Source organism: Cryptomeria japonica, chromosome 2 (genome assembly GCF_030272615.1).
Source record: "Cryptomeria japonica chromosome 2, Sugi_1.0, whole genome shotgun sequence".
Classification (NCBI taxonomy): domain Eukaryota; kingdom Viridiplantae; phylum Streptophyta; class Pinopsida; order Cupressales; family Cupressaceae; genus Cryptomeria; species Cryptomeria japonica.
In genome coordinates, this window is record NC_081406.1 from 49,488,653 (window position 1) to 49,560,741 (window position 72,089).

A 72,089-nucleotide genomic window follows, 5' to 3' on the forward strand; every position below is an offset into this window, starting at 1 on the left:
TAGGCACTTCATGCCTACACTTCATGCCTACAAGCCTTTAAATTTTCAAGCCTTCGCACCTTCTTGGCTTTGGTGCTCATTTGAAGTCTAATATTTTTCTTCATCCTACAACTCTAATGGTTGACTTGAACACCACACACCTGCAAATTCTTCTCTCATCTCTTATCTTTCTTCTCTTTGCAATCTAATTGCCTACACTCTTCCTCATGCAAACCTCTAGAGCAACCTACAAATTATTTCCCCAACCTTGTTGTTGTTAATTGTTGCTTCTTAACATCATCAAAGGATGCATTTTATAGAGATGGTAACCCTTGTGAGGCATCACAAAAAGGCACCCAAGTCTACTCTTTCATCTCCCTCCAATTGTCATTTGAAATTCTTTAGTAAATGCTTCCAAATATGGCACCCAAGCTTGATAAACTATATTCAATTAATTATTATAAATGCCTTCGAAAAATAAATAAAAATAATAAACAAGTTGTGCTCTTTGGAAAATTGAAGAGTCTTTAATTTTTTCTCAAAAATCACTAGCCTTTCCCTCCATTCTAGCACTTGAAATAAAAACTTAAAACAAGAATGGAATGCCAATGGCCACTTGCCTTATGAACACTTTTCTAGGCATCAGAATTGAACAAATTAATTCATTTTCAATTTATAATATGCCATTTAATCCCTTCAACCTTTCAAACCTTGAAATCGTGCAATATAATACTTTTAAAATCACACTAAACATCTTGTTTGTCTTTGATTCTTGAAATGAAAGCCAAGTCTTGATAAACTAATATTTTATCCTTCAACACTCCAAAATATTCTCTTGAAGCTCCAACCTATACCAAAAATGAAAAACTTAAACATGAGAAAAAACAAAATTGGTGATGTAGGATTGCTTGTGAACTCAAATGCTCATGCATCATAGCTACACAAATCTGAGCATACTCCAACAATGGTTATGAGGAGATGTCATATTGGCCTAATATGCTTTTTATTAGTAAAGCAGCGTTAACTAGGGCGTTGACCCTTAACATAGTCAAAAACTATCAACAGACAACAAGCAACATCGAGAGAGATGATGTTGGCAAAAAGAACAACAGCCCAAAGGCAGTTAGAAACAAACACAGACAGACAGGCAAGGAATCCTATCCAACCGGAGAACAAAAAAGACCCCACTCAAGGGGGGGAAAGCCACCCAAACCCCAACGAGGGGGGGTTGGGGCAAGGGAGAAGACTTCCCCTTTCATCTGTGAGAAATCACAGTCCAGGCGATGTTGTCATTTGGTCCATCAAAAGAGAGATCAACCGTAAGGGACCCCACAAGATTACAAACAGTGGTGTCAACAGAGTGTTGCAACAAAACAGCAGGAGGTTGTTGTAGAGAAGTAGCAGGTTGTGACGAAACAACAGCAATAGAAGCAAATCCAGCAACAGGGGATCGTGGTTGCAGAACAGGAGAAGTCGAAGTGGGGACCTCAGGAGATGAGGCCACAAAAGGAGCAATAGGAGCATCAATAGTTGTGAGGGGCACGACATCGACATCATCCTCATGAGAGGAGCCAACAGACATAGAGTCAAGGGCTTTGACTGTTAAGTGATCAACAATAGCATTCTTCCACCAGGTAGAAACACCTTTGTGGCATGAAATAGAGCAGTCTGAAGCAAGATGACCCGTAGAGAAGAATCTCCTGCAGCGGAAGGGGAGGCCTTCAAAATCCAGTAGTTTTGACCAAGGCCTATCCCCCCACCATAAGAACCACATCTCCCGGGAGAGGAGGGGAGATTTCAATAGCCACAAGAATGCGGGCAAAGGTAGTGTGGTCCATTGAGGATGTAGCTTCATCAACCTTGAGGAAATGGCCAATAGAGTTACCGATAGCCTCATAACAAGAGTGCTCCCAAAAATGAAGAGGGAGATTGATGAGTCGGACCCAAACTGGACGCACATTAAGTGGTTCAGTGAGAGGGTTAAAATAAATTGTCCAAGGCTTAACAAAGAAGAAGTGCACTCCCCAAGCTCACAGCATGCCCAAAACCAAATCTCGATCAACGAAAGATGTGAAGGAAGTGACAAAAAAGCCTTTAGCACAGGGGAAAAGCTCAATATTGAAAGCAACCAAAGGCTGCCAAGAGTCACTTACACAGTGATGAAGGTCTGGTAGAGAAGGCCAGAGCCAGAGAATCTGCACACAAGAGCACAGAGTTCGTAGAACCCAATGTTGTCCACGACATCCTGTCCACAAACCACCACAAGGGAGGATTTAGCACAGGGAAGAGGACGGACCCCTTTCGAGGGTTGGGCAAAAGATCTAGCCACACGAGCAAAGCTACGCTTGCCAACAGGTTTGGGCAAAGAACCAATAGCATCAGCACCATTCAGCAAAGCCGCATCCCCAAAAGCCAGAGAGCCAACAGCAACAGGACCCACAGTCGGAGAACCGGGGGGCATGGGTGTTGCACCAGGGAAATCCCCATGGGGAACATGGGGAGCCACAGCAACAACCACCTGAGGAGCATCAGACCAAATAACGGCAACAGCATCAAACAAACAGTGAATCATAGGAGTAGAAGCCCCCACGCGAGGAGGAAGGGAGGGGAAGTCAGAAGATGAGGGAACGCCACAGACATTCAGAGAAAATAACACCATAGAAGCAGAAACTACTGTTGAACCAAAGGCACCGATAGCAACGTTCAAATGGAGAGAGGCGAGAGGGTCATTTGGGAGAAGCGCGAGAGCCATTTTTGTTAGTGCTTATTTTCTTTGTTTAGCATGTGTTTAGCATGCAGCCTAATATGTTAACCTTAACCTGTCATACTCGGTTTTAATATAGTTTCTTATGTGATTACCCATGTTATATCAAAAATACTATGTTGGTAATGCTTTGAAAAAACATAATCCCCTACGTGATCCACTCATGAAGAGTGTCTGGACATTTATGTTAATTTACATTTTTCGTAAATTTAATGATGATATGATTTTTATGGTTATTTAATATTTTGAATATTTATGTATGGCTTATTTATACTCATTTTGATCATATTTTATTATTGGGGTTTAAATTATGGATATATTTATTTATTTTATTATTTTATTTCAAAGTTAATTTGGTTTTATAAGGGTAAAAAGTGCTCATTTTTAGTTAGCCAATTTTTGTATTTGGAAAGCTTTGGGAAAAACTCTCTTCTCCTTGGATTTTCAATCTTTGATTGTGGAGTGAATTGGAAAGAAAATTGTGGGGATTTCTGCATTGGATTAGGATTTGGGTATTGTTTATGTTGCTCCATAGATTCATGAATTCATTTGGTGGGTTGGATGCACTTCAAGTTTAAAGGTTTTGGACAAATTTGAGGTAGGATCCTCATTTCTTCATTTTTCCCCTTTTTTGAATCTTAATGGTGGCAAAAGGTTTGAATTATGATTTGGTGCATTTATTTAGTTGAAAGCAATTCATTTAAATTGGTAGTGAAATGCTATGAAAATGGAGGCTAGTATAAACCAATAGGAAATCATGTTAGTAACAAGCTTTCAACCATAAGTAAAACATGAAGACAAATCCATCTAAAGCATTATCAAGGAAGATTAACACAAGAAGCTAGTTAGGAAATAAATAAAATGAAATTACTTCCCCATGATGCTCCCTATGCCATGGCTCTTCCTTGTCCTCCTCATCTCCAAGATCTTGGTGCTATGTGAAGTATGCCCTCAGCTTGAGCACTAGCATAAAGGGGATGTCAAATGGAGGATGGTAGATGGTTGATTATGTGAAGTGTGGATGAGAATGCAAATGAAGTATTAATTTCAAATGGCAATTCCAACTAGTGTAAGAGCTAAAACATAAGACAAATCATTCAAAATCTAAACAAAATAACAATGCATGGACAACTCTTATGTGTGTGACCCTCAACAATGAAGGAATGAGCTCTATTTATGGGGGAGATGGGCAAATGAAGGGTTGAGATTGATTTGATGAGGAAGGGTTAGGATTGCTTGAGGAAGTGTTGATCCTCAATCCATGTGCACTCCATCAAGCCAATCACATGTTGACAAGTGTCAACAAGGGAAGGCTTGAGAGGAAAGGGGAACAAAGCATTAAATGCTTGGAGACTTGAAGGAAGCCATTAAAGGCTTAAGAGGACTTTGAAGGAAGCCATTAAAAGCTTAAGAAGACTCCAAAAGAAAACCATTAAAGGCTTAAAACACTTTAAAGGAAGCCATTAAAAGCTTGAGAAGACTCTAGAATGAAACCATTTAAGGCTTAAAGACTTTGAAGGAAGCCATTAGAGGCTTAAGAAGACTCTAAAAGGAAACCATTAGAGGCTTGAAGACTTTAAAGGAAGTCATTAAAGGCTTGAAGACTTTAGAATGAAACCATTAAAGGCTTAAAAACTTTAAAGGAAGCCATTAAAGGCTTAAGAAGACTCTAGAATGAAACTATTAAAGGTTTAAAGACTTTAAAGGAAGCCATTAAAGGTTTGAGTTGATGGGTTTTGGTTTAGGAATGTGCAAACCATTGAAGGGTGATTAGGCTAATGGTAGTGGTTTTAAAAATGATTATGAAGAGGGTTAAATTGCAACTTGCATTTTCTAGAAGATGCAAGTGGGTGAGGGATTCAGGAATTTAAATAAATTTTTTAATTAAATGTGAAAGGTGGGATTTAAATAGATGTTAATTATTTAAATGTGAGAGATGGGATTAATTAAACAAATATGCTCTATTTATTTAATTAATTGTCAGAATATGGTTAAGTAAATTAAATTAAATAATTGAATGATTAATTTAATTAATAGGAGAAGAGGGTTGGGATGAATTAATTTAATTAATTGTTGAAAAAGGAGAAAGGTTTAATTAATTGTGAATTTAATTAATAGTTAGATGAATGATAATTAAACAAATATAAAATTCATTTAATTAGGTAGTTTATTAGATTTGAGCATTTTTTATAAATATGGCATTTAGAAATGGTGTCATGCCAAAAAAATTATTGAATAGACAAATTGAACATTTTATTATGAAAATCGGGTGTCGGGTGCATATAGACCACAAGGGTATTTTTACTTTTTTGAATTCCAACCTGAGAAAATTTTGTATTGTTCAAACTATTTTCATGGTGGGTTCCACTATTTACATAGTTTTTTATGAAAGTTGGAATTGATTAATAAGTGGAATTTTTTGTGAAATTTTGATGTGATGTTATGTGGAATGATGGAATTAGTATATGAAATTTTTATTTGGATCCTATCTCGTGATGTTATTGAGAATTGTGAAATTATGATTATTTAATGAAATATTGTGAATGTGAGAACCTTGTGTCATTTGATTTTGAGTTTGATTTTATTTCCATGTTCATTAGAATATGACGATCCTAGGGTAGGTATTAGAGTCAATGATAGGGGTGGCTCTCAATATATCTCCAACCAAAAGTGGCACGCTAGCAATCACGATGTGGGGAGTTACTTAATCAAGTGATAACTAATAAAAACCTAGGCAATAAAATTAACTAAGATAAGTGGATGTCCCATTCATGCCTTTAACGCTCGTATAGGCCAAGGATGACATGGGAAGATTTTCCCATTCATAGAGGGTCAGATTGGGTAAGATCAATCTCCTATATTGACGTGTATCTTCATGCATTGATGTGTTCTGCATTTTGCACCTTTTGATGGAGTGTTATATCTCTCCTCATTGCTTTGTGTGTTAGGGAGTGTTTGTGGCCTTTGTGACTATCGCATAGTGTGGAGGGAGTGGATCTTTTTGGTTCCACATGATCGGGTGGAGTGTATAACTACTATTTGAGTCCCCAGGATATTGGATTGAGCATGCTCAAAGGATTCTTCTCACGGGTTGCTTATGTTTCCAATTATTTCTATGCAATGTAATTATTTATTGTAAAGGACATTTGAATCCTCATGATATGTAATGTAATATATTCATTGAACCTCTTATTGAGAGGATATGTATTTGAATTGATGATGTAATTGGACATAGTTTGATTTGTGTGTTTTGGTGGTGGGGTCGAGCACAAATGATTTGTATTGATTATGATGCTTTTGTTTAAGGCATACGTGAGTAGGAATCTTCTTTTGGGCTTAAAATGAACTAGTGTTGTGAGTCAATTTCGAGAGTGGTGTAGTCCCCTCCCACAGTTGTCATACCTTCTTGTGGTGTTCTGCATTGTTTCAAGTCATTCTAAGTTCATTTTAGGTCTTTCATAATGTCTTGTAAAGTCTTGCAAAAGTGTTAAAAGTGTCATAATTCTTTGTCCATGTGTATTTTAGATAAGGGCAATATTTTAGGGTGTTGACAAGGTGATTATGCACCTCCCCATCCTCTCGTTTCATGCAATAGTGGCATCTGGTGTCTATGGGAGTCATTCTTCTTCCTTCCTCCCTAAGCCTTTCTAGCATTTTCATGTTCTTGGAGAATTATAGACACTTTTGGTGTAGTCAAACGCATCTATGACATCTTGGGGACCAATCCCTAGCTTTGGTTCACCTACGAATCAGTACAAATGCATGTCCAAAGGACGACAACATGGGTTCAAGGTTGCCAAGAGTGCCTTGGTTGGACACTAGCATGCCTAGAGACTACAACATGGCCAAAGGACTCTAATGCGGTGTGCTAGTGTCCTAGGTTTTGCAAATAGTGTGGTTGAATTGCAAAAGAAGAAAATGTCAAATTTGCAAAATTTTCCGAGTGTATTGAACATTATAAACAGTACATGGCAAAGAGTTTCCACAAACATCGGCAATGACCAACGTGATTGATAAACTGTCTTATATATAGGCCAACAAGTAATGCCAACGGCAAACTTATAAATTAAAGATAGCCTTATCAATGAAAATTTTGGAAAGGTCATAATCTACAAACTTGACTATGAATCCTCAAATTCGCTAATGTATTTGGTAGAAGTTTGATAATTACAATTCTCAACTATGGGGAAAAACTTGGATCTATTTATCTAATACCTATAACATGTGATTACCATTAAGAAATACTATTCTACATGCCCAAGGTAATTAAAGGTTACAATTTTTTATTGTTGTTCACTTGTTTACTACAAATAATTTGGTTGCATTACACAAGAAAATGTCAAAATTATTAAATCTTCCAAATTATAAGTCAAAATTGTTAAAACTTCCAATTACAAATATTAGAAAAAAATGTCAAATAGAAGTCAGCACTGGCATTAACAATAAACAATGGGATCAAGAAGTTGTTCATATATAGGCTAACTAATTATGCTAACTACGTAGGTCACAAATATCATCAAAAACTAAAGACGAAACACTCGATTTGCTTATGTACATGATGATGAAGTTTTATGACTATAATGGTCATCTATGAGAATATCAAATATATTCCTAGACTAGCTCTAACTTGTGGAAATCATAAGCTATCCTTCTACATGGCCTAGGCAATTACCATGCGTAAATCCATTACATTAAACAATCTCAATGAATAACATTTAAAAAGATATCTAAAGTCAAATCCTAACAATGTCTCCATTACATTAAACAATCTCAATGAATAACATTTAAAAAGATATCTAAAGTCAAATCCTAACAATGTCTCCATTACATTAAACAATCTCAATGAATAACATTTAAAAAGATCTCTAAAGTCAAATCCTAACAATGTCTTCATATACCACTTACAGTCTCATAGAATCACTACTCTAGAATGAAAAAACAATGCTTAAAAAAGTTTAAAAGAAAGCAGCACATGCTCTACAATTGCTCTCTTTAAATATACAGTCAAAATATAATGCCCCTACATTTAGGCATGGCTTTACCTCTTGAGAGACCATTGCACCTTATAATTGTGTTGGAGTTAAGCTAGCTACGTATTGATGACAATGGGAAAGACCTCTAGCTCTACTACTTAAATTAAAAAACTTGTACTAAATGTGATACACGACCCTCCACTTAAAAACAAAAAATAGAGACAGACATATATCCCATATCCAAGTGAATCTTTGAGGCATATCTAATCCATCAATTTCATTGAGAACTTGCACCTAACGTCATTTGCTAGGTACACCATGGATGTTGTAGTTTAACCAATTAAGCATTCAACACTTCGATATTTTAAGCATGTAGCAAATCTCATACAAATTTGAATATAAGTCTTCTACAAAATCATTAGATGACTTACCATTTGAGTTCATCCCATTTGTCTTAAAAGTTGCATTAAATATTGGGACAAAGCTATAAAAGATAAGATTATACATGGATTATAACGTTGGTTGTGCTAGACTGCAACTCATGGTACCCTATGGCAGCTATATAGCGTCACACATGAGATGGACCCTAGATTTATGGTGTGTAGCTTCTCATCCCCCATAGCTCTCAGCTAAAGCTATTGGCGATCTATTGTCTTTGGTTTACATATTTGGTTTGTAACTTAATATAGTGAAAATAATACCATTGCCTTGACTAAACCTAAGATTAATAGAAGAAACGGAATTAATAAGCTCACAATTGTACTAAATTTATGTCTGAATTAATAATTAAACTAAAATAAATGTAATAATTAAATAAAAGAAAGAGTATTGGCTCTAGAATTAATGACAAAAAATGAAGCTATTTTGTTCTAAATCTATTCACCGTTGTCATAGAATTATCTATCACAATCCAATGAATGTCTTAATTTGAACTATCACAATAAAAAATTATTAAAAAAAAAAACAATGCAATGCATGATCAATCCTCACTACCTCAAACCAACTTAATGTGCACCTAAAAAGTTACTCGTGCCTCTAGATGGTTGGATTTGTCAAAGGAATGTCTAAGGCATATTTGTGTGTTTGAAACTTGATAGGTGTATAGAATCTCCATGTTCTAACCGCTTTAATGGACCAAATTCATGGTGATGTAAAAGATCAAAGATAGTCTTCTTCACAAACATGTAAGCACCCCAGATGAGGATGCAAATTTGATTCCTTTAATGCTCTTGAATTTAAAATATAGCATAACATACCACCATATTGCATGAAATGTGTTCTTAAAAACCACCATATCGCATGAAATGTGTCCTTAAATACCACCATATAGCATGAAACGTGTGCTAGATTGACTCATTCTTGTAAAGTAAAAAAGAAAGGGAAAGTTTTAAATCTAGTTAAGAGTCAAGATTCAGGGATCATCCCTACGCAACTTGGGATTGACCCATATCGATCCCACACCAATCGAAAATGACATGTGAGGTTATGGTCATAACATCAAAGCAAATAATAAATGTATGACAATAAATTCAAATAGCAGTATATATGTATAGATAGAAATTGGATTGTGAGCCAACCTTGGCACAAGAGCATGCCGTTTGTTCATATTTATTGCATTAAGACATTCCATTAAAGATGGACAAAAATTTCACAATTTATGTATTTCAATTGGGTAAATTTTAAAAAGCACTGGCATACCGCCATTCATGGTAGCCGAATAAACACAGCACACATGTAATATATAAATTGTTGTCACTGTTGCCATTTGCTAAGAAATTTGAGATAATAAAATTTGTCTCACCCCTCTACATGGCCTAGGCAATTACTATGCAAAAACTATACTACGAAAGAATTTCAGTTTTATTTTCCATCACAATTCTGTAGCAGAGCTAAAAAAAATTAATAAAACAGAACCTGCTACGTTGGGATGCTTCCTATGTAAAGTCCTGCAAAGCAAGACTGCTTACATCATACAAACTCAATCCAACATTTGATTCAAGAAAAAGTTTATATGCCATCAAAAAATACTGTTGAATATAAAATTGAGGTAGCAGATGTTATGCCTTCGTATGTAAAGTCCTGCAAAGCAAGAATGCTTACATGCAAACACAATCCAGCATTTGATTCAAGAAAAAGTTTTTATGACATAAAAAAAATACTATTGAATATAAAATTGAGGTAGCAGATGTTATGTGAACTATAATTGACAAAACTTTCACTTTGAGAGGGGCACATAAAAAAGAATGATCCTGAAGGAAGCATAAGACATCATGATTACAAACAGAATCCATCTAAATCTGGTAACAATGACAAAGGCATATAAGCAAATAATCTCAACAACACACAAGCCATCCTAGAAAAAATGATACCCACCCCAATACAAAATTTCAAGATAAATACTGTTCTATTTTGTCGTTGAGTGCATCCCACAATTGATATGCAAATCATTCATCCATTCAGCATGGTATAAAATCGAGACTTCGATCAACTTCACTAGAAATGAATGTATCACAAATCAGATGGTATTCATCTATTGCTGCTCTCATCGCCTACGCATGCCCCGACCTCGGCCTGGGAAACCACCACCACGTCCTCGGCCAGCCATTGCATTTGCAGCTCCTTCACCTTGAGCACTTTCAGACTGCATGCAAAAGTTGCTTCCATAAATTACTCTATCAAGATACCAGAAGATTATACATAATACAAGTTTGAAACAGTAAACTCACACTCACCTTCGGATTTTTAATTGTTTCATCCACACTGAGAATAAGACAAGCAGCTTCTGTGGCAGCATTGATCGCATTTACCTGCAATATTCCAGATTCTACATAATTAAGAGTTGAATATCCTGAAAGCTATCATCGAATTTTTCGCTGTCTAAAACATATACCAAGTTCAAGGACTCTGATCAGTAACAACTCAATAATTGAATAATATATACCTTTACAACTGCAGGTTCCCACACAAAGTTTGCAAGAGAATCAGCTATACCACCTGTATTTATATCCACACCATAAGGTGCACCCTCACCTGATAACAAATAAAAGCACAGGTTAAGACCACTCATTTTAAACATCACTGATATCATAACCTGATCTTTGTAAATAAATATACCAGAAGGGAGTGCATGCTTCTGTCTGAGCTTATTTAGCACGTCTGTCGCATCAAACCCAGCATTGTCACAAAGTTGACGTGGAATAACCTGAAAATGACAATATGCAATAAAAAGAAATTGAATAGAACAACTTGAAATCTAAATTTAAATCCCTAATGTACATACCATAATCATAACAACACTTACCTCAAGGGCTTTTGCATAGGAGTTGATAAATAGCTGCGACTTCCCTGCTATGGTTCGTGCATGCTGTCTCAAATATCTACTGATTTCCATCTGCAAGCACTCAAGCATATATCCGCAAAATTCAATGGGTTATCTGTCCCTGTTTAAGTAATAATGCTTGCATGATTTATTTTCATCCATCCATTGGAGCATAGTAGACAAATTAGAGTAACAGTTGAAACTATATTATTTATTTTTGTAAGGGGCATACATCAATAGCACCACCACCAGCTACAACAGTTGAGTTCTTCAAAGCTCTTCGAACTATCATGATGGCATCATGCAAGCTTCTTTCTGCTTCTTCAATGAACTGACAGACATATAAACATTAGATTGATTGTTTACCTTCACCTGATATATCAAATTATTATAATAATATTTCAATGCTAAATAGGAGATCCTACAATAGTTTTCCCATATTAAAAAGGTCAGATGGGCAGTACCTGATCTGCCCCACCACGTAAAACTATAGTTGCAGTCAGGCCAGATGGGCACCCACTGAATACATTGAATCTCTCATTTCCCACTTGCTTCTCTTCAAAAAGTTCACAGGTTCCAAGCACCTACAGAACAAGCCAGATTAGCAGAAAAAGTCCACCTTCTAACACTCTAACTAGTTATTGCATTTTACAATAGCATCAAACCTCGGGAACAATATTGTTCACAGAAGTTTGCACTGATCCCCCCGTGGCAGCAACAACACGTTGTAGATCCTCCTCTGTTACACGGCCAGCACAGAACACATCTCGATCGGCAAAGTACTGCACAAATAAACATAATTTTCTTTTATATTCCGCCAAAATACGTATCTGTTGAAAAAATAATCTAAAAATATTCTGAGCCAACAATAAAGCAATTCATTCATAGACATACTTGAGTTGCCAAATCACCAATTGCCAATCGAGACAATATAATTTTCGCCCCACTTTTCACACATTTATCCAATTTATCATATATAATATTCCATTCTGCATCTACAATTGATTGATATTTTGTTGGATCTGACAACCTGTGAAACAGAGGAGCTCCCAGTTACAAAACAAGCTTTCAAAACATACATATCTAACTATTATAGAATTTAGGCATGATCAATATAAATAGCCATATGTTGTTTTAATATACAAAGACCAAATTGCTCAGTTAGAGACTTACCTAACTTCTGCGTTTTCTTTTTCTGATTTAAGCTCCAACTCAACATTCAATAGAAGAAGTTTAGGATGCAAAAATTTCTTTGGTTGTTGTTCAAAACCAGCATATGAAAATGTCTTTTTAAAAGCAACACCTTTAACTAAAAATGAGTCACGCATGTTACCTCCCTGTACCTGCAAAATATAGTACACTCCAAGATTTGTAAATGCATGAAAATCATCTAGAGATTAAGCATTGCTGTATACCTAGTAAGAAACACCAATAATTAAATGATTGATTAACTGAACAAAAATATTGATATCGGCTGTGCATTAATTCCATCTTGACAAGGCAAATTGAATCCCACTGTCAAGAGTTAAGTTTAATGGTTTGCTGGCCTTAGTGCAGTGATTTGTTGCATTCTGGCTAAGCATGATTTTTACCGAAGGGAAGAATTATACAAAACTCAAATCTCTAAGAAGAATGATTGGCAATGAGGCTGAAATCCCTGTTAAAGAATAACATGAATGAATTTTGATCTGCAGTAATAATTGTAAACATGGTTAAAGTCATTATTAGAGTTATCAAGCTTTCCTTGGTCGAATACAAATAGAAAAATGCTTCTGAAAAGCCTGCAATACAAAAAAAATTACATGTAAAAAAAATTATCACAAGCTTTCCAAAAGCAATTTTCAATAAATAATATTCACAAACTTGTCTCATGGACTTTCCAGAAGCTTTTTTTTATAGAAAATGCTTGTGGAACTGCAAATAATTATTTTTAATATTTTTCTATATAGGAAAATGCCTCTAGAAAGCCTGCAATAAATGATTTTTAAATCAAAAAAACCTTGTGTTTAAGAAAAGCATTTTTTTATATGCTTACTCCCTTCAGTAAAAAAAGAATTAGAGGGAAAGGGTTAGAGGGAAAATGCTTACTCCTTCCATCTGCTTGTGTTTAAGAGAAGCATTTTTTTATATGTTTAAGAAAAGCATATAAAGAATAACATGAATGAATTTTGATCTGCAGTGATAATTGTAAACATGGTTAAAGTCATTATTAGAGTTATCAAGCTTCCCTTGGTCAAATACAAATAGAAAAATGCTTCTGAAAAGCCTGCAATACAAAAAAATTATCACAAGCTTTCCAAAAGCAATTTTCAATAAATAATATTCACAAACTTGTCTCAAGGACTTTCCAGAAGCTTTTTTTATAGAAAATGCTTGTGGAAAGCCTGCAATAAATTATTCAAGAATTAGAGGGAAAGGGTTAGAGGGAAGATTGATTAGGGAAAATGCTTACTCCTTCCATCTGCTTGTGTTTAAGAGAAGCATTTTTTAATATGTTTACTCCCTTTACATTCTCTTTGCAGTGGGGGGGAGCTGGTGAAAACAGGGAGACAGAAGCAGATGGAAGGATGCTGAGTACGAAGAGCACTGTTAGAGAAAATCATCTTACAAGTTTGCCAAAAGCCTCCATGGAATCAATAAATAAAATCGATTTAACTGTCTACACTGATCACTAGTGTCTTCTTTTAGTTATTCATTTATTTGTTGCAAGAATAGTACTGAATCTGAAAGAACTCAAAGAGGAAGAAACACATTTAAAAATGACAATAGATCTACAGGAATGGAGTTTAACTTGCAGACATAAACAAGACGCAATACAGCAATAAAAGACAGACAAAAATTTCTTAGTGAATCTCCAAATCCTAAAAAGACTTCATATTTTAAAATATAAAGCTCCTTTCATCAGTTTGCAAAGAATCATATGGTTCTTGACCAAGAGATTATATCAACATAGATCAACAGATTAAAAGCTTGCCTTGTTGAGTTTTTGGCAAATCTTGCCGAGCTTTGCCTAGTACTCCCAAACTTGCCGAGTTAATGATTTTATGTATTTTTTTAATTTGCCACGATGCTGAGTCGATCAAAATTGGGACAGCCAAGTTTACACCCGACTCCAAATTTTCAAACTATGCATAGATCACCATGTGCCTGGGTGTTGCTGTCAAATGAAGCTAATGATTTGCCTGGCTATCACAAATTGCAGATTGAATCCTTCAAACATCTTTCAACTGTTTTATAAAGCTTTCTATAGTGGTTAGAAAGTTTGGAATGATGAAATTTATACCCAAAATTGAATTCACTTCCCCATTCTATGAAAGAATTTTTCCCGATGTCTTCAAACTTAAAAACAAATTAAACTGATTTCTCAAATACAATATACAAATTGACAAATAGGATAGTTGTTGGTAAACAGAATTGTTGCTGCGATATTTCATTGAAAATAGCCCGACTTGCCCAACAGGCAGCGACAAAGCTTATAACAGTTGGAGAGATCATCATTGAAATAACCATCTTCCTCTGTATTTGAGAGGACCAGCTCCCTTGTTGCTAGTTCTAGTACAGAGGCAAATGCAAGTACAGGGTTCTGCTATTCCAATATGACAAAAAAAAGTCCTTGCGTGTAGTACAATTGGGTATGACTTTTGTGTGTGTGTGTGTGCATGCGCGCACCTGTGTGTGCAAAGAGAGTTTATTGCAAATACATTTGATATATCATATAATATTATACTTTATAATATGATGACATTTGAATCTTTCATAGTATGGTATTTATCATTGATCAATGATATTGTGATAAACATAAAGATAATTGTCAAAGTTATCAATTTTGGTTTCCACTCCCAGATCACCAAATTGTAATCAGGTTTCTTATGTGACAAGAGATCCCAACTAGTGGGGGCTAGGAGTGGAGACCCCAATGGGGTTGAGGGGCAGCACACCTCACGCAGGTCAGGGGGCAATGTCCCCAACAGGGTCAAAGGGCAGCCCAAATTAAGGCCTTTGAAACCACACAAACTGTCAAGGCACACGCCATTTTCACAATTTTATCACTTAGTGGCAAAATTAGGCACATGATCAAAGGGGTCCTTCCACCTCTGGGAGAAACACAGATACCACAACCAATTACACCCAAGCTGCATACAATTATACTATGAATCACCTTTATGATGCAGATGAACAAGTTGCAACTCTTACCATAAAAGATCCAAATCCTACATGCAACATTGTTACACGTCGTATCAAGATTATTATTCGAGTAGCACCACAAGGAATGACACCCCCCCCCCCAAACAATATAATCTTGTAGAGCAATTGAATAAAATGCCAACCCTCGTCTCCATATTAGAGATTTTATGCTTATCCCCCTCACATAAAAAAACTTGGACCAAGCTCTCCAATAAGTGTCTGTCCCCACCAACCTCAACACAGATCAGTTTAAAGCCATGGTTGGTAGTCTGAAGTCATCACCATGTCTCACTTTCATCGAAAGTGACAACACATCCTTCCAACAACCCCATAATGCATCCCTTCATATTGAAGGATTTGTAAACCAACATAGAATCAACTGAGTCTTGATTGACAATGGAGCCGGCTTAAACATATGCACCTTGCAATTGGTCACAACATTGGGTTATGCAGTAGAATCAGTGGATGTCAACAAAAATATAACCATTAAAGCATATGATGATGCAGAACATTCTTCCAGAGGAGCTATTGTATTACCCATTACAGTTGGGCCAGTGGTGAAGCATAGAGTCTGCCAAGTTCTAGATCTTCCTTTGCCATATAATCTCTTTCTAGGAAGACCTTGGATACATGCCATGCAAGCCGTTCCATCTACCTATCACCAATGTATCAAGTTTCCACATAATGGGGTAGAAATTACTTTTTGGCCATTTTTGTTTATTAAAAAGATTTTTACTTTTTTTTTGTTTGGACCACCCTTGGGTTTTCCCAAGACATTGGGTAACCCAAGGCCACTCCCGTTGTAAGACCCTTACCTGCACCCATTCAGTATGGGACCGGGACCCCAAAAAGGCACACCTGATAACTTAGACTAAACTGAAATAAAGAAAAGGAAATCCAGGTAAGGTAAACAAGGGGCCGATAACACAATCTTCCCAAAAGATAATGAATAAATTTGAAAAAAAACTACAACAAAGGTTTGAATGAGGAAATGCTAATTAACATAAGAAAGAAACATTCACCTAGGCTTTCCAAATTCATAGATCTAAAAACACCAAATATTACATCCACCATTGCATTAAGATTTGTTTCATCCACCAGATTGAAATATCCCTGGCCAATCTATAACAGATTTTCTTTTGCTTCCAAGGCCTCTACTTTTAACATACACTCAAATTGAATAATAGATCACGACTAAATTATATATAAATCAATCACAGATTTAAACCAAATGATGACACAGAATTCGAGAGCCAATGGCTTTGATTTATTATCAAGGAATACAACTTTTCAGGTACAAACTGACTTACAATGTCTCATTGATTTCCGTTCAGCATAATGCTTCTACTGGCGATGGGTGGATCAATGGCTGAATACATATAGAACGATTTCTTGGCGTTGCGAGTCGCCAACTTATCCTCTCACAATTTCGACCAGTTTCTGATATGCAAATACCTCTGTCCCAAGCTGCACCCAATAGGTCAAGAACTCAAGGAATGTATGGAACCATACTAACCCGACCCAAAGGGAAACGAAGCCAGAGATGGTGCATTCTTAATGATTGGATACTTGCTATGAGAGCCACGATAAAGTCGACAGATGCGCAGGACAGTTTGCATGTCGCCTTAATCAATAGTCTGCCCGAAAGAAGAGATTATGCGATTGCCTTTTAGAAGTATTGTTATTTTGCCACACCAACAATAATGTATCCCGCAACCATGGTATTCTTCTCCACAACAAAGGTGAGAGCTCGCGATTCCAACCATGATCCTTATTTCCACATTACAACATCATGTGATATCGAGAGATAAATGCCTTAAGTGATTTCGATAATCTCCCTCCAAAGGAAATCACCCCAAAGTCCTCACGTTAGGAAGATAAATGAAATGATAGCCAATATCGTGATTATTAATTCACCCAAGCAGACAGACAACCAGCTTGATATTAATATAAAAGGTCTCTTATTTTATTTTAATCCAAGAAATTCACCAGATGAGATAATGTTGAGCCTCAATACTTGTAGATCTCTTATCACTGCATAACCCTTATTACTGCAAATTTGTCTCCACAGGAGACTTCACAAATTTAGCCCTGATGTAGACTCCGTCGTGAATCCACCCTTGTTTTCATCCAGCCCTTCTGTACTCCTGAAGGTTTTCATCTCCAAAAATATAAACCATTTTATCAAATCCAAAGCATGCCTTACTTCCTCCCTCCAGTCACCTTATAAAGAACTCCAAGAAGCTACTAGAATATTAGGTCGACCCCATTTTAATCCAAGAAATTCACCAGATGAGATAATGTTGAGTGTCGATACTTGTAGATATCTTTGTTGAAATATGTAGCTAGAATAGGATTCTAGTTTAAGTTATTCATGTAATTGGGCTGGGCCCCATTGTAACTTATAATAATAGGGCAGGCCCTATTTGAGTGTTCATCTAATGTATTATGTAATTGTTATGGTACAAGACCTATCAAATATGTAGCTTGTAATTAGACCTTGACCTATATAATTGTAACGTGTAAACCTCTTGGCATAATGTATGCAAGCCAACTTAGGGTTATTGAAGGCATGTGTCACCTATATCTACAAGGTGATTTGAAGACAAACAATCATCTAACACAAGCGATGTATGTCTGCCAAAAACAGCGAATTTCCTACTAAACTATCAGCAATTCTTCAAGAAGTCAGTGAACACATTCTGGAGATCAGCGAACACAGTCTGAAGGTCAGCGATCATGATTGAAGGTCTGCAATCACAGTCTGAGCTATATTGAGTCAACTTGCTGAGCGAATTCATTTAAGGAGGGCAAATTTATAGAGCGAAGTATTTTCAGACTATTGTGCTTCAAGTTTGTTGAAGATCTGCCCTATATGTGATTGAGGTTCAGTCATGTTCTGATCCGAATCCAAGATTCAGATAAGTTAGTTTGTTTATGCCCTAGGTGGGGAATTTGTACTTGCACATCTTTTGATATTAACATAATCAGAGCTGAATCTTGTTGCTGGGTTTTTCCTCCAGGAGGGAGGTTTTCCCAGGGTACTGCTGTGTTGTTCTTGTGTTGTTTTGTGCCATAATGTGTTGCATTTTCAGTTTCTGTTATTTACTTTAAATCTGATTACTAAAGACAACAATCTTCACTGTATAAATCTTATTACTGCATATTTATCTCCACAAGAGACTTTACAAATATAGCGCTAATGTAGACTCTGTCATGAATCCACCCTTTTGGAAGAACTAGGTTTTCGTCCAGCCCTTCTGCACTCCTGAAGATTTTCGTCTCCAAAATATAAACCGTTTTATCAAATCCAAAGCATGCCTTCCTTACTTCCTTACTTCCTCCCTCCAATCACCTTATAAAGAACTCCAAGAAGCTACTAGAATATTAGACAGATCACATTTGGAGAACTTTATTTAATTAATAATATTTTATTAATTTATTATTATTTAATTAAATTAATTAATATTAAATCATCATTTGAATATATCTTTTATTTTATTTTTGACAACTTAATAAAAATCAATTTAATTAATTGTCACTGAAAAATCAGGGACATTACAAAAATGACAACAGTTTAGAAAGTGGCTACAAACTGAACGTAAGAAAAATCTACAGCATATAGAAACAATACACAAATTCATAATCCAACAATATTATTCTTTATTGAAAATCACAAGGGAAGAGCTCAAATTCTTTTCAACTTCTACACAAATGTCTAAGAATGAAAATCTCCAAACAAAAAATTGTTGTCGGTTTACAATGCATATTATTATGTGTTGATAATATTGGTTAGTTGACTATGTATTAATTGTTAGTCAACTTCAGGTAGTTATAAGTGTCAAATTGTCAATCGTTGTGTTCCTCTCGGCAACCATCGATTGTGTATCAACAAGGAAATTAGTATGATGAATGATCTAGTCAGATTGACTTTCTTGGCTGACCATATCTAGTATTCTTTTGCAATAAATTCATATGCAAATAAAGATATATTTTACTCTAGCATCTAGTATGCATTGTCATCTCTATCATTAATTCATGTATTCATTTTATCACCACTCCAAACTGGCTCAAGAGCAGGAGCGATGACAAGGGCACTCTAGAAGTGGTTAAGGAGTGCCCTAGTCACCCCGAGTTCCCTATGGGTATGCAAAAACAGCTCAAGAGCGAAAGCGACAACAGGAGTGCTTAGGGAGCATCCTAAACGAAACCCGAGTTCCCTACACACATACCCACAGGAAACCCAAGCCAAACAGGGCACTATCAAGGGCTCTCAATCACTCCCAAACATTCCAAAACAGAAATCAACTCCCAGCACAGTGGAAGGTGAAGCATCAAGGTTTGTTGATACAATTTATTCCTATTAATGTCCAGGACAAAAACTGGCCATGCATATAAGAAAAAGTAAATGAAATTTGTCATTGTGGATTTTCTACAGTCTCAATTTGAGCTCCCACCACCATACAAAATAAAAATCGTAAACTTTATAAATATCTAAGGTGTGAATTCATCCCCATGAGTTTGGAGTGCATTCTAGGAGCACGTTAGTGAATGTATACAGCATATAGTATAAATGTTTCGAAGGGGGGAAACAAGCATAGAGGTCAATGATAGAAATGTTTCTTCACAAGGTTTTATAACTCTTTTTAATTATACTTCAGAGCAATCTCTATTTTCATGGAGAGGCAACAATAGTATATGGGGATCATATGTGTTAGGGTACCATTAAGCTAATCATTAAAATAGTACAAGGAAATTTTAAGGCATAGTTAAATTTGAAAATAGCAGCATATGAAGAATACAGAATTCATAGTTATTTTGTAAAAAACAACACAACACTTTAATAGACACTACTAAAATACAACAAACGCAAGGCGAGGAAAGGAGCAAAATAGGGGTAAAAGAAAGGCAAATCTGAACTCAAGGCTTCACGTTGATGTAGAGACAATGCAAATTGAGGTCGAAACTCATCCAACAAACAAAGAGGAAAATGGCAAAGATAACCAAGAACACAAGGACTTATATAACCTCATAACAACACCACTAATTTGGATGTCAAAATTATATGTTATATAACCTCATAACAACACCACTAATTTGGATGTCAAAATTATATGTTATATAACCTCATAACAACACCACTTCTTTACAATTCTGTATATTTTTTTTTAAAATTGCATGTATATACAGCCGTAGCCAAACGTCCTGTACCCAAGAAAAAAAATTTGTCATGCTGACATACCAAAACTGTGTACCCGTACAAGAACTGGCAACTTAGTTTTATCAGATAGAGCAGTAAGCCAAAATCACCCCTTACAATCTAGCCTTGTATATATAGGTTTTCATCTGTAACTGTTTCTTGAAAGTAGTTTATAATGTAATAACATTTTGAAAGATCATTATTTTTAGAACTTTTAAGTTATACACAGTCAATCTATAACTTAAATTACAATATCCTTTATAAAAAAAGAAAACAAGAACAAAGTTTCAGCTTATTGATTTGAGTTTTGAGAACTTAAAAGTTAGCTAACTGTGATTGATCAGATGCTGTGATTGATCAGATGACAATCCACCTTCAAAATATTTGAATTTCTTGACTGTGGGTGCAATCAGAACCTAGAACAATGGTGCTGAACAATCTCAGCTTCCTGGTCACCAAAGCTTTGAGTACCTCTTTCATCTGCTCAAGAAATGTTGAAACATCTCTGAAGCAGCCAATCAGGGCAAATGACATTGACGCCAGCTTCTGCATTGAATGATACAAGATCTACTAATGGGAAACTATCATGGGCACATATAAAGTTTACACTATGTTGTGATTTTTTTTTCATTCTTGCCACAAATGTGACTATCACAAGACATTTGGGCAAATGCCCCTGCAAGTCTACTAGTACCCTTGGTAAACCAGTGTGCTGTGTCTTGATACCACCTATTTCATTTTGGCCAGATACACAATGTGGAAGGTTTCCTACTTGATAAATGCATGGTTAGAACATGTTCCATGAGCTTGAGCTATGCAAACCAATTGATTAGAGATCATAGGTTCCTACTTTCTAGTTCTAGATTCTTCAATTTATCTTTTATTTCATTTGCAAATGTCTTTCCTCTCCTAACCAAACTTTTTCCAGTTCTGAGATACAACCATCTTTGGCAAGGACAACCTTCTGCAAACTCACTGACTCCATATACCTGGTCTCAAGCTCCTCTTTAAGGCATGTAATCATTGCCTCCAACTAGGACACTTTAATAGCAATTACAATGTTCTTCTGCCCTTTTCATTGATCCAAAACCTGATAATAACTGTATTTATCTGAGTTACCTGATTAGCAGACACTAATATTATCTGAAAAATCTAATTTTCCTCTTGCAAAGTTTCCAAACTGCTTCACTTTTGCAATACATGGACGCCTTAGATTTTGACAAATGATAATCAAACCATGTCACTGGCAAAAGAAGGTATTCTATCATCATTGGTAAGTTAAGATGAGATGCTAAGCCAAGCATTTTTTTGCACTTTTTTGATGACATTTTGCTAACGTAATTTGTCAAATAAAAGATGCTGCTGCTTCCATGTTCACATAGGGTGTCAAATAAAAGACGCTGCTGCTTCCATGTTCACATAGGCCATGCCTCTGAAACCTTTCCAATCCATTTTGTGGATATCCCACTATCATGGTGTTCCATAAGATCTTTTTTTTGTGTGTACATGTGCACCAGAGCAGCCGCAATTACAACATCTGACAGAATCCCTCCATATTTTACACTTTGATACATAATAACCAAATCCAACACTTCCATTTTTGCACAGGCATGCAGATATTTTCACGACTGTATTTGGGGAGTACAAAGTGTACACTATTAAGCAAATTTTGCAGACATATTTAGGGCAAAACCAGAAGAATTTATCATTTTATCATCTTGGCAGCAAATCGAAAAGTTTTTTAAAACTTTAAAATCCTGATAAAGAGAATTTCGGTGATTTAGAGGTTCGACAAACCATAAAACACCAACAAAAAAAGCATTTCAGTATCTTGGGAAGCTAGCTAACTTTCTGACTCACTCACAAAGAATACATTGCAGCCTTTTGAATAGAAAATGACCAACATGTAGTGTCGAAAATTGCATCCCCCCTTGTAAATTGACCTAGATCTTTGGTAACCACTTTGGTGCCCATTCCCCTAGCACTTGAGTAGGCTCATTCCAGCCCTTGCATCAGCCTTTTCCCTCTCAAAATGCTCAAGACCCCCCTTTTCAGCAGCTCCCTTGTGGCGTCAATCTTGTTAGCCACGTGTCTCCCTGGTCTCCTGCCATTTTCGAGTGTGATTCATTTGGACATTAGCGCACCGCGCGGACGTCCACGTGCCGCGCATTCATCCCACAACATCTTAACGTTCGAGTGACGGTTTTGAGCACAACTTTCCACTTGTCACTTGCGCATGTCGGTGGAAACGGCCCCAAATCTTTCAAACGGCTCGCCAACCCTCTTTTCCCTCCTCTTCTCTCTTTTAAATCTATCCTCTCTCTTCATTCAAGCTCTCTAGATTCTAGACACAATCTCTCTTATTCTTTGGGCTCTCACAGCTTTCTCTGGCTCTCTCTCGCTTGCTACAGCAGTCTCTATTTTGCTACAGCACTCTCAAGCCCTCACAGTATTATTTTGCAACTCTCTTGGCTTTCTCAAGCCTCTTTGGTAATATCCATCTATTTATCCTATCTTTGGGCATCTTAGGATTTATCACATCCCTCTTCTATCATTTATCGTTTTTCATTTATCATTTATCTTATCTTGCATTTATCTTTTATTCTATCAATCTATTTGGCTGTCTGTGGAGGTGGAAACACCAAAACAGAGATTTGACTGAGGCAAGTCCCCAAGCAGCCCCAAACATTTTTCCTTTCTGGTTTGTGTGCAGGTTGCATTAGAGAAGGTTTATTTGGCTGGGGACTTCATAGGGTGGACCTATTGTTTGTCTACTTTCTTCCCTTTTCTCTTATTTCACTTTATTTCCTAGTTGTTTATATTTTTATATTATCGTACTTCTTTCATTTATCTATACGACTATCAATCCCTTCTCTGTGTGGTTCTCTGTTTCTGTCCGTACAGGACTATAGCATGTCGCGTTGGAGTCCTAGTTCCTCGCGTTCGTCCTTGCCACAAAGAGCTACCGGAACTGTCTAGAAGGTGCGTCTGTCTTGTATTATCTTAGTTCTATATCTCGTATCCCCTGGCTCATCCTAAGCGCCAGTTTAAGTGAAGTAGCGGCTCATAGTTTGTTCTCTGAGATTCATCATCTTAGAGGTAACAAATTCCCACCTCTACACAACAAAGAAGAGTCATCATCTTAGAGGTAACAAATTCCCACCTCGGCATTTTGAAGGTTTTACCAACTATGGTACTGCAAACAACTTCTTACTTTTATAAACCTTCTTACATTTTCATAAAATATGCAAAAATATTATACCTTTCCAAGGCTGAAAATTTCTACAAATTAAGTGTTTTAATAAATTACACCATTTTAGCATATTTTTGAATGGAGTCATTTCAACAGCAACCTTTGACCACAAGCTATGAGTCAAACCAAACCTCCTTGGAAGCATAACCACTACAAACTAATCCACAAACATATGTTGAATTCCTGAGTGCCTTATGCTAGCAATTCCAACAATCGTACTCTATTGAAACCTATATCACCTTTGACAAAAACCTAATCAAGTGCAACATTTTAACACACAAATGATGAAATGGACAAACTATGACATCTTGGTGCAGATAACATGCAACACTTGAGGAGAACAGGTTTAAATACTAATAACTTAGGACTACAAATGCAAATTGACAACCACAATTTTACAAGTGATTTGTCATTTGAGGACAACTGGGATTAATTCTGAAGAAAACTAAAAAAAGCAGACATCTTAACACTTACAAGAGGGACAAGCTGACACAATAAAGGAATTTGATGCACAATGGCACATGCCAATTCAACGGTTATGAAAAGTTTAAAAATTGGCAAGGTCAAAAACAAGGCCAACAATAGTATACAATTAAACATCTTAGAAATATACATTAGACGCCTAACTAAGTAATGTGATGACTTATTGGAAAACTAAACTTCAACACAAAGGCCTTAATTTTAACAAAAAATCATTTAAAGGCATAATGTTATGTTAACCATAATTAAAGAGTGGCCGAATACCCAGCAAAACTCGCCAAACTAGTGAGTCTTTGAGCTGGCCAAGCCGAGTCAACCAAACTCCTGAGCAGAGTCTGGCAGAATCTTGGAGAGTACTCAGTGGAGTCTTGGACAGTACTCGGCCAATCCCTGCTCCAAGACTCCTGAGTCTTAGGCTCAGACTCCCAAGTCCTGAGCTCAGACTTTTTTGGTGCCTGAATATAACAGAAACAGCGACTGAAATTTCAAATTTTGAGAGGGTCAGATGACATGTGTAATGTTTGAATTAGCACAATTTATAGTCAAATTAGACTTTTATGTTCTCTGAATGCATTGATTTCTTTTTTTGTTTAATTATGACATTTTTTTTGCGGAGTTTTATGCCGAGTCTGTGCTGAGCCCCAAGTTTGAGTTTTCAACTATGATGTTAACAATTCTGGTTCAGATCTTGGTTTGGGTTCACGGATTCGGTTTGTGGATCTGACAAAAAATTATTGGGGGCTGGGCTCGTTTTGGGTTTGTAGATACAAAAGACATGTTAAAATCATTAACATATAATTATATATATTTACAGCAGAAAAAACATACATATTTCTTAATACTTATCATTTTTATATACAGAAATATTTATAAACCTTATAATAAAATTAAAATAGTATATAATAATTAATTAAAAAACATTTATATAATAATATAATAAGATAATAATAATAATATTATAAATGTTACAATATACTAATATAATATATAATTATTAACAATTTAATATAAATGGAATAATAATATAATATTACAGTAATATAGATATCATATTATAATACACAACTATAATATTATATAGAAAGATCAATCATATAATATTATTGAAATAATAATATAAACTAATAGATATATAAAAACTATATTTTTTTTTTTAAATTTATTATCAATAATTTTGAGGGCTTAGGAGTTCATTAATCGGTAAATCAATATTCCCACCTCTGCTTTTGAAATCAGAAATTTGTGAGTCTATAAATATGTGTTTGTGTTTGTCAACAACAAAGACTTCGCAGATCTCCAATGCCACAAACCTTTAAACACGCTCACCAAAAAGGGGCTTATACAATATTATACAATCTTCAACAGATGCCTGCTACCCTCAGACCCTGAATCTGGTTCAAACTGAACTCAGATCACACAGCTTAGCCCACAGATCCAGTAACATAAGCATAAAGCATATTTACTTATTCCAAACAAATTTGATACAAGTTTGACTAAATTTGTCCAACTCAATACAAACTTGTCAATTCCTATACAGATTTTGCAAGAAATTTTTGAAAAATTAAGGGTTTCCAGAAAAATTGACTTCCAAAGGGAATCAAAATTTATGAACCTGGTAGCTATGTTAGGTCATTAGAAAATGGGAGAATTTAAATGACTAAATATTATCTTGCCTATGTGTTTTCCCTAGACTCTCTTTGTAATAGATTTTCAATATACCAATCCACATGTTAGTACTTTGTATTCTTCACCATACCTAAGTTTCCACTACTAGACACATATCTTGCAGTCTTTGGTAAAAATGACCAATTAAATCAGAAATAAAGACTGATGTTTTATCAAGATTCAACTATGTGGTTTTTGAGTCAAACCCATTGACTCATATTTTGTGAGTTTCCAATTAGCATGAATGATCCACTTAGCATTCACCGCATCTAGGAGATGCTCACAACCTATGTCGCAAGGTTCGCCGAACTTTCAGCTTCGAGTTCGAAATTCAGCAAACTTGTAAAAACTTAATAAAATTCGTTAAAATTTGCCTGCAATTTGTACTGAAAAAACTAGGCCTTTGGTTTTATTAAAACGTATTTTAAAAAGGAATTCTTTAAGGGTTTCTTGATAGCTCTTTCAATAAATAAGTAAATAACGACCCCCAACCTCAACAGAAGATATTACGAGTCCATTGAAGGTGTTTTCTGTCACTGCGGCTAGGGCACAATAGATTTGCCGCGGCTAGGGCAAAACAAATTTGCTGTGATCTGAAGGCATCCACATGACAGGGCGGAGGTCATCACTGCACAGAAATGGAAACGAAGGCTTTTCGCGTTGGAAGATTGGAAAATATATCGAGCCAAAGGGAAAAAATATATTTTAAAGTTTAAACAATGATTTTATATTTTATAATGACTATAGTTAAAAAATCATATTCTTTAATTTACGTATCAGTCATATGTTTTTTAAATAGAATAGAATATAGTATTTTTTATTTTGTTAAAGTTAAAATAAAAATTAATATATTTTTTATTTTATGTGTTTTAAAAATAAAGTTTGGTAATTTTAAATTGATTTTATGTTTTTTTAAAATAGATTCTAATAATTTATTTTGTTTTTTAAAGTTAAAAATTAAAAATGTATTTATATTAATATAATGGGTGCTGCCCCTCTGCAGCTATTTACCTATAAAAAAATAAAAATTAAAAATGTATTTTTTTATTTCTTAAAAAAATTAAATTTATATAAGGCAAATTTAATGTCAATTTTTTTTTTCGAATTTTTTACTTTGTCGTACTTCATTCGAATTTTATTGTTGCCGAAGTTGAACTCGAATTCGAATTCGAACCTTGTGACTTAGCTCACAACAGTGAAGTATCAAGACTTCTCGTGAGGTCACCCATCCCAATACTACTCCAACTCAAAGCATGCATAATCATGGAGTTTTACCCAAGATCAAGCCCACTTAGCTTGCTACCTATTAGAAATCCGATGGTTAAACAATGGTTCAGTTGGACTACTACTACAATGTATGGCAACCTAGGAAGTCCTGGTGGTTCACCCCTATGAGCATCACCTAGATACAGCGAGTGCTAAGTGGACCATTGATAATCATGAGAGCTAGATTCCACTGCTCGTGAAATATGTGTCAATGAGTTTGACTCAAGAACTACACAACTGAATCTTGTTTAAACACCAGAAATTGACACACTAAAATTCATCCTACTTGTCAGAAGTACGCATTTCACTCTAAGCTGTTCCATTTCAATCAATATATTCAATGATTCATCTTCAATATGTGCACTAAATATCATACATGGGAACATCATTCACAAGATACTTCTCTACAGATAGTGATTTCCCATATGTTAAGGTGCAAGCTTTAATAGTTAAAAAAAACATGAAGTGAATGTTAATTCTGAGGTACAATCAAATACCCTAGCTCTTCTGCTTGGTCCCAAAGTAGCAACAATCTTCCCATTCTTGATATACATACTCTTATTCATGTAATGCTAGTCACATTTTTTTCCAGAAAAAAAAAGAATTATCTAAATACCTTCTTAATGCCTATCATATTTAATCGATCTTCTTGACCAATTGAAATTACAGCATCAACAACCATCTTGGCGAAGAATTCCTTTTCTCCTCCAATGAGTTTAGATGAAAGTGTAGTAGCAGCACATTTCTCCAGAAGGCCTTTCTTTTCCTCAATACTTTTTCCTTCTATACTGATAGAAAACTCTTTAACTTTGTTAATAGCCTGCATGATATACCTTTTTTCATTAGAAATAGAGACCCATAACAATATATTCATTAGCAGCAAATTTGTGAGAGAATAGAAATAAGAAAGCATAGAACAATACAAACCAGATAAGCTGCTGTCCGATAACTCCGAATAAGGCTTTGAGGATGTACTCCCTCTTCTATAAAAGGCTTTGCCTCTTTAAGGAACTCTCCTGCCAGAAGTACAACGGTTGTAGTTCCATCACCAACCTGTTCATGACGAAATCATATAATCAACAATTTAACTTTACCAATATCAAGAACTAACTGTATCCAGAATTCTCATAAGCAATCAGCAACATATTCAACTCTGACCCAGAAAAGTGGATAATTGAAGAACTTATTGAATTTTAATATGCTTGTAATTTCGAAAAGATTCAAGACTATAAAACACAATATTCTTCTTTTCATCCATACAAAATAAATGTGGCCAAATGTGGCATTCGGCACCAAAAGACCAAAAAGAATCAGGGCTCTTGGTAACAGAGTATGGATTTGTGAAATATTAGAGCTACACAAGAAAAGAAGGCTACTTACTGTCCTTAAACCACAAACAATTATGATTTAAGACTTTAAGTTCATCACAGCAGATGAAACATGTTGGCAGTAAGATTTATCTTATTGTCACTTATATAAGTGGGAATCCAGTAGCAGTCATCTAGAAGGATCAGCAGCTTTCTAAAATGATCCCAACCATGTATGAAGAAAAAAATGGATAGCTCTACCAGCTTAATTTTGATGGTGCTTCCCACGGTAATCCTGGTCCAGCAAGTGCCATTTATGTGTCAAGAGATGCTTCAGGTGCTTTCTTGATTGGGGGTTCCCGCAATCTTGGCATCAAAACTAATAACAAGGCAGAGGGAGGGGCACTTCTAGCTGGGCTAATGCTGGTATATTCTAGAGGATATCATTATATTGCAGTGGAGGGTGATTCATTGATTTTTATAAATGCCTCAAAGAAGGCTCACTGCCCAATCTGTAAACTTTGCTCCCTCCAGAGGAAATCCTGATATGAATGAAGAAATTTGATTCAAGAGATTTGCCAGTGTTGAGCTATGTCATTGATGTCAATTCTGAGATTTGTTAATTTTATTGTCATCGACATCTATCTGATTAGCTGTCTATTCGTTGGAGCCGAGTTGACACTTATTTTCCAGTTTAGTGCTTGCCACTTGGTTGTCTGCAGCATTGGTTTTGTCTACATTTCAGTTTGCTCAAAGTGTTCTATGTCTGGCACATGGATTCATTTAGATTTCAGTTTTGTTCTATGCCTGGCACGACTATTGGTGTTTGACTCTGGCTTTGAGTTGTTAGGACAGACTCTTCTGACTCTTTCTGAGTCATCGTGGCAAGAGGAGTATGTAGTGTAACGTAAGAGCATCCTTCTGAGTCTCTTGGCGGTTTCTGGAAAATCGTTTGTTCCTTGTGCTGGCGTGGCTATCAGAGCTACGTGTTCTGACATTAGACTTCTGTTTGATGAATTTGGTGAGTTTCATGCTGCAGAGAAAGGGAGACGTTTTTCTGTACAGAGGATATCTCTGTGATGACAGAAGCTTTTTTTTCTCTTTGTTCGAATTTGATGTGTCTGTCTGAAAATGGCCATTTCCAGCGTATTCTTCTTGGAGAATTTTATCTAAGCTCCTGCAACTTTTTTAAAAAAACTACATCTGGCAAAGTTTTATGAGGTTCGATTTGGAATTAAGGGAGTTTTTAATTCAGTCCAAATGATTGTATGGTGATTTGATTTTGAGAAAGTCGAATATTGCATATTTGATGTACCGTTTGGATAGTTTTACAGTGCTGTTCATTTTGTGGCTTCAAATGATAATTTGTGTATCTTTAAGAAAGCCGTTTTTGTTTTCTTCTGCTGAGTTGGCAGCTGTGGTCAGTGTCTTCCAAAAAGGAGAAGCCGTTTTGTGCCGCTAAGTTTTTTTTTGAGCCAATATGCGTTTCTCTTCAAGAAGAACTCCTGACGTGTTATGCGCTTCTGAAAAACAATTAAAATTCTGTCTTTCTTTTATTGGGGGTGTTGTTTCTGATTTTGGTGGAGTCAACTTGTTTTGGAATCGTAAATCTTTTGTTTGGTGGTTGGTTGCTGAAGGATTCGAGAGGTTTTCTTTTACCGCTCATACGTTTCTTTGTCACATATTCTCTGCGTTGAATAATGAATTGATAGTGTGTGTGGTCGACGATTGAAAGAGTGTGATTAATATTCGAAAGAAATAGATGGTGTGTAGAGCATGTGTGGTTTTAAAAAAAAGGGAATTGAAATATAAAAATTCTGACTATGTGCTGTGGAAGGCGTTAAGTGTATGCTTTGTAGTTCACAAACAGTTTCTATGAAGGCTTCCAAATGTTAATTTCACAGTCACTTGAGGGCAGAAGGGTGTTGTAAAAGTTATGAGCACTGTACTGTATAATGTGTGCTGAGTTTTTAAGACAGCATGTCACTGTATCGAGATGTAAGAGTTTTACTCACTTCTGAGTAAGACATGGTGCTTGCTGTTTTGTTTGTATCTCTGTTTTTCTCTTTATGAAGTTGAGTTGGTGCTCATTGAGGTTGCAGCCTCTAATGTTCCGAGTAGGTGCTCTCTTAAGAGTATTAGCATAATATCTTCGTATAGTATATTTCTATTTTGATTAACGGTCAATATTGTATATTTTGTAGTTTTAGATTCTTTCTAATTCTTACGATTGTTTCATATTAGAAACATCATCTCTGTAATCTATAAATGATCTATTGATCATTCCTTTTAATTCAATCAGTTTTTACCAAATACTTTTGTATTATGGTATCAGAGCTTAGGCATTAAAAAAAATTCGAAAAGATTTTTATTCAAAAAAATTTTGAATCAATTTTCAGTTTTATGTCTGTGTCTGAGCCACGCAATTTACTTCGCGTCTGTTCTGCTTCCTGTTTGTTTTCCTCTGTGCAATCTCAGTTCACGCCGTCATTCATCTGCATTCACGCAAATTCGGCCTCTGAGATTTCATTTTGTAACCCGAGATATCTATCGCGATTTTTTTCTTTCGCGCGATCTGTGGTTTTGGTTTCATGACGACGTCATTCTTTGGCCGGATTAGTTCACGCAGTTCTTTTGGTGACGTGATTGGTGGCGATTCTCTGCTTTCAAGCCCACAATTTTTGTCTACACGATCTCGCGTTTTTGCACGCGTTTTTTTTCGCACGGCTTCTTGTTTTATCTTCCGGCAGTGGCTCATTTTTCCGGCCCTAGGGTTTTCAAAGAAACTCAGTGTTTTTTTCGGCGCCAAGAAATATCCTTTTTTCCTGTTTTGGGTTTGCAGCAGTGTCGCCTAGGGTTTTTTACGAACCCTCCATACTTTTATTAGCAGCCAAGGTTTTTGAAAATAATTCTCAAAAAACTGTCACCTAGGTTTTTCAAAATCTTTTCTGGGTACCTGTCAGATTTTTCTAGGTCCTCCAAAAATTTATACATTGAGATCCGTGTCGAAAATATTTTCAAATCTGCCTCAAAATCAGCACCTATTTTCTGCCTATGTTTTCTTGCACACGTCGCATTTACATGATTTCACGTGTCTTCTACCTCGATATTTGTGCCATTATTTGGTCAATCAGCTTTGACATCAGTTTTCAGCGATGGCATCTTTGACAAATATTCTGCTCGAGGGAAGCCACAAATTCAATGTTAGAAATTATAACACCTGGAATCAACGGATGCTCACAATTTTTGAGTATCGCGTTATTGATCAGTTGGTTCTTGGAAAGGCCACCCGTCCCACTGCAGCTGGCCCTGAACAGACAAAGTTTGATGAACAAAATCGTGAAGCAGTCATGCTCATCAAGCTCTCAGTGACCGACGATCAGCTTCCTCAAATACCTTCCGGCAAAACAGCTGCCGAGATATCGGAGCATCTCAAGACGCTGCATGAGATGTCTAATAAAGGAAGAGCCTTCTTTCTGAAAAATATGCTCTTAAGACTCTATTGTCATGGATGAGCACAAATCCCTTAAGGATCATCTCAATCGGATCAAGGAAATCTGTGACCAATTGGAAGCCATTGGCCAGAAAATGGAGGGGGACATGGTCGTGATAACTCTAAAGAGCTTACCAAAGTCCCACGAGCATTTGTCGAAACACTCAACATCACCTCAACTGATGTTGATCTAAAGTTCGCTAATCTCTGCACTAAACTTCTACAGCAGGATCGGTGGAAGCAGCAATTCGACAACGGCAATAGCTCATCCTCTTCAGAACAAGCATTCGTAGCTAAATCCTTTCAAAAGGATAAATGCAAATCACAATCTTCTCAGTCTTCTCAACAGAAACCCTCTGCTCCATCATCAGAAGGCTCGAAGAAGAAAAATGTTCAGTGCAATTACTGCCATAAGTTTGGTCATATGGATCTCGAGTGTCATAAACGCTTGGCTGCACAGGCTAATCAAAGTGGTTCGCAGCCAAAAGCAAACGTAGCAGAGCACACTAAGCAAAGCGAGTCTATCTTTTACGCCTTTATGGCTAAAAGACTTGCATACCATGTCAAATCCTCTGTCTGGTATGTTGATTTAGGTGCCTCTCGCCACTTCACGCATCGTCGAGATTGGTTCATTGATTTTCAGCCTTACTCAGATTCAGTTATCTTTGGAGGAGGGGAAGAGTACACAATTGTCGGAAAGGGCAATGTGCAAATTCAGTCTGGAGGGAGGAAATTAATTTTCCTCGATGTGTACTATGTTCCAGGAATGGAACTCAACCTTCTCTCAGTCAGTCAAATTCTGAGACATTCTTCTGGGCTCAACATGACCTTCAGTTCACATCAATCCAATATCATTGATCGGGAGACTCAGACAACTGTTGTTGTGGGTCTTGAGGATCATGGTCTTTTCAAACTAATTGACTCAGGTGATTCTTAGGAGCTTGCCATGGCAGCCAAGCGCTCCTTTGTTAGTACACTCCGGCATCAACGGTATGAGGTACTACAACTGGTCCATGTTGATATTTGTGGAACTATGGCTACTCCTTTTGTTACCCAGGTATTTTCTACTTTTTGTTGATGATTTTAGTAGAAAAATGTGGGTGTATTTTCTTCATCAGGAATCAGAAGTGCTTGTTGTGTTTCAAAGTTCAAAGCATTAGTAGAAAAAGAGTCTAGTAATCATATTATTACTCTTCAGTCTGATAATGGGGGAGAATTATGTTCTTCTGCCTTCTCCCATTTCTGTGAACAACATGGCATCAAGCGCCAACTCACTACACCTTACACCCCTCAACAAAATGGTGTCGTTGAGCGGAGAAACCGCACGATTGCCGAAATGGCCCGGTCTACGCTTGAACACAAGAGTGTTCCGAAGAAGTTTTGGGCTGAAGAAGTTAATACTGCAGTCTATCTTCTGAATCGGTCTCCTACCTGTATTAGGAAATCACAGGTATTGTACTGTATAAGTATTAAACTTATAATTTGGTAAATTGATCCCAGCAGTCGTATAGATAATAACATGAACCTACAATGAAACCCAAAACCCACAGGATGAGAAAACAAACCCAACAAGATGGGAGCACACTGTGAATACAGCTTAGCAGACCTAAAGGAGTTATATGCTATTTTGCAACTTTTCCCAATGACTGAAGCCTAATGACATATAGAGTGGACGGATCAATGAAGAAATTCATAAATTAAAAGGAGCACGTAAGACAGGTACATGAATGGGAATCCAGGACAGGATGTAAACAAGATAATTAAGTGCATGTACATGATAACATATGTGAAAAATTGCATAAACAAGGCCCTTGAAAACATAAAAAAAGGAAAACGTCTCTAACGTACAGTGTACCAACCCATATTATCTTCTAATGTACCAAGCATACATATATAATATGTATACTGACACAAAGAGAGAGAATTTTACATTTATTTTCTCAGTTCCTACAACTAGCACTGTTTGACAGCCAAAAAGTCCTGGTTCCAAAGTTTCTTCTGTCATTATGAGGAGATAGATAGCTGAAACAAGTACAACTGTCAAGTCCAATCTCACATTCTACAAATCAAACAGGAAACTGCTACAGTTCAACTCAAGCTGCAACTATTCAAGCAATTAGCATTCAAGAAATAGAACATATTAAATATTTATCTGTGTATGTTATATAACAATAATTTGCATAATTTTAGTAACCAAAACACCTCTAAAATATATGACGCATTGTTAGGGAATAGTAAATTACCTGTATAAAATAATGGCCATGTCACTGCAAACTTTTATGGATATAGATAGAACTAACAATAGAGGTGTACTATACTATACAGCATGGCCAGGATGCAACTTATACAACAAAATATAAAAAGTGTGCATATGCAAATACATATCACATAAAAATTCACAACATAAATGTTTTTACTAGAATATAAAATATTTAGGTATGAGATATATTTAGTGTTTAGAGTCTACCTACAACATGTAGGTGCTTTCTCTACTGATAAGTTTTTTCTGTCTTCTTCTCAACTATAGGCAAGGCAGTATAAAGCCACAACACATTTTTTCAGCCATGTCAAGGCCATACTCTAGAGTCTAGACATATGCCACCTGCATCCATACTGGAACATGGATACATAAAGTCATTTTTGGATGGGGGTGTTATGTCCAATAATCATTCCTTCAAAAATTCAATATTAACATTCAACTCAAAGATTGCACATCAATTCTGCAATAGCATCTAAGAGAAGACAATTAAGACTACCTGACTGCCAGAAGCCCTAACTTTTCTAGGCTCTCTTCTTCCACCAATGTAAGGATGTTGGTGGCAAGGAATAGGTGGAAATGGCTTTAATAATTTAATTCATATAAAGTATCCAACTTCACCTTCTCCAGTGTATTTTTGTTTGGCAGGTTTAAAGTTGCAGTTAGTTCGAACATGTTTAGCTTCTGCCTTCCTAGAGACAAAGAAAACATTAATGTCTGTTCAGAGATAGACTTAGGTCGATTTTCACTTTGCTGGTTACTTCTGTTTTTGAAGATTTTTCTCGTGTTTCAGCACTTTTGGTCACTTAAGCATACAGGATTTCTTCCACGTTTGAAGGTTTTCACGTTCATTCCAGCACCATTTACAGTGGTTTAACCATACCAGTAGCAACACAAACCCTGTAACAGGCAAGTGCTATAAAGTGCAGCCTTGGTCCACACAAATTAAAGAAGATATTCACAGTTTGGTAGCTCTGCACAATGGTATTGTGGTTGGATTGCAGTTTTATATTCTGTTGGCTAAAGCTTAATTGGAGATTATTTCAATTCCATTCTATTGGCCCCTGAGCCCTTTTCTGATAATAACTACTGATCCCTTTTTCTCTTGCAATAACTAAACGGTCCTTTGCATTGCTGCTATTTATTGTGGAATTCAGGTTTTGAAACTATAGATACGGCCTTATTGTCAAATATGGATTTCTTGTATGCTGGATTGATTGTTCCGACCTCACTTAATCTTAAGGGTTAGGTTTCTGCAAACAAGAATATACCTCTTGACCACAAAAACCCATATGTATAGTACCAGGCAAATAAAACTGCAGTGCTTTTCATTTCTACCTATGCAAATCTTTCTCTTCTGAATGCAACTGTTTCCATTTTTGCTTTAAGAATTTTTATTTTTTTTAAAGTCACAATAGCGCATGCACTGCCATATAATTTGCTGCTTTTACCAAATAGCACTAAACCAAAATATTAAAGCGATATGCGCTAAAAAAAATCTATATAAAAAGGTACGAAGTTAAATGCTATCAAAAGTCCAAATAGCCTATTCTAAGAGAACAACGACAACATTTTTCTTGTACAGAAATAAAAACAATTACAAACTTCTAACTTTGACGATATAATTTCATAACATACACATCAAAGAAGATTGAAGACATATGATTGTTGAAGATATAGCCGCAATAGAGATCATCAATGCAATGTTCCTTATTTATTTCTTCTGGTATCAATTCATTAGCTGCCGTTTTTTTCATGCCTTGTTTGCATTGGTGGCTGCATTGTTTGCATTACTCTTCATGTTGCTGCAGCTGTCGGTGAAGGTGATGTGGCTGTCAGTTCATGTGGCTGTCGGTGTATATGAGGCTGTCCGTGCAGATGTAACTGTCCGTGCCTTTCCCTCTCCCTTCGTGTGCCTCTTCACTGGAAATCCCGATATGTTATATTGATCATTCTTCCTTGTCACGTTTTCTCTTCTTCGGCAGTTTTGATAGATTCATGATCGGCTTCTCTCATTCATCAAAATAGTGTGATTGTGTCTGTCAGATCAAAGATATTATGTGCTCCTTCTGCATTCAGAGTTTTCAGTCATATGAAGGCTTTTAAATTGTATGTGAGATGTATCATCTGAGTTCTTTCTTATGATTGATTTGTAGAGAATCAAACACATTATTGTGATTGATAGTAATCAGAGACTATCATCAGTTGTATTCTTTTCTGAGATATAATAAAGTTCATTTTTGAGTGGGCTGGATTTTTCACCCTCATGTGGAGGGTTTTCCCAGGATAAGAGCTTGTGTATTTGTGTTCATTCTTTAATTTATGTCCTCAGTTTTCTATATTCTGGTTCAATATTTAACATGGTATCAGAGCCAGATCCAGGCTAGGAGCCCCAAGCACACGAAAGGTGTGGCTTAAGGGGGGGAGTTGGTGTTGGAAATAAGTCACACCTGGACCAACGATGGACTGGTCGAAGAGGGGCCAGTAGCTCAGTGGTAGAGCACTCCAGCAGCGTATGGAAGGTCCTAGATTCGAGTCCAAGCTGGTTCAGGTCTCAACAATGATAACGTTTACAGGATAAGGCAGAGACTTGAAAGTTGGAAGTCTGCTATGCCTTCCGGACCATAAAAAACACTGCATTCTTGTCGAAAGATTCTTCAAACCTTAGTCTCACATAACCTTATTCCTTTAACAAGTACAAAAAAAATTTTAAAAACCCCTTGAGCCATTTGCAAATTGCTTGAAGTTGAAGAATATGACATTGATCAGTTTACAGCATTCAACCACCACCTTCATAGATTCTAATGTTTTTTAATAGAACTCGAAGATAACCATAAAACCAGTGTGTGTTCACATACAAAGGTGTATCTGACAGCAACCAATGCCATTTTTTTCACTTATATGTTAGTTCACCCATTAAACAGCAAATTTGACCCCTGCTAGTCAACTATCAGATAAAATCCCACAAATTTTTAAAATCCTAAATAAAAATGTTTTTAGAATTAATTTACCTCTGAATCCTGAGATTTTGCAATGTCTACAAGGATTTTTGCAGCAGGGTGAACAATGTCAAGAAGCTTCATAATAGTTGCCCCGTCATTAGAAATGGTGATGGAGCCCCGATCATCGTGAATAAGTTTGTCCATGCCGCGAGGCCCCAGCGTCGTCCGCACCGTATCCACAACAGCCGTGCAAGCATTTATGTTGCTGATCAGCTGGGCTTTACCTTGAGATGTATCCGTTCCTTCCTTGAGCAAAATTATTTGTGGTTGCTGCGCATCCAGTTACACACATTTTAATGCCCTGTTTTTAGAATGTCACATAAACAAGTGGAAACTAAAGATACTTACCAGCATGGTCGCCATGGATGAACCGCAACGACTGTAGATTGAGTTTTTCTGAACAAAAAATATTAAAACCCTCCCGGATTGATTTGCTTTCACAAGAATTTATACGTGTATTCCGTGTCCAAGCCCAACGGACAAGGTGTCGAACTCAGGCAGAAAAGAAAAATATGGGGTTTAGGGCTTGCAAAAGAAAAAAGAGAGAAAAGGCAATTTGGTGGTCTAGAAAGTGTAAGAAGAGAAACTGACCTGTTTAAATTAAAAATAAATTAAATTAAATAAAAAATATTGTAAAAATTTCACATAATTAAACACTTAATCTAAAGGATTAAGTTGTGGGTATTCAAAATAAATATGTTGTATCAAACATCAAATTTAAATTTAAAATATCTTTAACTTAAATTATTATAAATGATGAAAATAAAATTTAATAATAATTATATAAATCTATTTGTCTTTTTTGAACATATTAAATTTGATATGTTTAATTAAATAGAATAAATCTGATTTGATTATCAAATTCTAAATATTTGTGAAAGGTTTGGAAATGTTACAAATGATAATTGCATTGAATTTATAAGTTTTGTTTTACATTGATTATTTATAAGAATTGGACCTTATTTTCTTCCCTTTTAAGCTTACAACTTGTTTGTTGTTCTCCATTTTTCATATAAAGGTGGCATAATTTTTAGATCTTGTTAGCACTTTACGCAAGAAATTGTCACAAACATCACTCGTGTCCTTTCAATTAATTCTATATCACAATGGTCATTTGAAGAGGCAAACTCTTAGATTTATATATTATTAATATCCAAGCCAATCTTAATGGTTTTTATATACACCACCTTTTCTGAATTGTTATTATATGGAAATGTAAGCGAATGTCAATCATTGAATGGTATTCTTAGGTAATTGTCAAATTGAACCACAACATATGGTAGTGGTTGAGGTGGTGTATTGTTAGATCTCTATATATAATTTTTTAAATATTTCCTAAAGCTCCATTTACAAGACTTGTTTTTTTATGTTAACATAACCCTAGCATTCTACACAATAATAATTTCATATTGAGTTCATCATTTATACTTACATCTTTGGCACTAACACTTTGAATTCTTTGTATAATGTTGCATGTAACTAGATTTTTCAATGAGTCTATTTTATTATGTTATGGATGTGGACATTATCATTTATCAAAAACAAATGAACATTATTGTCAAATTCTTTATTGCTTCTTGTTTTGATTGTTGTACTAAAGATATTGTCATTAACAATATTCAATCATCAATTGTAAGGTTTGCATATTTTATATTTGTTAAAAGTTGACAAAATCATTGTTGGTCATTATTTTTTTCATCCTACCTAAAAATGTGATCTAAAGTGATAACGGTTTTGAATTCTACCCATGATAACTTAACTTGTATTTTGTTTCCATATGGCAGCCTATCATTAACTAGAGGTAATTATCTAAGATCTCCAACCAAGATCATAGATATTCCTTAAAATAATTTTTAATTGTGTCGAAGGCACTACTTATCTAAGATGGACCAGCTGAGTTTAGTCATTGATGACACAAACTATTAGATACGAATGCAAGATGATTAAAATCATCTCAACCATTGCACTTTAATTCATTTTCATTTGACAAAACAACTAGAGGTGACTGCAGTTGCTCACATGATACCTTTTGTCGTTCGTTTATTAGCCTTGCATCAATATGCTCTGGTAGGGTTTGGTAATATTCTTCAGTGTACCAAGGTGTAATACTAAATAATTATGAGTTGTATATACCATAATCATAAAAATGAACTATATATGAAGTAAATTTATTAAAGGTATGGTGAGTGTTAAGTTGGTGTTAAGGTTCATTCGTGAATAGAGTCAGGGTATAAGTTTAGGTTAAATTAGGGTTAGGTTGTAATTAAGGTTAGAGATAGAGTTTAATCGAGGTTACTATTCAATTAGTTTGGCTTAGGGTTTTATTAGGGTAAGAATTGAATGAGGAATATAGTTTAATTAGAGTTAGGATTGGCGTTTAATAAAGGCTTGTGTTTAATTAGAATAAACTTTTTAGGTTAAATATAGTTAATGTTTAGTGTTCAATCATTGTCAAGCTTATTTTCAAGCTTATGGTTTAGCTTAGAATTAAAGTTTGAATTGAGGGTTTAGGGTTAGTGATTAGTTAGGGTTAGTGTGCACTTAGGATTATTGAGAGTTAATATTAAATTAAGTTTAGCTTCCAATTAAGGTTAAACTTGCATTAGGTAGGGTTCATTCAAGGTTACAATTAGTGTTTTATTTAATGTTCAATAAGGCTAAGTTTTAATGGATGTTAGAAATAGAGTACAATCAAGGTTACTATTCAATTAGTGTTTAGGTTTGTGCTTAATTAGGGTCTTAGATTTTAATTATAGTTAAAAATAGAGTTCAAATAGGTTTACTTTAGGGTTATGATTAAATTAGGGTTGCTTTTTACTTAAGGTCGAAGTTGTGTTAGTGATAGGTTCATTTAAAGTTGTACTTGTTTTTTATCGGTAATAGTTTATATTTATATTAATATTAAAGTAAAATATACATTGATGAGAATATCAAAAATTCAAGATTAACCCCAAGAAGCAATCTAAGAAAATTTAGAAAAAGACATATTTTGCCCTTCCATCCTAAACTACCTATGAACAAGACATATTTTGCCCTTGCATCCTAAACTGCCTATGAGCAAGATCAAGCATGTGTATCAGTTACTATCCCCACTCCCAAAATTGCAGCATGTCTCCATCAATATGAACATTCATTCGAAAAAGTATTGACACCTACATTTTATCCAAAAAAACAAAAACAACAGACAATTACACTTTCATTTTCTTTTTGCCAAGTCCACTAATCCAGTAATCTTCTGGTGCGAAATTGGTCTTCTTGGTTGTGTCCTTTTTCTTTGCCTCTCATGCATTTCTCATCTCCACCTACTACTCTTAGAGGTAATCTTTTAGGTTTTCCCATCCCAAGCATACCTCTTTAGTCTTTGTCTCTCTATTTGCTCCATCTTACCAAAGCACAAACAGTTTGAATTCCACCTCACTTCCTTCTAGCATCAAACCCTCTCCAAACGAATGTCACAACCCACGACCTGTTATCGCATGTGCCAACAATGAGACTAAACTACACAGAGAGTGATCTGGAACGCATGCTTTGGCCACCTGGACCACTTCTTCCTTTGACCAAAACATCAAACCCCACACCACCATCAATGAAATGATATATGCATTAGTGCGATATCAAAATTTTGATATCAATTATTCCTTCCCCAACAATGTTTCCATGATTTGCAGAAACAAGGGGTCATTAAATTTTAAAAAGCCCTCAAGTCTCTTTTGTGAAAGTTTCCCCAAAATGCCAACTGTTGCTTTATGGAGTGGAGCGAAAAAATCGCTTCCATGGATGCAACCTATTTTTTATCTCTCTGCCTTATGTCACCATCTAGAGAAATTCACACCCAACTCACCTTGTGAAAGCTAGCTCACCACCCACTTATGCATTTAAACAACCACGCCTCACCTTGTCCCATCGACCAATTGCTAACCTAGTTCCAAGGACACACTCCCCAACCAACTCATCCTCATGAGTTCAATTCTCACGTGTCACCTTCAGTTCGCACCTAGAAACTACACCATGTAACTGAGTGTACAAAGAAGTGACAACATACCAAGTTCGGGAGTATTTATCACATGGCTTCCTCCAAGCCATTTACTTCCCAATGCAAATTTTAAATCATGCTTTACCGCATGATAATCCTTCAATTCATCCCTAATTCTTCAAAAAACTATTGACACGTGTTCACTAACTCTCTCCCACCACCACACGACCTAATCATCTAGCTCACACCCTAAATTTGACAACTTGGACCTACTTTAGAATTTCCTTCTCTACGCACATGTGAAATCTTGAAATCTTGAAAAAAAAAAAAAAAAATTGCTAATGATAAAAGTAATTTTGTTAATTTTCCAACACTGTGAGACCTCTTTAGCAATTTCTTCAATGACAAGTTTTGAGTTCCATTCTAGGTGTAATTTTGTGACTAATAGTTTGTTTGCAAGAAGGACTACCAACAAGGCAACCCTCGCCTCTACCTCATTGTTTGTTCCATCTAAAAGTCGTTGTGCTCCACTTGTCAAGACAATCCCTTTATCATTCCTCACAATGGATCATGCACCCAAGACTCCTATATTCTCTCTTGATGCCCCATCAAAATTTATTTTTATCCACCCCTTCTTTGATTTTTTCCAAACAACCCTTTCCTTTGGATCCACTGTAGGATTTATCCTACCAATCCCATTAACGGGCCTCATTTATAGTTGGGTCTTGAGTTATGGTTCAATTAGGGTTTAGTTTTAATGAAGGTTGGAGATTAATTACAACTAATGTTACTATTCAATCAAAGTTAGGGTTGGGGTTTAAATTTAATTAGGGTCCTAGATTTTTATTATTGTTGCAATTAGAATTCAAATTGGTTTACTTTCCAATTAAAGCTAGGGTTAGACTCTTGCATGTACCATATATTACACTAGCACTCTACTACTACACATTGCACTATTACATTCTAATGTTTGGCCACATTTTGTAAAACAAAAAAAATTGTTACAATTTTTTATTATGTCCTAAACATAATATATTACTTAGATCATCTACACATGTTTATAGCCCATTTCATTCTTTCTACCAAAAATATATTTTTTAATAATATAAATATAACCATAAATTTATAGTAAATAAATAATATTGAGAATGTTTTATTAAATATTCTTAATGTTTTATTTTAATATTTTATATAATAGGTGATGATAGAGAATACAAGCATTACTTTTACATTTAATGTATGAATGTTTGTGTATGAAAATATTTATTTGAGTAATTGCATCAAAAGGCGTTATATAATGACGACATGGACAATTGAAAGTGGGTGTAAACAAAATCTATTTTTCTCAAGAATAAGGATGAGAATGAATAGTAAATATAAATATAATGATACGATAATATAACAATAATTTATTTTTAGTATTTTTTTGCTTTTATAAAGAGTAATAGAATTATAAAAATACAATAATAAGTATATAATATTAAAATATAATAATATAACCATATTGGATACAAAATGGCAATGCGTGACCAAACTGGTGTAGGTAAGGACGCAAATGGGAGAAAGGGAAGGCAACAATGATTAGACAATGGCAGAGAAGGGATCTGAAATCATCTTCGTAACATGACCTTCCTCCATAAGTAACATGAGAAAATTGGATTTGCATAGGATAGGAAAGGAGATGAAATCTCTAGACGCAAGGAGGTTGGGGATGCGCAAGGGCAAGGCAACTATGTGTGAGTGGAAATGTTGGGCCTTGGAGGATCTAGGTATAAGATTCAACCAAGGATATAAGGGCTTTAAGAGATCTCAATATCATGACAATGCCTAAGAATAAGGCAATGGTGGTTCCAAACAAAACCCTAGATCCTTGCATGTGAAGAGTGGAGGAAACAACTTGTTTTGCAAAGTGGGCAGGACGTTACTCTCATAGAGAAAATGTGATTAAATGGTGGGAGGATAGTCGAGGAGATGGGGTTAAGGCAAGGAATTTGGTAAATGGTTTCTTCATCATAGAATGCAAAACGATAGAGCTAAAGAAAGAGAACTTGCAAACTGGTCACTTGATTATGGAAGTGACTATTTCTTTGTTAAAGAATAGGAACCTAATTCTAATCCCTCTATACGTAATATAGGAAAATAACCAATGCGAATAATATTGAACAATTTTCTCACTTAATATTGAACGAGGAAGTTATGAGATTCATGGGGGAAGAATTAGGGATGTTGGTGAAAATATATAAGAATATAGAGTCAAAAGAGTTAAAGTTAGTTGCAAGGATCTATGTGATAGTTGATTTGGATGAGGTTGTTGGGAGGATATCAAACTAATAACACGTACAAAAGTTTGGAAATAAAAGATTGTAGTAGAATATATGAAGGTAAAATTAGAAAATAAGGAGGAGAGGGAGCGACCTAACTTAGAGGAAATTGATTTTCCTTCTAAGATCCAAATTGAGGGAAACCAAAAGGATCTGATTGAGAGGTTAGACAATACAATGGAGCCAACATGACTAAATTTGATGGAGAAGAAGGCATTAGAGATTATATGAATGGGAAGTACGAGGATAAATCCAAGACAAGAGACATAGTGGAAATAGAGCAAAGGTTTGGAAAAGAGGAGGGTAAGAGAAGAAGTCCAAGTTCTCCAACAACAACGGTAAAATAAAGTTTAAATAATCAAGCCTTGGAGGAGGCCAATCTAGGTTGTAGTCAATATACCCAACGCTTAGTGAAAAATGGGGATATAATAGCATCTCAAGAGCTCCCTAGGAAGAAGGGGATGGAAGGGCTTGTGATATTAGATATGTCCCAAAGAGTTTTGGGAGATCCTTTGGAAGTAAAAGAAATGAGTTCTCTGCACTAGCAATAGAAGGTCCAAGTAGACAAAACATTGACATTAATGTTGTTACCATCAATATAGCAAGGGACATCTTTGGGGTATCTAATAATCAAGGGGAAGGACTGGAAGAGGGAGAGTGGGAACAAAATGAATATTTTTAGAGTGAGGAAGAGGAATTAGATAACAAGGAGGATATGGGAGAAATAGATGAGGGAAGGTAGCAGTTAACACCATAGAAAGAAAGAGGACTTTTAGAATTGAGCTACAAACCAGATAAGCTCAAGATAAGCCAAATAAAATTAACTAAAGTGTCTCCAAATTGTGGAGCAACGAAGAGAGTTGGAAGAAAGACAAAATAAGAAAAATGCAACATAAATGGAGATGCATAAGGCCAAGTCAAAATCACATGCAACTTGTTTATTGACTCACCTATCCTGGGTATGAGATATTTCTTATTGATGGTCTTCTTATTAAAAGCAACACAATCAATACACATTCACCTAACGCTTTATTTATTTTTAACGGGGATAATTAGAGATGCAAATGGAATGGAGTTAAACCTTATGTAATCCATATCAAGAAGTTGTTTTATGACCTTCTCTCTAACTTCTTTAAACCCTTGTGGGTGCCAATATGAAATGGTTATCATGGGATTTGCATCTAGCTCTAATTCAACAATATGCTAAAAACCCCTATTAGGTGGTAATCTAAGAGGCAAATCACCAAAGACTACAATATACTTGTCTAAAATTCTTTGAATATCAAGATGATGAGTTTATTTCCTAAGTATGGCTAGATTTGTAGGCATCTTCCAATGTTATGTTGACATGCTTGATAACTTTGGTATAAGGCAAGGTAAATCCATTAGCTATTGTGACATTAAAGCTTTCAAATTATTACATCTTCAATACTTTATTTGCTACCTAGCCCTCAGTAGTAAAATTATGGATGGACCCACTATTTATCGACATGGTCACTCTTTGTCTAGATATCACTCATCAAACTTTGAAAGGATGGTATATGGGTGATCTTGAAAGATCTTTAAGTATCGCCAATATTCTTCTCTTTATCTTCTTCATGTGCTCTTGTGAATTTATAAATTCCTCAATCTCATTTGAATCTGAATCCTTGTCTAGTATAACCTCAATATAATGTACTTTCCCTTTTCCAATGTACATTTATCTTGGACTTTATGGCTTCCTACAAGAAAATAAAATTCTTCTTCCTTCTAAGTTTATTCTTTGTTTCCTCGTTAATCTTCTTTGCTAGAGAAGGGGTTGTGGTCTTCTGTTTGGGTGTAAGAAATACTTCCTTTCGTACATTCCCCTTGGATTTATTCTAGAATGGTAGCCATGAATAATTTTTCTACCAAGGAGCTAAAACCTCTAAATCAAAGTCCTTCCTAATACCTCATTGTAGAGATATATGATTGAAAGCTCTCACTAAACCCCTATATGTTTAGATAATCCTTCTATAAAAAGCACAATGCGTCTTTTCTTGAACATATCATTTACCACAATAAAGAGTTTCTAAAGTTTAGCAACATAATCTTCCACATTGCTTCCTTGCTTGAGTTGAGATAACTCCATGAAATACACTTTAGGATCCTTTTGATCAAATATTTCAACCAGTCTTATTAAATTATTCATATGTGTGGATGAGATAATGACCTTGGGTAATCAACCCATGGTACAACCAGTTGTGAGCTATACCTTTGATATGGATGATGCTACATTCAATAACTTCATCTTCTATCATTAGTTTGAGAGGCAAATAAATATCCAACTTTTGCAACCAAGACCTTATACCAGTTTTCTTTGATCCATGAAAAGTAGAAAAAATATTTTTCCCAAAGTGAGATCCAAATCCTTTGGTTCTTTTTGCAACCTCGTCTCTTGATTTGGTGCACCCTTGGTCTTCCTCATTTTCATGTAGTTTGTTAATGGCGTAGCCTTTTTAATTTGTGGTGGATATGTTCTATATTCTACATAGCAAGCTAAATTGTCATCTTGAAGTGTAGTTACTACAACTAGAATTTATTCTACTATTTGAGTGAACTTGGGATTGATGGTTCCAAATGTTGAACTTTGTGTTACTACTTATTTTCCTTTATCTCACTCGTTATTAATTTATTTTGAAATAATGGTCCCTTAATGATATCAAATTTTCACAATACATAATTTCATTGCAGATGCTATTCTTTTTGGATTAGACTATGTCAGGATTTTTTGTATCTAAATTAGTTTCAGATCACACTCCATGATCCATGATCCATCATCGGGATAGAAGATAACTAAGAGAAACATAACATGATAAGTTGCGGACTAGGACTAGTTTAAAAAGAGGGCCAGGGATAGGGAGGGGAGGGGGAGGGGTTGCCACATGGCTCAAAGTGAAGAGGACTGTGAAATAGATAAAAAGAAAGTTAACAATAGAACAAGAGGGAGAGGGGGGGGAATTAAAGGTTTTGTGTATAAGAGAAATAAAATTACATGTACACCATTAGAAAAATAATAAATATCATGTAATTATTACAATATCTAAGGAGTAGTATAAAATAAAAACAAAATAAAACAAAATAAAATAAACATGTATATATTATATAGCAAACAAATGACTAGAGAAGCATAAAGTTATGCTACAAATAAATTATATAGAAAAAATAAACAAACAAGAAGCAATGTAAATGGGGAGATGAATAAATCTCACACAATCTAATCCAAAAAGGACAATATTAACAATTAAATAATGGTCCCTCTTTGTTATTGTCATTGTTGGTATTGTCCTTCACACATTGTACTAGAACTAATTAATTGTGTCCACAAAGAAATTTTACCCTTCATGGTCTTCATATGCTCTCTAAATTCCTTTTAATGGTCTTACATTGTCCTTTTTTTTTAACTTCTTTACTTCTCTTTTTTGTTATCTAACTTCCTTGTCATCTAGAAATGCCAATCATTAGAAGAATCTACAAACTTGGAAGATCATTTCTCTACCACAACTATAATATACCACCTACTAATATTTGAAAAAATCTTAAAATACTTATTAAGCATGATATAAAATATTTTTCCAAGTATTTTTAAATCATTTTTGGATATACAAAGAAATACCCATGAAACCTTATCAATTTATTCATCAAACTTGCACTCGATTACAACAATCATTGCATAACAATTTTTGAGAGTTCTTGGATTCACATAAATGTTTATTTTATCATGAAATGTGTCAATATGTAATGAAAACAACAACAAAAATAATAATAAAATCTAAAAAACACCCTCATTGACCCTCACTCAACGCATTGCAAAGAATGCATTGAAAATTCATTATTTTATTACAAATTAAATAGAATGTCTCTAACAGTTAGAGTAGATCTAGAATAAAAAAAAGTGTTGGTGTGAATAAATATTCATCATGGATATTATTACACTTTACTTAAGTTAACTTAGGATAATGCATCTCTTCGTAGTTTGGATATGAGACACTTAGGGAAGTGTGCACATAGGGATATAGCTTGTAGGAGAAATTCCACCTTTTGTGGTCTTATCTTGTTGTTACACTCCACATTCGGTGGGTCATCCACCTCTTGTGGAATATTATATTATTTCTCCTACCTACCCCTAGTATTCCTTACCTACCCTTGTTTCTCATTGAGCCACATGTCATGATTGTGTGCTCGTATATCCATATGACCTTGCCTATATAAGTAGGCTCATATTCTTTGCATTGGTTAATCTAGTTGATCATTTGTATATTGATGAGAATACAGTTTGTTCTTGTCATTCTATTGTCTCTCTTTATGCTTTTCATTGTGCCCTTGATCTTGGCAAAATCTCACATGGTATTAGAGCTATTGGGGTTTCGTTGATTGGTTTTGGGAGACATTTTAGAAGGCTTCTATTTTCGGATCTGAGGTTCTGTGCATTTTGGAGGCATCTTAGAGCGTTTTTGACCTCACCATGGCGTCCAGGAGGCTGTTTCCATAAAAATCGAGTATAAACTCGACCCATTTTGGCAAAAGTCAAATTTTGGGTGTTGGAGAAATTTTTTGCCCAATTCGGGCAGTACGGTACAAAAATTTTGAATTTAAAAAAAAAAAAAGTTTGTACCTTTTTCCTAGTTAGCAGTGCACAATCAGCGCCCAGTCAACATTTTTTTGAAAATTTTAGACCCCTCTCCGTTGAGCAATTTGGATTTTTGGGTCAACTTTGGAGGCTCATAACTTGCTCAGTTTTGCTCCTTTTTGGGTGCAATTTTTTTTTTTTTTTTGCTAATTTTTCGTGCTCTTCGTATTAGTGTGGTTATTTTCTGATTTTGGTGAACAGGTTTTTCAAAAATTTTGGATTCTCTCAGTTGTACCTGTCCAATCCTCAATTTTGCAACTTCAAAGGCTTCGTTTGAGCTCATACGACCTCCTTTTCAGGTACCCTTTTTTTTTAAAGTGCATATTTTTCGTCTACTTTCATAATCTATGATCGATTTTCAAATATTTTGAGTGGATATTGTACTTTCATATATTGGTCTTTTTTGGCCTATTTGGTACTTGTAATTTGCTTGGATCTTAGTTTAGTTCTCTTGCATTATCAGCTTGAGTCTCCTTTGGCCTTATTGAGGTAGTTGTAAAGTTGAAATCGAAAGTCCACTTTGCCATTTTTTGCAAGTGGCCCATTGTACACGCACTAAGTATAAAGTGTCAAATAATCATTTGGGGGGGTTCTTTGATTGAGTGAATTTGGGGGGTGTCTTCTGTGATTGTGCCTCTCTTTCCTTGTGCTCTTTCATTTTTGTTGCAATGAGTCCTCATAAATTTCCACATTTAACTCCACATAATTATGCATCATGTAAAATTAAAGTATGGAGCAAATTAATGGAAAAAAGGTCTCACGTATTACATAGATGGAACAATAGCAATTCCACCTGATCCTAAGGTTGATCCTAATGCTCAGTTAGAATGGCTCACTAAGAATTGCATGGCTCTTGGAACTTTGTGTAAGTATGTATCAGATGACCTCAGTTTTCACATTAAGAAGTGTACTACAATCAAAGAGGCTTGGGATATGTTTCATAAATTGTATGGTCAAGTTGATGAAATCAGAGGTTACAAGATTGACAATGAGCTCACCGACTTGGATCTCAAGAGTTTTGATACAATCCAAGATTACATCACCAAAGCAAATGAGCTAAGAGCAAAGCTTAAGAATTGCAGAATTGACAAAAAGGATGCTCGGTTGATATTCAACTTGTTGGACAAGCTTGCACCAGAATATGCAGCATTTGTTTCAAGCTTCCAAACTCATCGTTTGATAGTGGGGAGTTCCTACATTATGCCTTCATTTGATGCTTTCACATAAATGTTGATATTGGAACAATCTAAGTTGTTGAACATGGGGCTTCTCGAGTCTTCAAAGTCCAAGGCTTTGGTGGCTAATCAAGGGAGTCAAGGCAAAGATTCCAACAAAAAGAAGAAGCAATCCAAGTCAAAGCCACAACAAGAAAAAGGGCAATCATCCTCTCCATCACAAGACGATTTTTCATCCTCTTACAAGAAGGGGACTCCACCTAAGAAGGACAAACCAACTTGTGCTTATTGCAAGAAGTATGGTCATGACGAGCATCGATTCCACGCCAAGCAAGTTGATGAGTTGACAAATCTTCTTAAGCCTTGGTAGCATTGGAACAAGTCAATGACAACTCAAGGATTTATTCATTCTCCCACTTTGTGCCAATTTCTCCTTCTAGGGCCTTGCTTACTCGTTCAAATTCAGAAAATAAGCTATGGCATGAGTGGTTTGGTCACCTCAACTACCGCTATCTTCAACAACTCGGCACTAAAGACATGGTCACAGGTCTACCTTGAATCATTTTTTCAGAGGGTGTATGTTCAGGATGTTCCATGGGCAAGCATCCCGAGATTTTGATAAGGGGAAAACTTGGAGAGCTTTGGAAGTTCTTCAACTTGTTCACAACGATGTAGCAGGTCCATTTCCATCACCTTCATTTAGTAAGGCCCGCTATGTCCTCACCTTCATTGATGACTAATCCCGCTTCACTTGGGTATACTTTCTTATTCATAAGAGTGAAGTATTTGACAGATTTTAGTACTTCAAGACTCGTGTGGAGAAGCAATCTGGGAAAGTGGTCAAGATTCTTTGCACGAATAATGGAAGGGAATATGTGAACAAAAGGCTTGAGAATTTTTGTACATTTGAGGGGATTGATCTTCAACATTATGTTGCATACACTCCATAGCAAAACGAAGTTGCAGAGCACAAGAATAGAACTCTCAAAGAAATGGCTAGCTGTATGATACATGCACGTTTTCTTGATCCCGCCTTTTGGGCAGAGGCTATCAATTGTGCCACACACATTCAGAATCGGGTTCCTCACAAATCTTTGCAAGGTATTACTCCTTTCGAGGCTTGGGTTGGTAGGAAACCGATTGTGAGACATTTCAGAGTCTTTGGGTGTCCAGCATGGGCTCGCATACCTCCATAGAAACGCAAGGCATTGGAACCTCAGAGTAGGCCTTGTATTTTTGTTGGATATCCTAAGGGTGTTAAGGCATATATATTGATGGATCCTAAGACACATGAGGTGTTCATTGAGAGGAGTGTTCATTTTGAGGAAATCTCTCCTAGCTTAGCCTCTCTACCTCCTCCACCTTCCTCCATTGTGGATAGTGATGCTAGTGATTCAGATGATGAGACTCCTTCAACTCTGACTCATATGGTTACACCTCCATAGGGTCCACTTGCATTTGAGGAGCCTCATTCTCCACCTCCACCTAAACCTCATTGGGCTCAACAAACACTTGAGTCAGCGAGTTCTCTTGTTGGGGATCCTTCAGATACATAGAGGACTCGATCATAGCATCAGGACCTTCCACATGCTTTCATTGCTCCTGCTTCTGATCCACAAACATTTTGGGAAGCATCAGGGGTTCCTAAGTGGGACCACGCTATGGAGGAAGAGTATAGTTCCTTGATGAGGAACAACACATGGGAGTTAGTCCCTCTCCCTAAGGGGAGAAAGATGGTTTGATGTAAGCGGATCTATCAGACCAGATTTGCAAAAGATGGTAGTGTGGATAAGTATAAGGCTTGACTTGTTGTGAAAGGTTTCTCTCAAGTTCCAAGTGTTGACTATACTGAGACCTTTGCGCCAGTAGCCAAGATGAACTCCATTCGCCTGACATTTGCTATTGTTGCAGCTCATGGTTGGGTTGTACATCAGATGGATGTGAAGAGTGCTTTTCTTCATGGGGATCTTGATGAGGAGATTTATATGGATCAACCACAAGGTTTCATCTAGGATTCTTCCTTGGTTTGTAGACTAAGGAAATCTCTCTATGGCCTTAAGCAGGCCCGTAGGGCTTGGTATGCCAAGATGGATTCCTTTCTTCTCTCAGTAGGGTTCACTAGGTGTCATTCTGATCCGAATGTCTACATTTTGCAATAGGATGACTCTCACTTGATACTTGTGCTCTATGTTGATGATTTGATCATTACAAGGAGCACCGCATCCATCATTAGTGGGGTCAAATCTGCTTTGCATGACAGATTTGCTATGATTGACTTGGGTCTTTTGCACTACTTTCTCGGGATAGAGATTTCACAGTCACCTTCCGAGATTACACTATCGCAACCCAAGTATGCTCTTGATCTACTTGCATGCTTTCGTATGGTTGATTGTAAGCCTGCACCAACTCCCTTTCTTTCAGGAGTCAAGCTTGAGGCTTAGTGCTCTTCTCCACCAGTTGATGCCACATTGTATCGTTAGCTTGTGGGTAGTCTCATCTACTTGACTCATACACGCCTTGATATTTCATTTGCAATTGGCATGGTTTCCTGCTTCATGCAGGAACCACGTGAGCTTCATTGGAAAGCCCCCAAACGCATCCTTCATTACATCTAGGGTACACATCACTATGGGATTCACTATGCAGCAGGCACAAGACTTCGCTTGGTTGGCTACACAAACTTCGATTGAGTTGGTGATCTTGATGATCGTAAGTCTATTTCAGGTTACAGTTTCCACCTTGGTTCGGGCCCCATTTGTTGGCGGAGCAAGAAGCAGCATGCTATTGCTCTCTCTTCGACTGAGGCTGAGTATCAAGGAGCTGTTAATGTAGCGACTGAGACCATTTGGCTTCAGCAGATTCTCACAGAGTTTGGGTTCATCACTCCACACCGACAGTTCTACATTACGACAATCAGAGTGTTATTGCAATCTCAAAGAACACCAAACACATTGAGATTCATAGGCACTACATCTGAGAGCTGATTCAAGAGAAGGTCATTGATTTACAATATTGTCCTACAGCAGAGCAGGTTGCTGACATCTTTACCAAACCTTTCACCGAGAGTAAGTTCCAACAGTTGTGAGCTCTCTTGGGGGTGCAGGATGTCTCATTAGGGGGGGTCAATTGACTTCTCCTTCCTCTCTTATGGGGGGGACTTTTTCCTCTTTAAGGTTTTGTCCTTCTTCTTTGAGAGTCTTTTGTACATTCATCTCTCTTTTGGGGGGGAGTTTTTTCCCACTGGGTTTTCTCCCTTTCTTCGTTTGTGAGAGATTGCATTGCATAGTTTTTCTTGCATTTGCATATTGTACATGGGTACCTATCATGGCCTAGTAGTTGGGACCCATCTTGCATTGTTGACTTGAGTCTTCATTCCCCTAAGTTTCACTCAAGGGGGGGTGTTGGTGTAAATAAATACTCATCGTGGATATTATTACACTTTACTTAAGTTAACTTAGGATAATGCATCTCTTCGTAGTTTGGATATGAGACATTTAGGGAAGTGTGTACATAGGGATATAGCTTGTAGGAGAAATTCCACCTTTTGTGGTCTTATCTTGCTGTTACACTCCACATTCACTAGGTCATCCACCTCTTGTGGAATATTATATTATTTCTCCTACCTACCCCTAGTATTTCTTACCTACCCTTGTTTCTCATTGAACCACATGTCATGATTGTGTGCTCATATATCCATATGGCCTTGCCTATATAAGCAGACTCATATTCTTTGTATTGGTTAATCAAGTTGATCATTTGTATATTTATGAGAATACAGTTTGTTCTTGTCATTCTATTGTCTCTCTTTATGCTTTCCGTTGTGCCCTTGATCTTGGCAAAATATCACAAAAAGAATAGAAATAAGCTATTCCTACAATAGAAAAATAATCCACAACACACCACACTGAAACAACAATCCACTTGCACATAGACTTAACCTACTACACAATGTTCAACAACATCCAACTTCTCCAAATTGAAATATGAATATACCAAAGTACGAGGCATATAAAAGACCAAAAAACGTAGCAAAGCACACATCTAAATTAGCAAACCATAATCCCCAAATCCCCACAACTTTACCAACAACTATGCACTCCAACTTCACCCATGACATGCAATCAACACAAAACACAAACAATAAAATGGTGTAAATGCTTATACACACCAATGCAACTCTTGAGTGAAATTTCCTCTAGGAAATTAATGGGATTTGGCTCATAGTCTCCATCTTTCATTTGGTTTCATTTATGAACATATTTTAAAGTCGAAGCTCACATAAAGAAGTATTTTATAAAATGAACTAATAACCACTAGATGAAAATCAAGATGTTTTCTTGTACCCAACTCGGTGTTGAACACACCACAAGACTGAGAGTGGAGGTGAATCGATCTTGAGAAAAAACTTAATCCATTTAATCACAAATACTTACCAAATAACTTCAACCAACTAAACACCAAACACATGAACACAAGATTTTTATGTGGAAAACACAATATGAAAAAAACCATGGTGAGAATCACACTCACTATATTAACAATTGAATACAATATTTTAGGCACAAGGCCAAGGAAGATTAGTGCTCCTAACATGGATTTTCAAGCCAGGGCACACAACCTTAGGGCAATATACAATAGACTTGCAAAGCCGAGGCTCACGATCTCAGGGTAAGATACAGATCTGCACAAGCTGCCAAAAGGATTCACTATCTTCTAGTAGGCACAAAGAAATGATGAATTGAAATGGATAATATCTCTTGATCATGAAATTGTCCTCGAACCTCTAATTCAAGCGACCAATATCAATTCAAACATAACTCACACATTCGTTGCCTCAAAACTTTGTCATACTAAAAGATATGACCATCAAAGCTCAACACAAACCGATATTCACACTTCTCCTTCCTACATATGCTTCTACAAAACTCACAACCAATTCACACACCCACGCATATATTTATATCACCTTATTCACCAAAACTCTCAACTAGGTTGGCTACAAACAAAATAAACATAATCTACACAAAGTCAGACACCATGAGCAATTGCATTAAATGTGGTCCACTCCAGGAGATAAAGAGGACCCAAAAATATCACATCATGTCTTCCTAAGTCAATTCCAATGAACTGCACACAACAACACATCACCCAAAGTCGACATCAAACGAAATGTGTAGACAAACAATAAAGCATGTTAACTAGTAAGCTCAAGAAAAAAATCTAATGAAAATTACTTAATGTGGGTCTTTGCATGCCATAATAAGACCCATAACAACACCTTATCTCAACCTCCAATGTATATCCAAACTAAAAGAGTATGATCCAAATAAGAAGAACAAACTAAGCCGGTTAGAGACCAACACAAATGATAATATCGAACAATAGAATAAAATAACTTCACTGGCAAAGAAAACCAACTCTTGAATTATAAATTGGAGCACTACACAAATTATTTCAGCATATCCTCCGAGTAGCAATACATGAAACAACACTATGGAGAATTCTCTAGACTAGTCCTGACAGACAACCTTACTATTAGAAAATTGCAACAACTAACTTCAACACCTAAATTGCAAAGGAATTGAAAATACAACAGTGCAACATCCACAGAGCATAGACATTAAATCCAGAATCACAAGCCACCATCTTCAAAAGCGAAGGAATGCAAAACATTCTCTCATAAATACTTTTTCTTGCATATTTTAGCTTCCAGTACTGTCACCTTCCAGAAAATCATGGATACTCACTCAGTATCACCACCAAACATCATAACAAAATCTAAACATTCATTTTCGGACCTTTACATGCCAGACATCAATCCACACATATCAAGTTGACATCAATGACAACACTTGAACATACATTTCTAACAATCTCCCCCTTTGTCATTGATTGCAACACTTGTACTACCAACCATCAACTAAATCTTTAATTGTAACTCTCCCCCTTTAACTTCAAGGACAAATGGCACCACAAATCAATCCACAACTCTCCAAATAGTTCTCTGCCTTTCGGGTATATCTTTGATATTTGCAACACTCTCCCTATCAGGGATATCTCTTTTCTACAACATTTTCCTACAATTAGAAAACCACAACCTTCATTGCTCCCCCTGAGAGAACCACCACATCAATCTAAGAGACAAAAGATAGACTTTGAATCTTCCCATGAAAAAATGCACCACTTCTATGCATATAGTTGAATTAGGAGGGGCAATAACCCCTAACTTCTGTAGGAGATACTTAAAGGTATTCTTTGGCAGTGCTTTGGTGAAAATGTCTTCAATGTGTTTCTTTGTAGGCACATACTCCAATATGACTTCCTTTTGTACAACCTTCTCTCTCAAGAAAGGATACCAAATAGAAATGTGTTTAGTCCTTGAATGCATCACCAAAATCTTTAAAATTTTAATTGCGCTGCTGTTATCACACATAATGGGAACCACCTCATCATACATCACCTTGATATTTTTGATAGTTTGCTTCATCCACATTACTTGAGTACAACAAGATGGTGCTACAATATACTATGCTCTTGTAGTAGATAATGACAATGAATCCTACTTCTCACTCAACCAAGAGACCAATCTATCTCCCAAGAAAAATGCACCACCACTTGCAATTCTCCTGTCATCAACACATTCAGTCCAATCAACATCTATGCAAGCTTTCAAGGAAAAATCATCATTTTTCTTATACCACAAACCAAAATCTGGAGTCGCTTTCAAACATCTAAATATCTTTTTCACTACTTTATCATGAGACTAATTAGGATTAGCTTGATATCTAGCAACCAAACAAACTACATGCATAATATTCGATCTTGAAGTAGTAAAGTATAATTATCCACCAATCATAGATCTATAAAGTTTCTAATCCACTTTTGAAGATTCAACATCTTTGCTTAAATGACAACTAGTGATCATGGGGGTTCCAACTAGCTTATAATCCTCCATACAAAACTTCTCCAACATCTCCTTGATATACTTGGTCTAGGAAATAAAAATACCATTTTCCAATAGTGTTAATTAAAGACCAAGAATAAAGGAAAACTCACTAATCACAGACATCTCAATTTCCTTCTAGATTTCTTCTGCAAACCTCTTACAAACATCATTATGTCCACCAAAAATAATATCATCAACATATACAACTACTATCAATAGTTTGTCACTTTCAGCCTTGAAATAAAGATTACTGTCTGCGATAACTTTTTTGAAGTTTTGCTACAACAAATATATGTCCAACCTTGCATACCACACTCTAGGAGCTTGCTTGAGTCCATAAAGTGCCTCCTTGAGTCTACAAACTATATTCGGATCTTCTGAAATCTGAAATCCATTTGGTGTTCGATGTAAACCTCTTCTTCAAGTTCTCCATTCAAGAATGTTGACTTAACATCTATCTGATATACCTAAAGGTTCTTGTAAGCAACAAATACAATAAATATTCTTATAGCTTCCATCCTAGCCAATGGAGTAAAATTATCCTCAATGTCTATACCTTCAACTTGTGAATAGCCTTTACAAACCAATCTTACCCTTTTTCCTGTGACTTCTCCATCTTCATTCAACTTGTCTGAGAACACCCACTTTAATCCTATTACATTCTTGTCCATTGGTCTAGGTACAAACTCCCATGTCTGATTCTTTTCTATTTGATTTAGTTCTTTTTTCATTGCCTTTATCAATCCATCATCTTTGTAGACCTCTGCAAAGTTTTTTGGCTCCATGTGACATACACCCTTATACCCTGCGCCCCCCCGCCCCCCCTTTTTTGTAATGTTTGAATCGTGTTTTTTGCAAATGGTTTTGATGATGAATTTCAATTTTTTTCATACCAATAGAATACAACAAAATATAACATATTGCATTAATTTTAAACTCAACAAAAATTGAAAATTAAATAAGAAATATAGTGCTGAAAATTCCAGATTTTTTTGCAAGCTTAAATATTCAAATTTTTAAGAAAATACTGACAACCCAATTCATAAAATAACCTCTATTATCTAAATCTAACATACCCAAAAAATGCAGCGATACTTTGGTTTGAGCAGCTCATAAAATCCACCCGAACAACACTCTAAATGACTAAAAATCTGCAAATCACTGTAGCAACATTACCATAGCAAAGTTACTATAGCAACGAAACTGTAGCAAAGTTAATGTAGTGGCAGTACTGTAGCAATTATATTTTTTATTTTTTATAATTTTTTGGCTACCACCAATATCCTCAAAATTTGCTCTAACAATCTTCTCCAAAATCTACCCTACATACTCATAAATTAGATTGCAAATATTAACCAAGAGTGAAGCCCAACCGTGTTTCCTAAATGAAAACACTCTGTGTCGACTTGAATTTCATCCTCAGAATGCTACTTGCAACAAGTTAGTTTCACAAAATACCAATGGAAATGCTACAGGAAATCCAAACTCAACCAATGAAACTACATGAAACACATATGAAATAAAAATACTAATAACTTCATGGTTTATGTCTCATCGTGTCCTAACTCCACTATTCCTGGTTGCAGATGGTGTGCTCTCAGACAAGCACTAATAGCTTCCAAGATGACATATGAAGAATGGACTGATAACTGATAGTTCACTAATGCTATGATATGCAATACTACATGATTATGCTAAAATGCTAATTGCTATTTGCTTCAAGATTAAAACTCATAGATGCATAAGTTTTACAAATGATTGGCTTGCAAATTCACTTGAAGTATTTTTCTCTCTCAACTAAAACTCTTGATTTTATAAACCTTGAGAGGATAAGATGATGTAGCTCAGATCAATGGTCATGATCAGATCTACAGATTTGGATGGCTATGAGCAAAGGTGAAGGTTGAGAGAAAGGGGGAAGGAGAAGACAAGTGTCACTCATCTCACCTTGACTGGGTTGCTGACTGAGGGAATCTAGGGATGGTTGGAGAAAATTTAGGCATGAGAGGACAAGTGGACTCAAGTCCTTCCTAAGATGTGGTGATGCTGGAGAGAATATAGAAGAAGGTTATGAAATATGTGTAGGTACACAATATTTCATTAAGTTTGGAGGTTGGAGATAAATGATGAATTAATATTTAAGAAATATTAATTTCCTTAGCCACGTGATTGATGAGTTGGCAAAGGGGAGATGAAGTGGAGATGGAAGGATGAGTTGGATAAGGGATTAAATAATTTAGGAAATTATTTAATATTTGAGACTATGGGATATGAGAATAACCATTAAATATTAGATATTTAAATGTTTGGAGGAAATAATTAAATATTAGATATTTAATTAATTGATCAGAAGAATAATTAAATATTAGATATTTAATTAATTAGAGGAATAAGATAGATGAATTAATTAATAAAATATTTCAATTAAATTAATTAATAGAAAGACACGAAAAATGAAATAAATAAATTAATCTTTTCAAATTAACTATTTAATAGAAGAATAATCATTAAATAAATATAAAATATTTATTTAATCGCTCGTAGCCAATTTTTATGTGTATACATTTTGCCCCTCTTTGAAATGATGTCGAGACAACATTGTTTCAAAGATTAAATCAAGTTTCGATAGTGCCTGATGGAGATAAAAATCCTAATTGTGTGACCCCTCGGGAGATTGATCGCGAAACTGTTGAAAAATTTGGTTTGAACGATTGATCTCATGATAATTGAAAAGTTTCGCCAATTAAATTCATTTGTAAAAAACAAATTAAATTCCCCCATTGAAAAGCATTAATCACTCTTTCAAATAGTAAATATAAAATTAACCAAGGTTAATTTTAATTTCATTTCATCCTTGTGAGCTTGTGAAGAAAATTGTCTTGGTGAGGTGGCGAAATAGTGATTCTTGTGGAGAACCATTGATTTGAGTGCGTTCGATGATATTAGCGACCTCCTGAGTATGGGGATCCGGTATGTATCTTATCCCGAGCTTTATTTTCAACTTGTCGTACAACTTTTCATTTTTTTTGGCGCGTTTTTTGATTTTTGGATTTTTTTTGCGATTTTCAGTATTAGGTTAGCTCTTTTGCATTTAGATTTAGCGCATATGCATTTAGGTTTAGCGCTTTTTCTCATGATAGCGCTTATGCTCATTTTGTTAGCGCATATGTTAAGGATGTTAACACATATGCATCGATTAGCGCTTATGTTTTGTTTGTTAGTGCATATGCATTGTTTGTTAGTGCATATGCATTGTTTGTTAGCACATTTGCAAGTGTCACGCATATGTGCTTAGGGTTAGCGCTTTTGTTGAAAAGGTTAGCGCATATGCTTTGATTAGCACTTATGTTCAATAGTATAGCGCATTTGTTAAAAAGGTTTGCGCATATGCTCTAAATGAATATTTTTGATAGATGTAAAAGCCAAAAAATCACTGTGTTGATTGAATTTGACATGTTTGATGCGCATGTGTGATGAATAAGAACTTGATTGATTGATTGATGTCGTTTGATTTGATTGGATAGATTAGCTCTAAGAAACTGATTTAGTTTATGATGTAAGAGCATAGCAGAGTTTTGATTTAACTCAGTGATTGATAGAAAACCATGACTGATAGGTTTTAAAATGTTTCAATAGATTAAGTTGCTTCAATTTGATTTGATTGATTAGTGATCACTTTGATTTGATAGATAGATAAGTGATGATTGATCTAATTCTCTTGGTAAATAGGAGAAACTTGATGTTCTCCAGTGTCGAGAGAAATTCTCGACGATACGACATTTAGTGCCAAAGCTGACACAGGTAGAGGTGAGACATATAGATGTATGCGGATTACGCCATCTATTATATATGTCTGAGATTACCCATAATAGAGGATTGTTGACAATGTTAGCCGAGAGATGGCACAATGAGCATAACACTTTCCACCTGCCCGCGGGTGAGATTAGTGTGACGCTCGAGGATGTCTACAGGACTCTGCACATCCCAGTGATTGGCGAGTTAGTGCAGTATGATGTTCATGATTATGTAGGGACAGAGGCTTGCAGAGCCGTTTTTGCTGATGAGAGCATCTCTAGAGGAGAGATCTGATGGGAGGATATGGTTATGTATTACGAGACTCTCCCTGTGATTCTTGTTGGTTTGATTAGAGGATTCATTTGTCCTAATAGGTGATCGTGAGGTTTTGTTGTTGGATGGGGTGAGATTCTTTAGAGTATGATGCAGCATCAGGCTCGATATGCTTGGGGTGTTTGTATGCTTGCTCATTTATATCATGATCTTCATCAGGTGGTGTATGATGAGAGTGCTAGTATGTCTACAAGATGCACACTGTTTCAGATCTGGTGTTGGGAGCACATGGCTATTACTCGACCTATCCATTATAGAGTTCATGGAGAGAGGCAGTCATATGTTTATCTGTATGCAGGTATCCTTACTCAACATAAGCTGGGTAAGATGGAGTATTGGTGTTGGGTGCTTGATTCATTGGATAGTATTACTTGGACACCATATGTTGATTGTGAGCCATGGATGGATGATGCACGAACATTACCATTTATTATGCAGAGTAGATATCTTATTGGTCGGACTCCTTACATTATTGAGCGATAGTTGATTAATCTCATTCTTACACAGTTCGGTATCATTCAGCCTATGCCTACTGGTGTGACGATATATGCTTGGTGGTACAAAGATAGGCGAGATTGGGGACCTTCTTTGTCTTTTGAGATTGCTCATGCAGATTTTCTTGCTACTTCGAGAGTGGCTTATGATACGAGATTGCACATTCTTGATCCTGGTGTTACTGCAGAGTATGCTCAGTATATACTAGCACATCCATTTCCTCGTATTACTGATCCAGCAGATCCTCCTCCCAGCTCAGGAGATGAGGATGATGATTCAGATGATCCAGGTGTGAGGAGACAGAGACGAGAGCTTAGAGCTGCTCGTGATGCTGGAGGAGGTGGAGATGAGGGTGTAGATGGTGGTGGGGGTGGTAGGAGATTGGGACGGAAGGGAAGTCGATTGAGAGTTCGTGGAGGACCGTTTGGACCAGTTGGCAGGATTGGGAGACCACATCCTATGGGTGGGAGAGATGTTGGATGGATTGGGAGGGATACTGGTAGGGTAGGGATGAGATCACCGAGAGGGTTGCCATTGGCGGGAGGAGGTAGGATGACTGGATTGGATGGGGGTTGCGAGAGAGGCATTGATTTTGGTCAAATTCAGCCAGCCCCTAGGGTTATTGCAGCTCATGGTGGAGAGGATGAGGATCCAGAGGATCATGTTCCACTTATTAGATGACGGGTTCTAAGAGCTACTTGGATCAATATTCCAATAGGTGGACATGGAGGTGGTGAGGAGGGGATTGGGGTTCATGTGCCACAGCAGGATGCATCAGAGCATGATATGCTAGAGCAAGAGACCATTGATAGTCTCAGAGCACAGATAGATCAGCTCAGAGCACAAGTACAAACACTCGTCATAGAGAGAGACATAGCTGTTAGGAGACAACAAGATACTCAGGGCCTTCTTAATCATATTCAACAGGTTGGATCGGGTACTCTCTCAGCTGATACTGTTAGAGCATTAGTTCAGGCCGGGAGGGAGACTTCTCCTTGGCGACGGCTATATGAGGATGTAGTCACAAAGAGCTAGAGAGCAGGTAGTTATCATATCACCGTGTTGATGGATACTAACAGTGGTGGGGTCATGGGGCCTCCTTAGAGGAGTGTTGATTGTGGGAGACAGGTATCTGGAGGATCTTCTCGTCCATAGCCACAGAGATGAACAAAGTCAGGTGGTAGTGGTACAGGACAACCGTGACTTGACTTTGTATTGATGAGGCATTTGTACTTTTGATCTGATATCATTGTATACTTGGACTTTTATTGTTTTTATGATGATCTATATGCAGACATGGACTCTATGTGATGATCTTTAATATGCATGTTATTCTATATGATGATGATCTATATGCATTGATTACATGGATGATGATCTTTTCTTTTCTTTTCATTATGATGATGATCTTTATGATGCAATGATGAATACTTTTGATTTTTGTTATTGATGACCATGGATGCAAATGAAAGTGATTACTAACTTAAATGATATGAATAAATGATGCAAATGAAAATGTTTACTAACTTAAAATGTTTTATAGTGATGATGATTATGAATACTATGTTTAATCAAACTTATAATGATAAATGCTTATAATGATGAATGAATCTAAGTGCAAAGATGCAACTAAATGATCTTTAATGAACTTTTAATGATAATGCAAATAGTAATGATGATACACTACATGGTTAATTAAATGCACTTAATTGAATGCAAACTAATGCAATTTTTGAAATGCAACTAAATGATTTGAAATGATTCTAAAGATGAATGCACCTACGATGATCAAATGCAAATTGTTTTTGTTTGTCCAAGTATACTCAATCTTTATTTATTGACCGTTGGTTTCTGAATGAAATGAGATGCTTCTAATGCAACTGACATTGAATGCTTATAATGCAAATGAAAAATGAGCTAATCTAAAAATGATCTAACTAAAAATTATACTACCATTCTTCATATGTTATCTTGTAATAGTGCTTGATTTCATCATTGAGCTTTAAAATGTTGTAAGAGAATACAAGCACCTTGACATAAAGATTCAAGATGACCTGAGTATTTCTTGCATGGATTTTGATATAACAAGTTAATACAAGCAACTTGATAAAATGAGTCAAGCTGACTTGAGTATTTCTTGCAGAACAAACAAGGATTATCTCCTTTCATGCATGACTTGGACCGTCCTCCTTGATCTTTTGTCGATCATATCCTAAGACAAGTACATACTTTAGTAAGAGATAAACCACAGATAGCAATCAAAGAAAATAATCATGCCCCATCATAGCTTCTCTAGTCATGGACATCCTTGAGTCGCATAGAGTACATGATTAGCAATAAAATCAACATATAAACAATGAATCTTGTATGTCATTCACATGTTCTTATGGTCATTAACTGATATAATCATCCCAATGAATGATCTTTGATAATCCTTAATTACTTGCTAGTTGATTCTTCAGTTTTTGAGTTTCATGATTTAGTTGTTGTGAAATGCCTTAATCTTCGTTGCTTTGTTGCTCGTTATCTATTTCAAAACCTTAGGTGTTTTTGGTTTTTCTAAGTTTTCCGAATGTTTTGGATTTTCAAAGATTCAAAAGATCACCTTAGCACAAGGAATTGGGATTTTTCCCCCAGCAAAAACAAAACTTTATCATGGATGTATGAATTGATCAAGATCCAAACCATGGCGAGATACAAATGTAGATTGATTGATTTTGATAAGATCTAAGACAATGACTATGACAAGTATGTCAAAAATGGATAACTATTGGTAAGCTGCATATTTTCTGCTAATGGCTCAGAGCAATGGATGTGAAAGATGAAATGAATGAGATAGGATAGATATATTGGATATGATGGAGTGGATAAGTGCTCAAAGCGATCTCATAGATGGAGGAACTCACTTTTTAGATAGTGCCTGTTTACCAAGTTTTCACCATCTAAATTTATTGCATTTTTTCTCTTTTCATATTTTGATTTTTTTATTTTCACCGTTTTATGCTTTTTAGGGATTTTCTACTTTTCTGATTTTTACTAATTTCTTCAAGACTTTATATGATTTTTATTATTTTTTTCCAAGACTTTATATCTCAAGCATAGAATTTATTGAGATGAATAGAATTGATAGGTTCATCAAACCAATCACCTTCAGGGGTAGATAACTTGTATGCTCTTGATCCATATGTTGCTACTATGACAAAAGGTCCTAGCCAATTTGGTTCAAATTTTCCCTTCTTGTCTCGGTCTTGTTGATTTCTTGGATTCTCCCTTAGAACTACATCTCCAATCTAAAAAATGTGTGGCTTGACTATGTGGTTATAACTTCTTGCCATTCTTTGTTGATATACATTCAAATGATCTGTTGCATTTTGGCGACGTTCCTGAATCGGTTCAAGTTCCTGGAGTCGAGAGACTCGTTGTTCTTCTTATGGTATAAGGCCTTTCAAGGATACTTGTAGAGAAGGTATCTCTACTTCTATATGTAATATGGATTCTGATCCATAGGCCAAACAATATGGAGTTGCCCCTGTTGGAGTGCGGATGTTGGTTTGGTATGCCCAAAGAGCAGGATTTAGCTGAATGTGCCAATCTTTTCCAGCTTCATTGACTGTTTTCTTTAAAAAATTCAAGATAGTTTTATTTGATGCCTCAGCTTGACCATTTTCCTGTGGATAATATGGGGTAGAAAACCTATGTTGGATATGAAATTGTTCACATAGCTCCTTCACATCTTGATTTTTGAATGGTCTTCCATTATTAGTGATAATGGTCATAGGAACTCCATAGCGATGGATTATATAATTCAAAATGAATGATGATATTTGTTTTCCTGTCATTGTTGTTAAAGGTACCGCTTCAATCCATTTAGTGAAATATTCAGTAACAGTCAGAATAAACTTATGTCTATTAGAAGATGAGGGATTTATCTTCCCTACCAAATCAAGGCCCCGTTGGGAAAATGGCCATGATCTTGTCATATGATATAATTCTTGTGCTCATGCATGAATGAGATTCCCATGGATCTGACATTGTTTGCATTTCCTAGCATATGCGAATGAATCTCTCTCCATAGTAGGTCAATAGTATCCCATACAAAGAAGTTTCTTAGCCAATGTTAAGCCACTTGAGTGTGTGCCACAAATACCTGAATGAAATTTGCTAAGAACTTTCTCAGATTCTTCTTGTTCAAGACATCTCAACAAAGTACCATCTAGACCATGCCTATATAGGATATCTGCAATAATAGTATAGTGAGAGGACTGATAGATAAAATTACTTCTCTAATTGTGGGATAGGTCAAGAGGAAGGATATTCTCTTTTTAAGTACTGATAAGTTTGATCGTATAAGGATTGACTAGTTCCTGATATATGGCAAATTTAGTAGATATGTTGGGATTGAATGGTAGGGGTTAAGATATCTTCCATGAGAAATTCGTAACAATGTTGATTCTCCTTATTTTGCAAGAGAGATGCTATTGTAGCCATTGCATCTGCTACTTTATTCTCATTTCTTGGAATCTGGGTGAATGATATTTCTTTAAAGTTTTCTTTAAAATCCTCTACTAGCTGTTTGTATGGCATGAGCTTATCATCCTTAGTTTTATAGCCATAATTTATTTGGTTGGTGATAAGCTGTGAATCACCATAGACATGTAATTCTTTGACATTCCATTCAATGGCCATTCTGAGCCTAATAGCCAATGCTTCATATTCTGCAGTATTGTTTGTACATAGAAATCGCAGTCTATATAATTTCGGAATCGTGTGTCCCTGAGGTGTGATGAAAAAGATTCTTGCACCTGATCCATATTATGTATAAGAACCATCAAAGTATAATTCCCAAAAGTTTGTAGTTACTGTCAAAATGTCTACATCAGGAAATTCAATGTGCAATGGTATGTTATTTTGTAAAGGAGCTTCAGCCAATTGATCAGCAATGACCTATCCCTTGATAGCTTTTCGGTCAACATACTCTATATCAAATTCACTCAGTATCATAACCCATTTGGCTAGTCTTCCTGTCAAGGTTGACTTGCTCAACAAATACTTTGGTGGACCTATCTTTGCTATTAGTTTCACACAATGAATCAACATATAATGTCACAACTTCTAAGTTACAAATACAACTGCTAGACATGTCTTCTCTATTGAGGAATAATTCAGTTCATAGCCAACAAGCATTCTACTAATATAATGCACTGCTCTTTTTTTCCTTCTTCATCGTGTTGAGCTAGGAGAGCTCCTAATGATACATTTGTCACTAAGATATAGAGCAACAATGGTTTCCCTTTGGTTGGTGATACCAGTACTGGAGGATTCATGAGATATTCTTTGATTTGTATAAAAGCTTCTTCACATCTTTGATCCCATTTAAATGGAATATTCTTATGTAGAATATGGGTGAATGGACGACATCTATCTGCTAACCGAGAGACAAATCTCCTGATTGATTGCAATCTTCCTTGTAAAGATCACAATTGACTTATGTTCCTAGGTGACTCCATCTCCATGATGACTTTGACCTTTTCAGGATCTACTTCAATTCCACGAGCGGATATAATGTACCTAAGAAGTTTTCTAGAGGTTACTCCAAATGCACATTTCTTTGGATTTAATCTCAACTGATATCTTTCCAGCCTGTCAAAAATCTTGCTTAAGATGTTCAAATGTTCTTGTCTTGTATGAGATTTTGCAACTATATCATCTACATAATATTCCATAAATGTATGCATCATGTCATGGAACACTGTCGTCATAGCCCTTTGATAAGTCGCTCCTGCATTCTTAAGCCCAAATGGCATAACATTCCAGCAATGAGCTCCCCGTGCACATGTGAATGTTGTATTTTCTTGATCTTCAGGTGCAATTCTTATTTGATTATATCCCGAAAAGACATCCATTAATGAAAACATCTCATGTCCTGTTGATAAGTCCACAATTATATCAATGTTTGGTAACGGGAAATCATCTTTTGGACATGCTTTATTCAGATCTCTAAAATCTGTACAAACTCTTATGCTTTTATCTGGCTTTGACACTAGTACAATACTTGAAACCCATTCTGGATAAGCAACAGGTCTTATAAAACCCACATCTAATAGTTTCTTCAGCTCGATTTTTACAAGAAGAGCAATGTGTGGATGCATCTTTCTTAGCTTTTGCTTAACTGGTTTTGCTTTTAAATCTAGACTAAGATGATGCATGATAAGATCTGGATTAAGTCTTGGCATGTCTGCATAGGACCAAGCAAAATTTATTTGTCTTTACTTAAAGAATTTCATGCATTCTTTCCTCTCTTCATCTGATAATGAGGCAACATAATGAAGTATTTTAGGATCCTTAGATGTACCAATGTTTACTGCTTCTGTTGGTTCTATCAAGATAGCAGATCTCTCTTGAAAATATGCAGGAAGAATGTCAAGCTTTCTATCTTCTGTCACCTCAAAGAGGTTTTCACCATCGGATATGTCCTTTATTTTCCCTTTTGATTGATCTAGTGTTGCCATGAAATGGTTTTCAACAGTAGGTCTCTTTCTTTGATTTATTTCAATTTTGCGACTGGAAAGTTTGGCATTCTCCTGACTACGAGAAATAGTACTTGATTCTGGAATGGAAGATATCTTAGGTGTGATGGGTTCGATAACATTAAGGTACACAACTAAGTCATGATCATTGGAAAAGACATCTAATTCATGGTTTTCTAAATGATCCCAATCAATTAGTTCAGGATGAAGAAGCGGTAAGTCATAGTCACTGTCACTATTAGGTGCTTCAAAGTTCATGACATAATGATCATAATTTCATATAGAGTAGGTAATGTCATAGATTGAATGATTTTGAGAACTGTCTCTCCCAAGTGTCTTCCAATTAGTTCTAACAAAATTAGTATTAGTATTTTGTGGTTCACACTCAAGTGGTTCTTCAACTGATATTTGTCTCTTAAATGAATGGATTATATCAACACACATGTCTTTAATACTACAAATTCCTTCTTGATTATTTTCAAAGACTTCATTTGTATTTTGGAGTTGACAAAATTGTGTACATGATAAAGAGGATTATTTTGCTAGATTTTGTCTCCTTTCAAACTCAACTTCTTCTGGACTAATAGTCAATCCTACTTGACTATTTCTTAATTCTTCTATGGTTTTGCCACATCTTGATACCTCTTGTTCCTCATTTGATGAAAATCTTATATTTCCTGATGCTTGATCTATCTCTGTTTGTACTTCTTCTGGCGTTACTTCTTTGGTCTTTGTCATTCCCCTTTTCTTTGTTGTTTTGCATACGCCTCTTTTCTCTGAATTCCAAGTTCTTCTCGTCTTCTTTCTAACTCCATCTTTTGTTTTGTATTAAATAAGTCTTCCTTTGTAATAGTTGTTTGTTCTTCATTATTTTCCTTACTTGACGCACTAGATAAGACATCTGGACCCCATTCATACTCATTTGAATCTGTCTCTAAACCATGATCTAAGACTACTCCACTATACCATACAGGAATGTTGCATGGTGCAAAAAGTTCCTTGATTTCTGCCATCTCTATTTTCACTGCTTCTGGAATATCTTGTTCAGATTTTGCATTTGTTCGTATTTCTTGAACTTGTTGACAAGATTCTTCTTTACCTTTGATGGTAATCTCCCCTTCTTGCTTTTCATGTTCTTCTTGCTTCTTTTGTTTATTGGTTACTATTTTTGTTGCTTGATGTAACTTTTCTTGCCATTGTTCTTCTTTAGAGACTGATTTCTTTCTCCACTTTGATAGTTGATAATTATGGTGCTTTTGATTTGACTTTAGATATCCCAGTCCTGTCTTATCTTCTTTAGATTGTGAGTGGGGACAAATTGGTTCTGAAATACCTTGATGTCGTTTACCAATTGGTCATTTTCCTTCATATCCCATTTTTTGCATGATTTCATAACCTTTACCATATTGTTTTATGGGAATATTGACTTCTGTTGCTGTTGCTATAGTTTTATCTTCATCTTTGTACAACCAACCAAGAATGTCCTTGTCTTCATTTTCTTCTTCAAGAGTTCCAGCTCTAACAAATGTTCCTTTAAACATATCTTTTGATCTTTCTGATGTCTTTGATTGAATATCTATAGGCTTTCCATATGACTTAGGGGAAAGTGAAAAATTATGCAAAGAATACTTTCCCATTCCTTCATCATTTAATTTGAGCTTTTCCTCAAAGGCTTCCCATAACTTTTCTTGAATTTCTTTGATAGGATATACCGATTCTCTGTTATGTAGAACTCTTGTATCTTGTGTTGGCTTCAAATTATTGCAATATTGACTAGAATCTACAATTATAGTGATCTCTTGTCCTTCGTGAGGAAATTTTACACATTGATGATATGTAGAAGGAACTGCTTGCATTTTATGAATCCATGGTCTTCCAAGAAGAATGTTGTAAGAGAGGTTTAAATCTAAAACCTGACACAATGTATTTCTTTCTATAGGTTCTATTTTGATTGGTAACACAACATTTCCTTTAGAATAACGTTCTTCTTCATCATAAGCCTTAATGGTTATTTTCTTCTTTGGATCTACTGCATTTTCTAAATATCCCAAAGCTTTTATCAAACTTAATGCACAAATGTTTAAGCTGGCTCCACCATCTATGAGTACGCGTTTAACATGAGTTTTATTAATGGTGACTTCAACATGCAAGGGAGCATTGTGAGGATGTTGTAAGGACGTGTCATCATTTTTCAGAAAATGATAAGCAATGAGGAGCTATGAGGTGTCCTACCATGTTTTGGAACTGACCTATATCCAAGTCTTTTGAAACAATTGTTTCCACTAAAGCTTTCTCCAAAATTTCCTTATGCATAGGTGAAACTTTTAGAAGTTTCAGAATTGATATTTGAGTGGGTATTCTTTGTAATTGCTCTACTAAACTGTCTTGTTGTGAAGTGGATGTTGGGTCTTTTGTTATACCTGGAAAGGTAACCTTTTCTTTGCTTCTCGTAATAACATTGATTGGCTCTGAAGATGGATTATCTTTAATAATGATAACATTTACCACATCATCATATGTATAAGTGTAATTCAATCTGGCTTTTCCTTTGTCATCTTTTAATTGGGATGGTTCACCTTTGTCATAATTCAGAAGTGGAGTTTTTAAAGCTAGGTGTGATTCATTTGTCTTGTGGCTATCCACTGTGATAGTTCCATTATCGATTAGATCTTGGATAAGGTGTTTCAATCTTTGACAATCATTTGTTTGGTGTCCTTTATTCCAATGGTAATTGCAAAAATGATTGTCATTCCACCAATTTGGCTTGACTGGTGGTTCATAACTTCTTGCTTCTGGTAAAACAATCAATTTGTTAGCAAGCAGAGTTTTTAAAGCTAATTCCAATGGTTCTCCAATGTTTGTGAATTTCCTCTAAGGATTGGAGAAGGACTTGGTCTTATTATTTTATTGATTGTTATTGCTTGGGATTTGACTTGATAGATTAAAAATTGGTTGTTGTTGTTTTGTAGCACTATTATCATTATTTTCTCCATTGTTGACATTCCTATCTTTGACCAGAAGTTGGGTTTGTCATTGTTGTTGTTGTTGTTGTTGTTTTTAAATGAATTATTGTTAAGTTTAGCTCTCCTTTTTTGACCATCGTGTTCTCTATTTTCAGACCATTCTCAATCATCTTGGCAAAGGAGGGAGGACATTGCATTCTTAGTCGATAACTCATTTAACCGATAAGATTATCAATGAATATGTCTATTTTTTCTTGACCAGGCTCATCTCTTGGATACCTATTAAACATGCATTTCCATCATTGTAAGAAGATCATAAAATATTCACCATTATTTTGTTTAACATTGCATAAATCCAGTATTGTTATCTCATTCCTTATATTGTAGGAGTATTGTGAAATAAATCTATTCACAAGTTCTTCAAAAGATTTGATTCTGGATGGTAATCTTGAAAACCACTCCATTGATTGTCCATTTAAACTCCTGGGAAAAAGACGCATGAGGTAAGTTTCATCACGGGAAAATTCCATGCTCATAGTACAAAACTCTCTAATGTGATCTCGACGATCGGATTTTCCATCGTATTTGTCATATTTAGGGATCTCGCAATGTTGCAGAAATGGTACCATATTCAAATTTTTATCGAAAGGAAATGGGCATATATCTTCCAATGGATACTTTTTGGAGCTTGTTCCATTTTGCATATCTTGCATCTGTTTTTGTAGAGTTTGAATTTGTTGAGTAAGGTTAACAACATATTATCCACATAGTTTCTCTTTATTTCTTCATAAGTTCTTTTATCAGTACGCTCTTTTCTTGTGTCATCACGTTCTTTTCTCGTCTCTTCATGACCTTCTTTATTCATATCTTTGTTATTTGGGTCATCTATTTCTGGGTGTTACTTGTCTCCGCATCTTGTTTCAAGCTTTCTATGTTAAAGTCTTGTGGTAGTTTAGCTCCATATTTTGTCAACATCAAGAGATATTTCTCTTTTTGTTTTGCTAACAATTTTTCCATTAGCCTATCAAATTTGAAATCTTGCTCAAGGTCTCTAATGGTGCTATTGACTACTTCTTCATCAATAAGGGTATACCCAAAAGTTTAGAATATAGGATTATCTTCTTCCTCCATTTGTTTTTGTTGTTTTCTAAGTTGTTCGTATTGAGCTCTAGTCCAAACTAGCATGTGATTATTTAAAAAAAAATTGAAATTTCCAAAGGACAAAGTCAATAGGTGATTATTGGTTTAGGAAGATATGCTTTGTTGATTTTACCGCTATTGTTTGTTCACTGTGATAAGGTGTCTCTTTGTTGAAAAGCACATCCTTGCAAAATTTCTCTGTCAATCTCTGTACCACAGCCACTTAAATAGTGACGAAAATGGTGTAGGAATGTCCTATGTTTTAATAAGTTCTTGCGATTGATATACAAGAATCTTATTCTTTTCTGAGTAGCTTTATAACTAGGTTTCCTTTTTAGCTTTATAACTAGGTTTTCTTTTCTTAAGGTGATACTTAAAAGTCATAGAAGCATCTAACAGTTTACAAGTTTGTTTGATTCCAATGTTAATGCAATTCTGATTTTGATATAACCTAGGTTCAAAATAGGAAAGATATATCCAAGATTACGAACATATAATAGATTGATCAAGCTTCGTGATAAAGGATTTGATTATCCTGATGAGAGACTTAACAATGATGTTGATATTTTTGCACTTAAGATGTTTGAATCAATAGCTTGTTGAATGTTTATGTTTATAGAAACCTTTCGG

The 72,089-nt window shown here is 35.8% G+C and overlaps 1 protein-coding gene across 1 annotated transcript; it reads right to left on the bottom strand.

Annotated features, from left to right (window-relative positions):
- Positions 1-9,950: 9,950 nt before the first annotated feature.
- LOC131046195 (T-complex protein 1 subunit eta) lies at positions 9,951-37,706 on the bottom strand. Its single transcript, XM_057979871.2, has 14 exons — positions 37,492-37,706; positions 37,153-37,413; positions 28,012-28,137; positions 27,701-27,904; positions 12,209-12,378; positions 11,930-12,065; positions 11,701-11,817; positions 11,500-11,619; positions 11,268-11,366; positions 11,018-11,107; positions 10,831-10,918; positions 10,658-10,746; positions 10,449-10,523; positions 9,951-10,357 (listed from the first exon to the last, which is right to left on the bottom strand). Exons 1-14 carry the CDS (start codon positions 37,504-37,506, stop codon positions 10,259-10,261), a joined length of 1,689 nt encoding a protein of 562 aa, XP_057835854.1. The 5' UTR covers positions 37,507-37,706; the 3' UTR covers positions 9,951-10,258.
- Between the last annotated feature and the right edge of the window lie 34,383 nt (positions 37,707-72,089).

Excerpts from the sequence above, each read along its gene's own strand:
- LOC131046195 (XM_057979871.2), bottom strand. Across the intron at positions 11,818-11,929 it reads TTGGTGATTTGGCAACTCAA|TACTTTGCCGATCGAGATGT; the intron begins GTATGTCTATGA and ends TTATTTGTGCAG. Across the intron at positions 11,367-11,499 it reads TACGTGGTGGGGCAGATCAG|TTCATTGAAGAAGCAGAAAG; the intron begins GTACTGCCCATC and ends TATGTCTGTCAG.